Consider the following 72,089-nt stretch of genomic DNA (forward strand, 5'->3'; position numbering starts at 1 on the left):
ACTATTATGTCCATATGGGCTCATCAATTGCAATAAAAGTACTACACCAATGTAAGAAGCAAGATATATAAAGTGAGATAATAGGGGAAGCTCTGGGGGTATATGAAGGAATCCATGGAACCCTGAATATTTTTTCTCTCAATTTCAGTAAACCTTAAACTGCTCTAAAACAAGTCTGTTAAAATGACTGGATAAAATGCACAATGAGTTGCAATTACAGTCTAACTTGAACTGTATTAAATGCAAAAATAAAAAGAGCTGAGAAATATATACTTAGCAAGAATCAAATGCATACAAATCCAAGAAGTTAAATGACTATTGGGTTTTAAAACATTAGTACTTATGGTTGTTAAAATCAAATTGCATTAAAAGAAACCTGTGTGCTAAAAGCATCATGGTAGAGCAGGAGAAAGAGAGACTTGTAGGTCAAAATCCACTTTTAAAGGTCCCCCCAAAAATCCTAATAAAAATATTCATTGTTACATACCTTATATGAGAGTGTAGATTTATTTCCCTATCTCCCATCAAATTAAAGCCAGTTCAAGGTCCCACTATAAGTATCACAGTTGTTGTTTTTCACGGTTCTTCAACACTTAGCCCAGGAAGCTGCATTCCACCTACTTCCTAATGGGGGTGAGTTAAACACCTGTGCAAAGGAGAAGCACCCATTTTCCTCTGTAGCTCTTAAAGCACCAGTCCTCCAAGTCAGGACCAGCTTCGTGGATATGGTACCTGAGTGATTGCATGGGCTGCTCTTGATTTCATTCTCTGTTGTTGCTGTCTTGAGCATTTTTTAACAAATGGCTCCACGTTTTGCTTTGCACTGTGTCCTTCGAATTATGTAAATTACAAAACAAGTCCTGCTCTAGTCTCTTATTATCCAATATGCTACATACTAGTAGAGTTTAATTCTCCCCAAGGTCTAACCAGGGGTTCCACATTGAAGCCCACAGGGTCCCAGATATGGAGTGTTTTGACTGGAGTAGGCCAGGAGCCAGGAGTGGGTGTGGGTCTGTGGTAAATAGGAAAATATGCCCTTTCCAAAGGGGCACCTGGGACTTGACTGGCTAACTGTCATGTGGGAATGTGGGCCCAGTGTCACCAGAACTTCCCCAGAAAGAGCAAACTAGAGACACACTTTTTATTTTCAAATGCAAAATCATCATATTTTAAAATCTTGACTCAATTAGAAAAAATATCCTCTGTGTGGGCCAAACAAAACATATCTGCTTGACCGTAACATGGCCAATGGTTTGTGACCTCTACCCTAGAGCTTCAAAAACAAAGACTTGCTTCTTAGTTTCCTGCCTCGTTTCTCATTAAACCTGACCTTCTGTTATCCAGCACCTGCTCTGTCCTCTGTACTAAACTGGGGGGTGCAGAGAAGTCCTGTTAACTTAGACTAAGGATCTAGGAGGCAGCCCCTCTTTTCCAGATTATCATCCTCCTACTGAGTGTGTGGAATATTTGGAATGCATAGTTCCCTTGGGGAGCAGGCTAAATGAGTGAAGAATGCATAGTTATTCTACCACAGGATTCCCTTCCCTCACCTTTTCCTATTGTTCTTATTTAGGGCTTAGTTTTAATTGTTTCTCTTCTCTTCGACCTGCCTGGCAGATACTTCTGTATTCTACTTATTCAGTTAGAAGACATATTATAGACATTCTGAAATGGTAAGTTTCCTTTCTTGTTCAAATTCCCTTCTTGGCAGGACTGCTGTAGAAGTTTATGTTTAGGAAAGCACACGACACAACTTCAAGGACTCCATCCATATCTTTCTTCATCTAGAGAGCGTCCCCTCCTGGAGGGGTGGAGTTCAACTTACATAGCCATATGGCTGCCAGGCCTTCCTGGCAACCATCCTAGACCAAGGGCAAGACAGTAAATTGAGTAACTAACATATTGGAAGCTCCTACTTATCCGTATATGATGTGTATCCACAAAACATGACACAGGCAGAGTGCATCCTCTGACCTTGTTACCTTTTTTTTCCCCCTCGTGCAGTCTTCATAAATCTGTTACCAGTGGATTCTAAAAGTGCTGGACTGATTTTATCAGATTCCATTAGCTGAGTTGTTCAGAAATAAAAAATTCTAATTCCATAATGAAAAATTCTGGTTTTGTAAACCTAGGGTATCAGAGAAAGCATCACCCCATGTTCCATCCAGGCCTAGGTAATTCTGATGTGCAGTTGTATTTAGGAAACATTGTCTCCCCCCCTCTCCGCCCCCTGCCCCGCTAGACTCTACTGTAAGGCCCTTAAACAGTTGAGCTTCATACCGTATGCTGTGTTTGGGATTTTCTGAAATATTTGTCACTAGTGAATATTCCATCCTCCTCAGGACAACAGGAAGAATAACTCTTCCAGGGCATACTTCCAGTGACCCATCTCCTCCAACCACAACCCACTTGCCTACAGCTACCACCCAGTCAGTCCATTCTAACAAGGATGAAGTGAGAGTTACAGTTCATCTCTGAATATTCCTGCAATAAAATAGGAGCTCTGAGGGACACCTCCTATCAAAACCATAACATCAACTATAATGCCAATTTCCAGCATTAAAACATCAACTGCCATTTAATATATACATGTATTTATTTGAAACAGAATCATATCATCGCTTTTTAAAAAACATATCCCAAATAATCTAGATACCTGTCTTAGGTCATGCAGAAGATGACACCCTTCTAGGACAAGTGACTTACAAAGCAGGTACTCCCAGGAGATGCTGGTAGGGGTGTGGTTAGTATGAACCGTTTTTAGGTAAACTCAAAGCGTCAGCCTGATCCTGCTGGGAGCTTACACATCCAAGTTTATCTCCTTGCTGGGCAACAAAATTGTCTTTTGAAGCACTTGCCCTTATTGGCTATGAAAGTGTGTGATGGTAGGGAACAGGTAACAGACTTCCAAGATTTTCCTTCTTTCCTTTGGGTTGGAGGAGCTCCAGCAAGATAAAGGAAGAGCAGCAAAGCACACAGTGGAAATATGGAACAGCACTAAAATGAAGCACCCATGACCTGCTGGATGAGGTTCCAAAAGTGCCCTCAATACCCCATCAATTTAATATTATATATAACTTAAAAAATACCTTAGTCTTCTGATTCTGGGAAGATGGTTTAAATATTTTTTCCTATTCCTTCCACAAACTACAATTAAAAACTCTGGATATTATACAGGGAACTAAGGTAAGAAGACTCTAAAAGGTGGAAAGGAAAGTGGACCAGCTACAATTTCAGATCTGAAGAACACCATAGTGGTAAGTTCCCTATTTGGTTGGTTGCTTAATTAGTATTTTTACCTTACATATTGCAGACTGGGCACTGGGAAAGTCGGCAACCCCAAAACGTAAATAGGCTCAGACAAAAAACAGTCCCAACAAAGACCTGCTTTCTCTTGACAAAAAATAAGGAGAGGAGACATCTAACAAGAGAGAAAACCTTAAGCAAAGAAAAGTTCTACTGAAGAGGTCCTGCAAGGAGCCACAGATTAAGTGACAGGAAGGGCAAGAGGGTTAGGTATCACTGCCTGTTGGGTTGTCTCCTGGAATGGATGAGATGGTTGGGATGAAGAGAAGAATGCTAAATGAAGGCAAAAGAGAAATCTGAGGATGCCTAGGCATTATCCTTTGGTTTAAAAGAATAACTTGGGAACAATGAAGAAGTACAATTCCTTGTGACCCTCCCTGAAGATTCATTCTTAGGTGCCTTCTGTATGTTTTCAAAGTTCCAAAGACGATTCTAAGGTATAGTAAGTATTGAAAACTTTAAAGAATGAGAGGAAACGAACTGAGAAGGATTCACTTTAAACAGGGAAATGATTTGGAAGATCGTATTCAGGAAACCTATCAAAGAGCAATTCATGGATGTGAGAGTGATCAACAGTACCAATGACTGTATAGCAAGTTCTTTCTTGAGCAGTCAAACAATTCGGGACTGGGTCTGGATTAGAAGATTCCCTAAATATTGCGGAAATAACAGAAATCAGGTCAATAAATAAATAGTTATTTTATTTTATAGACTGAAAAAGAGTAGTTCAGAGGAATTAGAGTAAAGAAAAACCTTATACTAACTTTAGAACTGCCTACACCACCTCTGATTATTTTGAGAAGACAATAAATGACTATGAAATCAACTTATATTAAAAATACAATACAAAACACTGCCAGAAGACAAGCATCAGTGGTGCAAATCAAAACATAATTGATATAAAGTTAAGACAGATAAATTATAAAATTTTAGGAAATGACAGAATCATAACTCAATGTTTACTGCCTTAATTTTTCTTATATGTTTATTTTATACTTTATTCACTAACTGATTTCCTTTCAAATATATAATTGTTTTGAGTTGGCATATTCTGAAAATACAATATAAAATCATCTTAATTTTATAATGAAAATAGTAACACGTATATAATGGTCTATTAGTACATACTTTCACATTTTTAACTTGATCCTGTCAATACTCCTCTAGTGTACATAGAATTACTACCTTGCAGAAAGGGAAATGGAAGTCCTTGGAAATTAGGTGGTCTCCTCAAGGATCTCCAACTTCTATGTAGCAGTCACAGAATTCACACTTGAGATGTCTGACCTTTGCAATTTTCCATAGCACATTTGTTTTGTCTTTTAGTCTGTTTATCTTAGCATTTCTGGTCAGTCTTGGAAAAACTATAACTAAATGTTTCAGAGACTGTGCCAGGGCAAGCTCTGGTTTGTGAGAAATAATGGGGAAAGAGGGTTCAGGTATTTTGTCCTGAACAAAAGGGGCATCAGTTGTTTTATCAACAAGGTTAAAAGAGAGGAAAGTAATTTGCACTGGATCCTGTGGCAACAGAAATGAACTCTGACCCCTCTCCAACAGCTGGAAGTTTCAAAGTTGAAAATTAAAAAGAGGTTACTATGATTTTTATTCAAATGTCCATGATGGTGAGGTTGTCTTGAAAGGATACTATACTTAGTTTTCCTTCTTTGTAGAAGTAGTCATTGAAACAAAGAAAGAAGCATTGAAAATCATCGTTTTATTTTTGCAATGATTGACCAAAAAATGCAGTAATTCATGAGCAAACATACAAGAAAAAGTCACAGAATCCTGTAAAATGTTTTTCTCTAAAACATAGAGAAATTAAATCTTGCTTTTCTGAATGGCTGACATCAATAAGCTAAAATACTCTTATAAAGAGCAGTTTTATAAAACCTATTATAAACATTATTTTACTAAAACACTTCAGAACCAAATCTTAGTAATCTTTGGGGAAGATAGCAGCATTGATTCCTGGGTCATTGTCATCATCATTTTCAGGTTCTTTATCATTTTCTTCAGGAATACACTTGCCATGTGTTTTTTCTGGGTGTCTCTTTTTCTTAGGAGTACAGAATGGGTTATTTTTCTCTTTCTGGGTATGTGAGTTAGTAATTTTTTCTCTTTCCAAAGCAAGTTGTAGACAGTTAAAAAACCTGTAAAGAATTAAGTACAACTGTTATATCTGTATATTCTGAAAGTGAATGACTAAAACACACACAGATTTTATAAATTACATAAATTTGACAATCTTATATTAGCTTTATAAATATAAAATGAATCAAAGAAAAAATATGCTTCCTGCCTTTATCACTGTTTAAATAGGAACAAAATACTTTCAGTTCTTTAAGAGCAATTCTGGGGCTGGGGAGATAGCTCAGCTGGTAGAGTGCTTGCCTCGCAAGCACTGAGGCCCTGAGTTCGATCCCCAGTACCGCAAAAAAAGAAAAAAAATGTTCTTTAAGAGCAATTCTGAAAACTGGGCTCGTATCATCTCTCAATGCCTTCTAAATTTCCTTTCTATCCTGGATGTAGGAATCAAGTGAAGTGGGGTAGGAACTCTAAAAATTATTATTTTATTTTTAAAAATCATACATGTAAGAGGCTTACTTTAGAGTCTCAACACCTTTACATAGATATACTATCAATATTTTTTCTTTTCAGTTCATTAATGTAGTCTGAATTCATGCACTTATATATATATAACTGTTGTTTTTTGAACAATTATATTACATATAAAGTTTTACATTGTCTTTTCAAATTTAATATTTATTGAGAACATTTTTCTGTATCATCAAATGAACTACAAAATACTTTTTAATAACAGTATAACATTATGTTATCTAGATAGGCCTTTATTTTCAAATTTTTCCTAATACAAACAACAATGTAAAAACCTTTTGGAAAATGATTTGAGCTGAGTGTCTGGCCATTTCCTTACAATAGATACCTAAAAATGTAATCATATGGTTAAAGGTATGAACATTTTAAGGCATTTGATAAAATACTGCCTGTTTTCCAGGGTGGACGTTCAAAAAAATATGCTTCTTATAGCAGTACTTGAGAGAGACCACTTCACTTATAGATTAAATATTACCATCAAAGAACATGTCTTGGACTGGGGCTATAGCTCAGTTGGTCAAGTGCTTGCCTTGCAAGCACAAGGCCCTGGATTCAATCCCCAGCACCACAGAAAAGCAAAAAAAAAAAAAAAAAAAAAAAAAAAAAAAAAAGCCTTACATTGACAGATTAACATGGTATCTCATTATTTTAATTTTTTATATCTTTGTTTGCAAGTGACTTTATTTCATTTGTTTATTAGTTACTTGAATTTTTTAAAATACAAATTGTTCTTTTATTTTTCCATTGCAGTTTTAGTGTTATGTTCTTAAGACAATAATCTGTAAGCTCCCTGAAAACTGGGTTTCCTTTCTTCTCTACACCCATGGTAAGGTGCAACATTAATGATCTGCCTGATGCAGTAGCAGACTGTAAATGTATGTGACAGACCTTCCATGCATATTGGAAGGCAGCAGGGGGCATGAAGTGCTGCACATGTTTGACACCAGCATTCCACTGGGAAGGCTGAGGTAGGTTAATTCCAAGTAACTTCACTGAGTCTTGATTTCCTCATCTAGAAAACTGGATAATATTGTGTACCGAGCAGGATTATCAGAGGATTACAGATGATAGGTAAGCATCTAACACAGTGCCTGGCACAGAGTTTTTAATAATGACTATTTTTAAATAGTATAGGCTTCATGAGAACAGGACCCTATCTTGTTTCCTGTTATATTCTTAGCATGCAGTACAGGGTTGGCATACTCAATAAGAAAGTGCTGGAAATAAAGAATGAATAACTACCAAATAAAGAAGGTATCTGTGTACTATCCTACGTCCCCAATTAGAATGATCTGGAAGTTGGAAATCCCCTTCCTGTTCTGGGGATCCATGTTACTTATATATTCTATTATTAAGAGATTATAACAGGAAAATTTTGACTACAGAATATATTATTGTTTTGATCAATTTTCTTTTCTTTAACTCAAGGAACAGGCAAGATTCTATTTGGACAGGCTTTAAAACACAACTATCATAAGTGACAAGATTACTACATATCCTATCCCTGTTTTAGGAACACATGCACTCACCACTGCACACTCATATCCAGTACTGTGCTTGGTATAATGATAGGTGCTCAATAAATATTTTTTCAACGACTAAATCAATCTCAAAGAAACAGGTATACTTAAAGGAGAAAGAGTAAAATTGACAAGTAACATTTGGGCCTTTTCCTATGGTAACAATCGTTTTATTTAATGCACTCTTTATATCCAACTGAAAACTCCTCTAATCACCAGTTCCCCTTCTCCTCCGAAGTGGAGACTGCTTATTCTTCCAAATCCTGCCTACCTCAGATTTGAGAGATGAGGTCAGAATGTAGCAGGCTCATCAATTCTTTGCCAGGTTAAATTTCTTGATCTGCTCGTGCCACCTACTAATACTCTGTTCAGTCCCTTACATTCATGAAAACCTCCCTCTTGGCTTGACCTTCTTCTCCAGGGTTGGTCATTATCTTAGGTGACTCTGATGACTGATTTTCTTCTCATTATCCACCCTGACTATTTATATGACCGAACACAATAACACACTTTATCTAACACATAAATCTGAGCATGCCTCAACATGGTGTGACCACCCTTGTCTGACCACAAGATGCCACCCAGGATAGGTAGTGACCTGTTCCTCTACCCATCTCTACCTACCCTATACCTCAGGCTTTGGTAACCAAAGCTTTTTTTCTAGATTATACTTCATTCCTAGAAAATGCAAAATAAAATTAAATGGGTCTTTTATGATAAGAGAAATGGCAGCTTGTGTAAAATGTCTCTTCAATCATATAACACAAGGTAATTAAAGAGGAACAGATGCTTTAATCTTCCATTACAAAATCCTAACAATTCAAAGCTACATTCTTAGGTTACCAAAAAAAAAAAAAAAAAAAAAAAAAACCTGGTAAGATGGGACAAAGTTTTCTTTTGCTGAATGTTTGAAATAAAAACTTCAAATGCTTCTTTGAGAAACTATCTTACTCAATAAATCAGAAATTTGTTTTCAAATTCTATGTTTTCCAGTATGTTCCACTTTGAAAAAACTCATAAATACTTATTCATCCTCACCCCATCTATCACTTTTATGATGGGGTTAAGGCTACTCTGGAAATACCTGGTGTCCTTGCTGTCAAGGACCAAGTACAATCTCTCCTGGGAGAGACTGAGAACAGAGTTAGGCTGGGATACACAAGGACTTCACATGGAATTTGGAGAGCAATTGTGATTTAAAAAAAAAAAAAAGATGGTCCAATCTCATCAGTCCTTCACTCAGTCATTTACTTTCATTATTAGAAATCAACCATTGGTTTACCCAAAATAACCTGCAGACTTAAATGTAAGAACTGAAGCTGTAAAACTCTGGGAAAAAATAGGGGGAAAGCTTTATGACATTGAATCTGGAAATGATTTCTTGAGTATGAGACTAAACTCACAGGCAACAAAAGAAAAAATACATAAACTGGATTTCATAAAAATTTATAGCTTTCAAACACCAGAGGATGGTTATCAAGAAATTGAAAAGGCAAATCAACTGATAAGGGACTAATATCCAGAATAGATAAAAAGCTCCAATGACTAAACAACAAAAAACCAAACAACTGAATTAAAAATGGCAAAGGACTCAAATAGATATTTCTCCAAAGAAGATAGACAGCCAATAAGTACATGAAACGATGCTAAGCATCACTAATTACTAGGGAAATGCCAAGTAAGACTATATGGATACCACTTCATACCCTACTCTGATTACTATTATTAAAATATCAGAAAATAAAAAATATCAGCCAGAATATAGTTTCTAATTTCTCATTAATGTTGGTAATATAAAATGGCACAACTCTATGGTAAACAGAATTGGGGCTCTTAAAAAAATGTAGAATTACCACAATTGAGAATTACACTCTGAGTATATACCTCAAAGAACTGAAAGCAGGGACTTGCAGAGAAATTTGGACACTGATGTTCAGAGTAGCATTATTCACAATATCTAAAGGTGGTAACAGTCCAAATGTCCATGATTGATGAATGGATAAACAAAATGCAGTCTATTAATACAAGGTAGTACTATCACCTTAAACAAGAATAAAATTCTGATATGTGCTACAGCATGAATATACCTTGAAAACATTAGCTAAGTGAAACAAGCCAGACATAAAAGGGCAAATATTCCATGATCTCAATTATATGATAGTCAAATTCAGAGACAGAAAATAGATTAGTACTTACCAGGGGCTAGGAGTATGGGGAATTAGGAGTTATTTATTATTTAATTGGTATAAGTTTCTATTTAGGATGATGAGAAAGTTCTAGAGATGGATAGTGACAACAGTTGCACACAATGTGAATGTTCTTACTGCAACTGGATAAAATGGTAAATTTCATGTTATACATTATTTTACCATAGTTAAAAGAGTCAAAAAAAAAAAATCAACCACTGGAAGTAGATTCAATTACACTTTTAGATTTCTTTATTCTTAACAATATTATATGCCAATATATTCAGCCCTTTTATTCTGTTTTATTTAACATTTTCTTATTATATAGTTGATGAAAAGAAGAGCATGGTTAATTTCATTCTACTTATAGCCAAATGGTGGTTTCATCTGATCCATGTCCTGACCTCTTATTAACAGACACAAAGAATGCCTTCCTCTTGTAGTTAGTAAAAAGATCTTCAAGCTTCCTATGTCTCACCTGGAAATCGTTATGTATGAAATTATCTTACTGTGTCTGGTGTTAGTCCCTGTCTCTTCCAGTCTCCAAATCGGCAATTTATATGGCAGGCTGCAACTTGCAAGCCTGTTTTGCTCAGCTCCAGAAACCACAGGAACTCAGCTGTTCCTGCTGGATAAATCCCTTCCCACTGACAAGGGGCTTGGGGACTTTTTTTTTTCATGAATAAGATCTTTCTTCTATTAAATATTATAATAGAAAACAATATTTTCTATTAATTTTGATTTCCATGTTTCCAGAATATCTCTTGCTGCTGAAATGTTACACTTTTTACACATCAGAATTATTTTGGAGTTTTTACAATTCTCTTAGAGATATCTGAGTTATGAAACTGGTCCTATGACAAAACATTTTTAGTATTCCCCGTGTGATTGCCTAACCAATCACCTCCAGTGTTTATTATTTCTTCTCTTTTTCAACAGAAGAGTAACTCTTCCTCTGCATTTGGCTGAATATACATCTGTTCCCAAGGGAGCTCCCTAATTTGTTCATACTTTTTGAATTCACATGTAATCTTCTAATCAGTATCTTAAGACACTTTTACCCTTCTTTAATTTTTCCCTGATTTTATATGATGAGCATAGCTCTCTTGATAGCAGCATGCATACTATAATCTCAAAACATTTTTGAGTCAATGGATTTAAAGCATAATTTGATTTTATAGTTGGTGAACGTGGCTCAATTAACTTCACCAGGTGTATAGTTAGTTGATCTTGGGCTATATTTATAATCTTGTTGAAATTCAAGCAAGGAAACAGAGAAAGCTGATTTGCTACCTCCTACATTTTAACAAACAGTCTCACTGGATTACTATCTAACAAAAGTAGTAAACTTTTGGAGTGGTACCAATAAATACCTACGTATAGTTCAAATCTGTATTCTGGTGGAGTGGAGAGTTGCTCCTCAGTAGATTAGCTGGAATCATCACTTGAGTTAGAATGCTTGCTCTTTGTGGTCAGGTTTTTATGGTCAAATTTTCTCTGACAGGGTTTAGTTAGAAAATTAAGCCCTTATGCTCTAAGACATCCTCTGTACATAATGAATTAACTTCTCTTCAGTGTGTCTAAAATGGTACATGATACATGTCATATCTGGGAGAGTTGAGAAAATAGTCTTTTAACTAATTTGTGAATTCCAGGGTTCAAATGAGGATCCCCAGTTGAGAAAGTCTGGATGGTGGTACTGATGTGGTCACAAGTTTATTCTCTATGAGCAAATGAAGAGAAAGGGCTATCCTATTCCGAGAGTCAACCATATGACAGAGGGCCAGCCATATGCACATGTGATCAAATGAATACTAATAATAGTTCTTTAAGGCAGGTACTTCTCTCAAATTAGAGATTAAAAAAAAAAAACAAAGGAAGCCAAGAAAGTAACGTGGTGGAACCAGGCTTTAAACCTTGGAGACTGGTAATAACCCAGGCTACACTGCTACTTGGCACTTCTAGTCTCAGCTATTTCAGAAAAGTTCTAGATATTAAAGAATTTTAAACAGGCAAGTAAAGCAGTAGGATTCCTCTGGACTTTACGGACATGATTCTGATTCTGATACGGAGAATCACTTGGCAGAGACATACTAGGAAATGTTGAGAAAGAAAGTTAATGTAAGAGTTTCATTTGCCAGAAGGTGAAGTTAAAGAACAAAAGTATAAAGATGTGAATAGATAGCTATACTCTTTCCTGGCTGGATAATTTTGGCAATTCTAGACTGAATCCATGACAAGAGATGGATGTTGAACTGGCCAGAGGTGTAAAACCCTTGTCAGACAAAAATTAACCAGGCTATTCTCCTCAGAGGGAGATTCCAGGTAATATTTGGTGGGTCACAAGCAGGGTCAGTGTGTCCATCTTCCCTGGCCGTCTTACCTATCAGTTACAGTTCCTGTTGCTGGTGGGCTCTTTCCTAAATGATTACATTTCTCTCCTTAATGCTTGTTTCTGGTGGTCACATGTCCAGCTACCTTTATGTTCCATAGTTCCTCATCTCTTCTGACCTATTCTCACCTATTACCTTGATCATCTTTTAATTATTTATGATAAGGCTAGAAGTAGACAAGCAGTTGAGATTATAAACAAATGATGGTATGAATTAATATTTTCAAGGATGACGTAGACATATAAAGAATAATATGAAAATATCTAATTAATATACCTTTCAATTCTTTTCTTGTTTTCCTCCATTTTTTGGTTTGCTATATTTAATAGGAAGTCAATATATTCTTCTGTCACCATCAATTTTCCCTTATGGCTTAATGGAACTTCTAAACCATGTGTACTCCGGACAGCCTAGGAAGAAAAAACAATTTAGATATGAAGACTTTATAATAGAGACACTGAAGATAACTAAAGAAAAGTCCCAATCAGGCCTGAGTTTGAACATAGCTTAGTTCCATTACAGTATGTAAGTCTGTTCTTTGGTATAATTTAGCTGAACACAGTTGAACCAAAGGAGATTAAATAGATTTTCCCATAATATACAGTCATTTCTGAAGAAAGCATTCCACATATTATCTTTCAGAGAAGCAGATAATATCTAAGAATCCAATAACTTTGAACAGTTTCAATCTCACTATGGCTTAGAAAGCTTTAGTACACAATTTAAAGAAAAGAAATAAATGAAACCTTAACAGAAACCTTAAGGGAAAATTAAAAGAGACTGGATGCAAAGAACCTCTTAGCAGTGTTTGAGCTAAGAATGGTTTCAAGAGTAAACCATGGCTCCCCTGCCACACAAAGTTGCTTTCTTAATGTTTGAGGGTTGCCAATCTTAGTAACCCTGCTGATGAAATAGTCAACATATTCTAAGCAGACCCTAACAGTGGAAAGCGGTTAAGAACAACAGTAACAAAAATTATTATGAGGAATAAAATTCATTTACTGAATCTTTACTGAGCATCTGCAATATTCTAGGTCTCCTTTAAGGTGTGAAAATACAAGAGGAATATAATATGATTTCTGCCTTTAAGAGCTCACACCTTAGAATAGAAAATAACAGGTGAACAAAGAATTGCCACGTAACTTACATAGTACCATAAAGAAACAAACACACATGTGCATGTGTGCATACTCACAATATTAACAAAAAGGTGGAAGAGGAACCACTGATTAAGGCTGAGGACTCAGCTTTATGGAAAAGGGTATGTGCAATTTCACCAGACATAAAAAAGGGGAAGGGGGTGCTCTAACCAGAGGAAGAACTTATCTGTAGGCACAGAGCCATGGAAGAGCCTAATGCCTTTGGGAAACATCTAATAGTTCCATATGGCTGGAGTATAAGTGTGCTAGAGGAAGATGAGCAAAAACACAGAGACATAAGATAATTTGAAAATCAGAGAAAATATCTGGAGACCATGATTTTTTTTTAGAAGGGGGATTTTGACAGTATCTCTTGCAGGAACTCTAGGACAAAACCTGGAAATAGAAAAGCCAGTCAAGAGACAAGTGTAAAAAGATTAAGGTAAGGAATAATGAGGGCTGAAAGTAGAGGCAGCAGCAGAGGACCTGGGAGAAATGAGAGGGAGAAGCGACACGACTTCTAACTGATTACATACAGAGGACGAAGAAGAGAAACGTGGGGAAACAGTTGTGCTATCACTTGGATCACCAGATTCAGTGTGGAGTCAGGTGAGGACACAAACCAGTACTGAGGACTTTGATTTTCTATTTAGACTTGCTTTGCAGGTGTCTTCTTTTGTCGGTCTGCCCTATTTTGGAAATAGGCTATTTGTTAAAAATAGATTTTAAAAACTCTAGGGAGCTAGAATTGAGTATAATCTGAAACAGTTCAAAAACAAACAAGACATCCCATCCAAACAGTGAATACCATAGGAGATCAGAATTTGGCAAAATAACTCAGGGTTGGCTTTGCCATGAAAGGATAAAAAATGTGGGCCTTAAAGAGCATGTAGTCAGGGGCCAGCAAACATTTTATGTGAAATGACAGGTAGTAAATATTTTTGACTTTGTGGGCCATTCAGTATCTGTCATAGCTACTCAATTTTGCTACTGTGGCACAAAAGTAACTTTAGCCAATAATTCATCCATGAGCACAGTGGAATCTGACTCCCTGTGGACTGGATTTGGCCCTAATTCAGTAGTTCGCCGGATCTCTGATAGAACTAAGAAAATTCAGACCCCAAGGAATTAAATGAGTTTGCATGAGTTCACGTAATAGCTGGGGCCCAGCGTTATCAATAGAGAGGACTTCAGACTCCTCTGTGACTCTTGTCATTATATCATGGTGCTTATTAAATCATGTCTTGACTACTCAGGATGAGGATAGAAATCAGGTTAAAAGTAAGCAAAGAGTATTATAATATAAAACTTCAAATGTAAATTTAAATTCTGGAATGCACCATTTAGAACAGAATATGTTGCTGAAGAAAATGACAATAAAATTTGTCCAACTCAAAGAAATGCTTTGGGCCAAAATATATCTTACCAACATAGTCTTTCCCCTCTTTCCCACTGTAATGCCGGAGTTTCTGAAACCAGAATCAATTGCCACTGAATGCTGTAAGAAATTAAAACTTGTTAAATTCTGATACTCTAGCTAATCAGATCATCTATGCAATTCCATAAGTGGCAGAAACATTATGTGACCCCAAAGGTTTATTGGCTATATAGACTATGCTTAAAAGTCCTAATTGCATTTCTATTAGATATACCAGAATATTGACTCTGGAGGTGTCATTGAAAGAGTAAAACTAGAATTCAATAAAACAGAGACATTTGGTTAGTAGTTGTTTACATAAAGCAGAAAATAACCAAAAATACAAAAAATCCAATCTTCCTATGTTGTTTAAAAGTAAACAAAATTCTTTTAATGAGTGAAATGTTTTCAACAGATTATCTCAGTGCCATTTCTAATTCTAAAAAAAAAAAAAAAAAAGCATATAAAATACAAAAATTTTGACCTCGTGGGTTGACTATGTTACTCTATCAGTCTCTAAATATCTCTGTATGTGGACCAAATGTGGGCCTCTTCTTTTCTCCAGCTCAGTAGTGTTAATCGGGAATGAATTTGTCCCCTGGGGTAAGTTTGACAGTGTCTGGAGACACTGTTGCTCCTCACAGTTTCAGAATTCTACCCAAAAGCCAATTTTAAAATTTTCATTTAAGTGTTAATATAGACTAAATTATGTTCATAGGGCTTCAAAATTCATATGTTGAAGCCTAGTCTCCAGTGTGACTGGATTTGGAGATAAGGCCTTTAAATTGTTAATTAAGGTACTAAGGGTGGGGCACTAATTCAATAGGACTGGTGTCCATATGAGAAGAGAAAGAGATGCCAGTGATGTGCACTGAGAAAAGTGCAGAGGGAAAGGCTATGAGAGGGAATAGGGAGAAGGTGGCCATCCCCTAGTCAAGGAAAGAGGCCTCAGGAGAAACCAATCCTGCAGGCACCTGGATTTTTCACTTTCAGCACCCAGACTGTGAGAAAATAAATTTCTTTTGTTCTAAGTCATCTAGTATAATATTTTATTATGGCAGCCTAACAGACAGGTATCTGCATGAAAACGGTATCTCAAAGACATTTCACAAGGAATATATGACTCAAATTTTTGATTCCTACCATTTTGACTTTCAGCACTCCCCATCTGAAAAAGGGTGCTACCAAATACCCACATGCTCAAGTCAGAGCTAGGGAGTAATCATTGGTTCCTTTTTCTCCTTCTCCCTCAGACTGCCCTTCCAGAGGCAACCTCAATAGTGGATTCACTAAAGTGAATCTATCTTTCTCCTCTTTTTTCAGTTCTGTCATCTTGGGTCAAGCCACCACCATTTCCCACTTAGATCAATATGACCAACTGCTAATTTTGCTGGAGCAGATCTGAGGTTTCAAAACAAACCTCATCAAGTCAGAAAACAATCCAAACTCTTTTCTACAAGGCCCCCAGTGGCTGGTCCTGGTCTACCTCTCTCACCTTCTTTTGGTATGCTCTCCCCTTTAGACCTGGGTCTTTTTCCTGTTCTATGAATACATCATGCTTTTTCTTGCTTCTGAAACTTGTACTATATACTTTTTCATCTGTTTGGAATATTCATTTTCCAGTTAGAGGCCTAATTCTTTCTGTTCCTTCTAAGTCTTAGCTTAAAGAAACCTCTTCAGAGAAGCCTGTGCTAAAGACCATCCTTTACATAAAGTATTCTTTATCACCAGCTTGTTTTTTCATTCTGAGGACATTTTGCACCTTGCTGTTACTCTCTTTATATGTCTGTTCAGTTTTTTTGTTTGTTTGTTTGCTATTCCCCAACTTTGAGGGAAGAGTGAATAGTCTCTAATCATGTGCCTGACACACTGGGACTCAATGCATTCTTGCTAAATGAATGCTTATAACACAATTTAATTTTATATGTAAATATCAAAGGTACAAAAATGAATAGGGAGATGAAACACAGAATCACAACTAAAAAGACATTGACCCAATACTCATTTAAATGATGAGAAAAATGAAATATTCTTTGGGATAAATTTTAACATAGTTCCATGGTGTTTTCTCTAAGAACTAAGCAAGCAAAACCAAAATATACAATGTTGAAGTATAATTTATAAATAGAAAGGTTAAGAAGAGAACAGGAAGAACAATTTGGACGTTCTGTTTTGCAAGTGATTATTATGTAGTTTTTTAATAAGATAAATGGATTGATCAGATAGATGAATAAATAAATGAATAGTTGAATAAACTAACATGATGTATTTTTATAGGAAACTTAAAGTTTAAAATTAAATTTAACTGGACTTATAAATTAAAGTACAATGTAAAAGTTTTACCAGCATCTGTGCGTCCTGCAACTGCTGACACTGCACATGAAGAACAAATGGTTCAAATTTGAAAACAGCATCACCATTGGCTTTCTTCAGAGCTACCATCTACATCAATGAAAAGTGATAGCATCAGCTCAACTATAGGATCCATAGGTGACACTTTATCTCACATATAACTTTAATTTTTCTTAGAAATTCTCAAACAGCATACTTTTTCTGCAATAACTTTTCCTTCTGCTTTCTTGATCCTTTCAGCAAAAATGGTTAATTTGATTATTTTCTGTAAAGACTTGATTTCCAATTTTTCCATAAACCTTCTGAACTATTTTTTCCAATTAAAGTAGTAGCTTACTTTTTAAAAAAAGAAATATATTATCTGAAAACTGTGGTAGGAGAATTGTTTAAACTTATTGTTAGATTGAAACAGTCATATGTATTGTAAGAGAAGAGTCCAAGCAAATTTGATACCTCCTTTGTGTTCCCAAGAACTCTGCTTGGTATAGAATGTCCTGATAAACTCACAATTGCATTGCACACACAAAAATTTCAGAGTACAGTCAATATATTCCAGTTCCCTCTGTAGTGGGCATAAGTAAACTTTCCTTGGAATTACTTAGTTACATATGCATCAGTGACTCTCAGGCATGTCCCCAACTTTCTAGATTTCAGACTCCATGGGGCAAGGATCAGGGTCCTTTTACTGTAGCACAAAGTGAGGTGTATGCAGTCAAAATGCCCTGGTCAGTTGTGTAATAGATCTGTTAGCCATAGGGCCTAAAACACAGCAACCGGTTAGATCTTCTGTTGTCTCTCTTCTCTTGCTGTACGTAAACATTATATTATTTGAGCCTACTGTGTGTGTTGTCTGTTCTTAGCAACCTTAAATCATGCACTAGTCTCCTTCCTGTGTGGCACTTACCTGCCTTTTGACCTTGGCTGCACTCATGTTATAGTCTATCCTTCAGCACAGCCTGATCACCTAGTGAAACATGTAATATTATGTCTGAGCTAGAATTTACATAAGATAGTTATTATTTCTGTCTGCCAAGCATTCCTAGGCAGCACTCCCCCTCCCCTCATTCACATCATTTGATTCTGGTATGACTGTCAATCTATCATATCAGAAATGTCAAATGTTTATGTTTGATCAAGGACATCATATTATTCCACTAGTAAAAATAATTGAGCTAAAAGGGAGAACAGTAATCCACACAGGACAACTCAGAGTACTTCTCTGGGACTAACACATGAATTTTAGGAAAAGGAAGTCTTTTTCTGCTGGGGTTCCTGGTACCTATCATTCCTGCTACAAAGAACATCTGCAGCAGAAAATATATGGGCAAACATGCAGAGAACCAGTATCAAAAACTAGAGACAGAAGTAGTGCCCTAAAGATAATATTTGAGTACCTGGAACAACAGTGCCTGATTCCATCTTCACCTCTGTCCTTCCGGGATAAAAATTGTGATTTCTGCATAAGACGGAATTGGATTTCTAAATTCACTGGAAATGAAAAGTTCCAGGCTAACACAAACTTATATGAACTCATATAAACACTTCAATTTAGGAAACTAACTGAGCACAAATATAAAGATTTTTCAAAAGCAATCCTGGTAAGAAATGTATAATTTATTTACATCAGTGAAGCTGGTAATGCAAAGTCAGGTCTAATCCCCTTCTTCTATAATTTGTTCCAGGTTACACAGTTATTAAACAGCAGAATTGAAAATTTGGATCTAACCAGTCCATCATCCATAAACTTTCTATTATGTCCATAAGGATATGTTTCGTCAAGCCACAGTAAGTAATGCTTGCATACATATTTATACTTCCACACTTTTATCTCCTAGGACCCAAAAAAGCCATTGTAATGAAAGCTTTCTAGTCTTTAGCCATTATAATTATGCACATAAATCACCTTGAAAGTTGTTCTTTTCATATGTATTTAAAGTAACTGTGAATTAGAGTTTATTTCTAAATTTATATATAAGAACTTACCACATCATCTTTTATACAAGGTATGTGTGTAACCAGCAGCCAGCAACAGTTTTGTTTCTGAACCCCCAAACCATTTATACCCTAAAATAACAAATAATAGAAATTTAATCATAAAATATTTACAAAAATAATAAGTACAATGTATAGTATATTATAGGCTTTCTTAAACTAATAATGTTTTAAGAATTACTAAAAACAATTCAATACCTTTTTGGGTAAAGTTAAGCCCAAACAAAAATGAACCCAAATAATTTGACTTATTATTTGAAAGGTAAAGGTACTTAATATTTTCTGAAACATTTTTGTGAGAAAAGGATTACAATCAGTTTCCACTAGCAGCATCTGAGTTGTACAGTTTTATTTGGCTAGCACTGTATTAAATTTTCTTTGAATCCTTTTGTAGGATAGCAGACTGCCTCAATAATACGAAAGACCAATCACTCTTTACTGATGCCTATGCTGTTCACACCTTTATGATTCTTCCCTGGTCCCTATGGGCATAAATTTGTTATTTCTGTATTAGACTTCATATGCAGCCCAAAAGAGAGCTAGGACTAAAGGTCAAAGTTTCAAGAAGGAAAATGTTTTAACAATGACTTAAATGGACAAATATTTATTGCAAAATCCTACAAGGTATATACATACTTTACCCTTAATACACTGCAAAGAAAAGATAGGAAATCACATGCACAGAAATCACTGAACTTCTACAAAGTATTTATAGAAAGGGTCCATAGGAGACTGCTGTCTGGCCTTGGAACCAGAAAGCAGTATGTTTTGAATATTTTTTGTTTTCATTGTAGGACTTTGGTAACTTATGTGCACAACCTCGTACTGGCTACTATAAATCTCTGAGCACTATGTGATGCCTCTTTACCAAGTTTACAGGATCTAATTGCATGATTTAAGCACAAATGCCATCTCAGATTTATGTTATCTGTATTTCCTTTCTTTGGATTTCCCCACTTTTAATTTTTTTCTTGTTTCCTTTTGGTAAGTTGCTCCAAACCCTTCCTAAAATAAGACAGGGTAAAAATAAATATAATATGATATAATAAAGAAAATAAAAAGAGGTTCACACAAAGCTTAAGACAGTCCAGAGCAGTCATTACCTCTAAGTGGGTAGTGTGTATTGTGTGTATTTTCAGGTAAAAAAGGGAAGTTTTGGGAATCATGTCTCAGATATGCAGAGATGGGGAAAACATTTCAGAAAGAAAAATATGAGCAAAGGCAAAAGTTGATAAATACAAGATAAGAGAATAGTTCAGTTTCTGTGGTTTGCTTGATATGAAGAGAAATTGTGGAAAATAGGGTTGAAAGGTACAATAAAGGTTTGTATTTTCTGATGGAAAAAAGTGTGCAATAAAAAGTTTCAGCAAAAATGAGTGACCAAAAAAATTCTGCTTTAAAAGTTTATCTAGCCAGCTGTGGTGGGTGGCCCCAGATCTGTAATTCCAGCAGCTTGGGAGACTGAGGCAGGAGGACTGCAAGTTCAAAGCCAGCCTCAGCAAATTAGGAAAGGTCCTAAACAACTTAGGGAGACTGTGTCTTTAAAAAAATATATCTATTAGTGTGCAATATGGTTTGGAGGAGAAAGAACAGTGGTTCAGCGACTTGTTTGGAAACTACTGCAAAAATCTCGGTGAGCTAGGGTAGTGGAAAGAGGGGATGAGAGAGGGTGTGTGGGCAAGAGTGTCAGTGCTCCATATGCAATGGAAGCATTATAAATACCAACAGACCTTGATAACTTGGGAAAACAGCAAATGATCAGTCTATGCTGGACCTAAAGAATCAGTCTATGAATATGCTATCTTCCATATTCTGAATTTAACATTACTAATACAATGAATACACAGCCAACTTTTAAAGCACACAATGTGGGTGCTTGATGCTAAATATTTCAAAAGAGATCCTAGTTCCTCCACACAAAATTCCTTTGGAGCAGACACTATTTTCCTTGGTTCATGGAACAGAAAGGAGCTAAGTTAGATAATTTTCCTAAGAGCACACAGCCAATAATTTTTGGATTCTAAGTAATATCATTCCAAAGCCCGAGAGCTTGACCCCTATCTCCTACTATATATATATATATTTTTTTACTGTTACAAAATCACCAGGGTTGTAATAATACTGTGAGCCGCTAGGAGGCAGTGAACTCCTTAAACCTAATGATGTTCAACCATGTAGCAGCAAGGATTGAAGTGAGGGCTCAGGTTTGAAACTCGCCAGCCTAGTAGAAAATCAAATTCCCTAGCCCTTGCCACTCAACATAGTTTTCAGGCCATCATTTGTGGACTTGTTACACATGCACAAAATCAAGCCCTACCTTACACCTGAATCTGCTTTATGAGAAGACTTCCCCCACCGCGCCCCAAGAAATTCATAGGCAAAACTATCTTAGAAGCAACTGGTCTGATTCATCCGTCAGCCTGTTTCATACAAAAAGAAACAGAGACGATTCACCAGAGGAACAAACAGGCTGGACTGGGCGTTCCACTGAGTGGGCACAGGGCTTCTAAAGTTGCATACTAAAGGGGCAGGCGCTGGAAAGACACAAGTGGAGCCTCACCCCGTCTAGGAGGAGGATGCGGCCAGCGCAGGAGCTGGTAGTGAAAAACTGTTCTTGAGCATTCAGGAGCTGCACAATCTCGACCACATCTTCGTCCACACTGCCCTTCCGGCTGAGATCTGCTTTACTCAGACACTGTGCCTTCCATCTCCTGAATTCTGCGCTGCGATCCATGCGTGAGGAATTTAGAGCCCGTACTCTCCACTTTGGCATTCGTCTCGCCTCTCCCTGGGGGCAGCCATGTTGAAGCGAGCGGTGGCCGCAGAGGGCCAAACTTCCTCGTGCTGTCGCACTGAAGAGATTCTCGGGCTGCAAGTCAAAAGAGGCGCGCCGGTGAGGCGGAGCCTGCAAAAGTTGGAAGTTCTGTGGATTCTGAGGGCGCCCAGGCAAGTTTTGATCTCCACTCTAGAGGCGGTAAGTGGTTTTTAAAAGTCCCCTTAGTTGTTGACCCTGAGAATCCCCGCGACGCTCGTCCAAATTTCAAGGTGCTGATTTTGTCTGCTCTTTTCTCCTGCCGTCTTCCCCGAGAATCAGTGCACCTCCGGGAGCTCGACAGCGAAGCGGTTCCTCTCTAGGAGCCGCAAGTTCTCAGCTGAAAATCACCGGGGGAGTTTTTCGAACCGGTCCTGGCCCCTCAGCCCTGGTTTGCAGTAGGAACTGCGTTTAGGACGCGGTACCGCGGGGCTCGGCTGGCGCGTTCTGCCCGCCTCCTGCCTCCCGCCGGCCTGTCCCTGGGCGGGTGCTGACCTGGGGGACTCCTGCAGCAGCGCGCGCCAGTCGGCCCAGGGCCTCTGCCTCACAGCGGCTGCCAGAGATTGTTCCCCACATTACCGCCGCAGTAGGTTTCCTAGCGCCCTTTCCATAAGCCTGCCGACAGGGTTGCAAGCTACCGTTTGGGAAGAAGTACATCGTCTTATGTAGCCCCCACCTAGAATAATCTTCAAAAGAAAAAAAAAAAAAAATCACTGTTAACACTTGGCTTATATTTAGTTTCTAGAGGAGACTCATCTTAGTGACCCTGGAAGGTTCATTAATGATTGAACCGTTCAAAGTCTAAAGTCTGGTCTCCTTGTACACAGCTAGTGGAAGTGAGTTCCCCTGAAGCCAGTGTGACTGGTTATTGCACTAGCGACTTCAGCAGCAGATCTCACGGAGCTCTATCCCAACACTGGTGAGCAGCCTGCCCTATTCCATCCAAGACCCTGGAGAGGTTCGGAATTATTTTTTTAACCGCCCCGCCCCACTTCACCTTTCCTTATCATACATCTGGGAAAAGAATTGCTGATGAATTTAACACCCCCCATATATTTACATGAGTCCTTCTTGATCAACAGCAGCACATTTTGTAATAATTGGATCTTTTTCCAAGTTTTCATTTTTATTTTTTTTTTGCCAGAATTCTTAATTTTACTTCTGCTTTTGTCTCATAATGCACTTTTATTCTGGCTTTATGAATTGCTGTACTTAACTTTCATTTAAACCATATGGAATTAAGCATAGCCTGGACATGATCAATGTTAGAAGGATAATTTTAAGTTTTGTATATCCTAGATTTTAGAAGTATGGTTGGCAGCTAATCAGAGACAAAAATCAGAACCAAAAATTAAACTGAGGTACTCCAAATAATTTTTAAAAGTAGATATTTGATAAATATAAAGACCTGTTTGAGGCACACTTTTAAAACACAAGCAGTGTAAAACCTTGCCTATCCAATGTGAGACCACAAATGACTTACTCTGAATATTATAAAGCGTACTGTATGCTAGGCATACTGGAAGAACTCTGCATGTGTTGCAGTTAATCTTCACAGGGACCCTATGCTCCCAAATATTATCTCCATTTTCCAGATAAGGAAATTATTAGTTTTTGTAATAGAATCCTGTCTTTTGTATTTCTACTGAATTTCCTGACTTATAGGCATTTGAGAAATTTCAAACTAAGTAGAGACCTTAATCATAAAATATGTAATCCTACCTGTAGGTTAATTAAATTTTTATATTTCTAACTCAGTCTCTCATAGTGTCATCATTATCAAATTTATTTCTAGAAATTGAGGGTAATCTGTGCACCAAAATTTCTAAGGTTGAGGGTTAAAGGATTATACATTAAGGAAAAAAAATCTGTTAAGTGTAGGACTTGAGTTCTAGCTTTGCTTTTGTGTGACCCTGGCCAAGTCTCTTAAGCTTTTAGCAGTGTTTTATCATTCATAAAATGAGTGGTGGTTTTATTTTTACTTTTACATAAAATAACATTTTAATTGCTTCTCTACCTGTGGTAAAAATATTTTTATCAATAGAATTGAAAGACTCATGCTTTTTTTTAAAGTCAGATATTGTGGTAGATTCAGAATTATAATTGCTATTAGTATGTCGCATTGTTTTATTTTTCTTATAATTCCCTTTGACATAGTACCTCAATTATGAAACAGATAAGGATCCCATAGTTGATTTCAAAGACAGAGTCCAGTTTGGAGCCTGGCCAATCAGAATGGCCAAGGCTCTGAGGAAATAATATCAAGAGAAGCAGAGCAGAAGAGAGTGCTGTCAAGGTCATGGGCAGTCTCTTTACAGGGTCCAGTGTGATGGTACCGGGCAAGGCAGGTGGGTCTCCTAAATCAAGTATTAAGGATAAGCCTCTACCTTCCTTTCTTCCTCCCTATTTAGTCATTTCCAGAATAAATGGGAAATAAATGTGTTAGATATAAGATACATATCCTATTTCAGAGTAATTTTGTTTTTATTATTACTACAGGGTTTTTGAGACTAATAATGATGTCTACTGATGGAAAAATTTGAGCATTTGGAAGAAATAAATAGTAAATAGGTCAATACTGAAAGCGTAGAGTCATACGTCTTACATGATGTATTTATGTGTGTATGACAGAAAGTAAGAGTGCAGAGTGCATAGGTTCTGGGGGAGTGAGGTATTTTCTCTGTGTCCTTTGTGTTTTTTGGTTTTAGTACAATACCTCACATACATTTAATGTTTAAGAACTACTTGTCAAATAAATGACAACCAATTATTGATATTAAATTTTGTAAAATGATTATCTAGACTGGATTCTTGGAGGATAAGAGCTTGTTTTCCTAACAAGGTTTTATAAACATTGTTAAGTTGAAGATGATTGTAGAAATATAGAATGGAGTATATTTTTATGAATAAGAAATTAGAAAGAACTAATGCTATGTGCCATACACCAGAGCATGCATTGCTAAGTTCTGTGCTTGCTGCTTGCCATGTCTCCTGTGTAGTAACTGAGTGGAAGCCCAATTTTCAGATGAGAAAATAGGCTTAGAATGTTCACTGCTTTGCCCACAGCCATGTAGCTAGTAGATAAGAGAGTGGGGATTCCAACCTAGGGCTATTGGATTCCAAACCCACACACTTTCCATGATACCATGTTGAAAACAACAACAGCAAACAAACAAACAACAAACAAAGCAGTGGTATGGGAGAAAGCTGAGTTCTTATTTTTACCATTCTACCATGCATGGGAAACTCTGATCTGGGCAATTTTTTTCTGTTTTATTTTCTAGTTTTTTGTTTTGTTTTGTTTTGTTTTTTTCTTGTGGTACTGGGGATTGAATCCAGGGATGTTTTATGGCTAAGCCACATCCCCAGCCCCTTTTTAATTTGACTTTTGACTTTTGACTCAGAGTCTCACTAAGTTGCTAAGAGCTGGATTAAATTGCTAAGGCTGGCCTCAAGCCTCCAATTCTCCTGAATTACAGGTGTGTGCCATTATGCCAAGCTCTACTTTCACTTTCTTGTCTATAAAAAATCCCAACTTGAGTGAAGACTGAAAAGAACAGTAGTGAAATTACTGAGTACAATTGGTTGCCATTTCTGGGTCCTTTGGGGTTGATCCATCTACCCTCAAAAACTGTGTAGCTGCTATGCTACTTGTGCAACTCTGTTTAGACCCTCTGCCTGCTTCTGCTCCTTTGGAAAATTTCACATTTCCTATGTAAATTTCATGTTCGCCTTTGTTCTAAGCACTGTTTTAGATCATATTAACTAAGGATTTTTAAGTGGTAAATTTCTGATTAATTAAATCAAGAACTTTCCATTAATAATGCTACCAAAATGTTTTTGGTCCTCTGACTCCAACCCTATGCACACATGGAATGACATTTTTAACCAGAATAGGCCCTATTCTGAGCAGTCCTGTGCTGAGCTCTGATAAAAGTGTGAGTTCTTGGATCACAGGTCCAAGTTTTTGCAGCTCTTCCAGATTGTACTGCTTGTGTTTAAGGAGTATAATTATTGCAGAAGTTAGCAAATATGTTCTAAGTAGTAGCAGAATCTAACAATATTTGATTTGCTTTATTTCAAGAAATTATAATAACCCACAACTAAATTTATGGAAATATAGTCAACACCTTTTCATTATCTCTATAGGTACAGAAAAATTTTCTAGTTTCCAAAATTTTCCATTACATGATTTTATATACTAATGCTCTTTGCCTTTTCTTAGTTTATTTTAACTCTCAATTTTCTTTTTAGTCTAACAGTGGTGGACGTAAAGATTAATTAAGCCCTTAGAATTTATAAAAGATTGTAAAAATTGCCTATAGAGCAGTGTTTTTTGGTTTTTAATGTTTTTCCCCTTTTGTTAAAATGATCTACGTAACACCAAGAGTTTCAATTTGATACATCTCAAAGCTTAATGCTGAAAGAAAAAGCAAATTGCAGAATTAAGTACAAAACAACCAAAAGTTGGAAAACTTGCAAAACAATAGCACTTACTGCTTATTAATGCATATTGGTGTATTAGTGGTAGGACATGCTTGGGAATGATTAGTAGTGAATTTATGGTAAAATCACCTTTTGAAAGGTTCAGAAATGGGTGTAGGGATGGGCACAGCAAGCTTCATGTTTATAAAGTTTTAGGATTTTAAAATGTTGAGATTTGTTAACAATAGATGTGAAAGTGTTTAGTTATATTCTCCATATTTCTCTATATGTTTGACATATTTTGTAATCTTATCAATATGAAGTCTGTTTATCTAATGTTAGTAAATCTTATATTATCTCCTAAATTTTTCAAGGTGTTGCAATCCAAACTTACACAAAAGAAAGCATAAGATATGGTATCATGTTGTCTATCCAAATGTTTCTGGTTGCATGTTTGATTCCCTTGTTGAAGTCACTAAATCCCCACAGGAAGGTTTTGTAGCTGAAGGATTTGTAGGATGAAAAATTCTGAAAAATTAAATGAGATCAGTTGTAAGCTCATGATTCAAATTGTTGTTTGGAATCAAATTGTTTGATCTGCCCCTCCAGGGGAAAAAACATAGTGATAGCCTAAATGCAATATAACAATAAATTAATTTTTCCTTACTATCTAGGTCACCATGGCAACTGGACAGAAGTTAATGAGAGCTATTAGAGTTTTTGAATTTGGTGGACCAGAAGTGCTGAAGCTGCAGTCGGATGTTGTAGTACCAGTTCCAAAAGAACACCAGGTGGAAATAATGACCTTATTCAGACAATGATTACAATGGATGTGAAACCCTAGCACATCAAGTTAGTGTTCAAAGCACAGACTAACAATGATTTATAAAGACACTGAATTTGGACAAATTCTACACTGTTTATATGCATGAACTCTGACAAAATTAACACAGATCTAATAATTAGTGAAGTAGATAAATGAGAAGAGATAACCTCTGCTTATGAGAAAATTTTTTGGAGTGAGAATCAACTTACACAGTATAAAAAAATTAGATTTTTCTGAATGGAGTCATAAGTAGTTTTGATACTTTATTTTAATCAAAAACTTACATGGTTTTTATTTTGCACATGGTGGGGAAAAATTTCCTTCTGCATTCATATTTTTCACTTATGAATTAAAAGAATTTAATTGTAAAGCTTACTCATCTCAAGTGACTTTAACAATATCCTTTTGATTCAAAGTCATGTGTTTTTATTACTGCACCTTCCATAGCTCTGTAGTCTAATTTCCTTAGCAAGCCTTAGAGAGTTTACACAATTTGCTATAACCTACCTTTACAAATTTATTTCTTATCACTCCCCCAATAGACAGTGCTGTAACAACATCATACTTTATCCAGTTTCCCCAAGAGGCCCTTTCATTACTTCCATCTTTGCATGTACTATTTCTTTTACCTGAAATAATTTTCCTCCTATTCTTATAGAATCTCTACTTATCTTTTTAAGGCCTAACTCAATACAAATACTGCTTCCTCCTTAAGGTTTTCTCTTATTCCTATAGCAGAGATAATCACTCTGTGTTAAAGAAAAATTGGCTTCTCTACTAGAAGTAACCTCAAAATCTCAGTGCTTCAAAAATAGAAAATTATTTCCCAAATTTTATAATGTTGGTGGGTAGTCCTTCTGCAGTGACTTAGTAGGACTCAGGCTTCTGTCCTCATAGGGTTCTGACACCTTCAGCACCTGAGTTCTGAGGTTTCCAGGAAAGGATGTGGAAACACAGTGCAGATTGCCTAGGACGGTTTTGATGGGCCAGGCCTGCAAGTGGCTCTCATCACTTCTGCTCACGTTTCCCTGGCTGTCACTCAGGCCCTTCACTACTCAAAACTGAGAGGGTGGCCAGGAAATAATGTTTCTCCCATGTGTCTAGGAAGAGAAGGAAGTAGGTTTGGTGAAAGAGGTCTCTGCCCCACATATTCTTAAATATTTCTTCTGTTTTCCCAAAATCTTTTTAATATAGCACATAAGCCACTTCGTTTTATTTTTTATTTACATTTTGGTTCACAAAATTAGAATGTGACCTGCTTGAGGGAAGGATTAGTTTGTTTCGTTTTCTCCATTTTTATAGCTCTCATAATCCATTTGGTTATAGCATAACTGTAAATTAATGCCTAAATGCTCTGTGTAACTAAAATGCATTGTCATTTCAGGTTCTAATCAAAGTCCACGCATGTGGTGTAAACCCAGTGGAGACATATATTCGCTCTGGTACTCATTCCCTAAAGCCAGTCTTACCCTATACACCTGGCACTGATGTGGCTGGGGTAATAGAGGCCATTGGAGATAATGTAACTGCTTTCAAGGTATTACATTTTTAATTATTTCCATTTTGACTTACTTTTATAAAACATTTTAGCATATCTTTAAAACATATCTGTAAGACTTTCAAAGGCCCCATTACACAATTTCTGCCACTTGGGGGACTCCTTTAGTCAAAAAAGAAATGATGTCTTATCCAGAGGATTTGTTTGTATCAGTTGGAGCAAGTGCTGGATGATTTCTGTATCTAACAACTCCACAAAAGGAACTGTGGTCCTTTTGATTTAATAAAAATATGTAAGTAAAGAACACAAATAAGGAATTTATACTGTTTCCTAAGTCTTGGTAGTACACAAACCAATGTAATTTTTAATTCCCTTTATGAATTTAGTTTTACAAAATAAAGGAGAAATTTTTTTTTTTTTTTTTTTTTTTTTTTTTTTAAGAATGAGAAAACTTGAAAACATGCAAGGTCATTGTACAGTTTCAGAGCTGAGTCAGATCAAGGTCAATGGAAGTGTTTTGGTCAGGGCTTTTGTTATTTATATGCAAAAAGACATATAAAGGAAATTGTATATTCATATCATACTCATGTTCTAACATCTTTCCTCATAATTTCTTGACCTGCTCAACTTTGGCAGCACATTTACCAAAATTGACCTGGGATGGAGAAGATTAATGTGCCCCTGTACAGGAAGACGGTCAGATACATACAGCTTTCCACTTCTCAGTCTGTGGCAATCTGGCTTCTGCCCCCATCGCTCCACTGAAACTATTCTTGCTAATGTCACTAATCGCCTCTGTACTGTGGGAGTTAATGGACCCTTTTATGTCATTATCTTTCTTGACTTCTCAGTGACATTTGACACTCTCAGCCACTTAACTTTTTCTTAAAAATACTTTTTCTGCAGCTTCTGTGACATCATTTTATCCTGTCCTTCCTTCGCCTTCCTCTCTGGGCATCCTTTTTCAGGATTTTTTTTCTATGTGTGCTCCTTAAATCTTGGTGCTGCCCAGGTCTCTTAGTCCCTGTTTAGACCTCTACTTTTTGTATTTGATGTCTTTTTCATGATGATCTCATGAACTCTCTTTATTTCCATTATCATATGTGATGTCTTTAACATGAAACATTCTACTGAGCTGTCCAAAACAGTAGCCACTGGCCCCTATTGGCAATTAAGAATTTCAAATCAAGTTAATTTAAATTCAAATTGAAAGTGCAGTTCCAAAATCACACTAGCAGCAATTCAAATGCTTAGTATTCACATGCATCTAGCTGCTACTCTGCAAGTCTTATGGGAGAGTATAACCTAGACACAATATGACAATATACTAATTTTTTTTCTTAGTATTTACCAGACAATGCAGATATCCTGAATAGATTTCCACCATGACAAAAGTTCTGTTGAAGAGCACTGGACTCCCATGTCCAGCCTCTGGGAACCTCTTACTCAGTGAATCTGGAACAGAGCTCATCTTTTCTCACTGCAGATCTGCCTCTCTCTTATGTTACCTTGGCAGCTTCTAGGGTTCAAGGCTTATCTCAGTCTCCCTCACTCGAATGGCATTCTCTCTCCTCTTTCCATACCTAGTGCCTATAGTTTAGTTCAAGCTATCTTACCTACTTAACTATACCTCTGACCTGGGCTTCTGTGATACACACTTAACTTACTACCCTCTCTCCTTTCCCTACTCTAGAATCTACCCCTACTCTAGAATCTTTTCCTGGCATGTAATTCTGAGCATTTTACACCTCTATTAATTTTTGCATTAATTCCTTAAATATTTCAGGATATTGATGAAACTCCTCTTTATGGAATAAGAGTGTTCGATGCTCTCTCCCATCTATCTTGTCATTTTTATCTCCTCCTCTCAACCTGCAGTTTATTCTTTAGTATTGAATTATTATCCTCCCCTGCACATCCCAGCCTCTCTTGTGTCTGTGTTTTTGTTCATATTGGTTCTTCTGATTGGCAGAACTAAACTGAAACGCATATACATAGATTCAAGTAAACTTCTTGTTGTTTTTGTACTCCAACTTTAATTTCTTTCCATTTTATCTCCTGAAATCATAACATACCACACATGAGGTATGTAATGCCAGTACTTACCTTCTTATTGAGAATTGATGCTTGTACTATCTCAGCATTTATTCCTGCCTCTATTTCTTTGCTACTTCTGTTTCTTCACCCATGTTGATTCTTCCCAATTCTTTTTTTTCATTATGTTCTAATTAGTTGTACATGACAATAGAATGCATTTATACATTTCAATAAATCATACATAAATGGAGTATAATTTCTCATTTTTCTGATTGCACATATTGTAGGATCACTTTGGTCATGCAGTCATATATGTACATGAGATAATAATGTCTGTTTCATTCTACTATCCTTTCTATTCCCATACCCCTTCCCCTCCCCTCTACCTAATGTAAAGTAACTATTCTTCCCTAGCCTCCCACCCTTATTAGAATTAGTATCTGCATATAGAGAAAACATTCAACCTTTGGTTTTTTGGGGTTTGGCTTATTTCACTTAGCATGATATTCTCCAACTCCATCCATGTACTGGCAAATGCCATAATTTCATTCTTCTTTAAAGTTAAGTAATATTCCATTGTGTGTGTGTGTGTGTGTGTGTGTGTGTGTATATATATATATATATATATATATATATATATATATACATACATTTTCTTTATCCACTCATCTATTGAAGGGCACCTAGGTTGGTTCCATAGACTCTTTCCAATTCTTGTTTTCAAAATCTTGTCCTGTTCAAGTTCTAACTCAAATATTAACTTCTCAATGAAACAGTTCCTCCATTTTCTCAGCTTAGAAGTAATTCCTTTCTTCTTCTTGTACCTCCCTTTGATGACTTATTGTGTTTACCTTGCTTTATAATTTTTTCTGTTATGTTCTTCTCTCTCCTCCTAGAGTTTAGGGTGCTTAAGATTAGAGACAGTGTCTTGCTGTTCGTATTCCTTGCAGAACTCAAAATAATGCTTTCCAAATAGTGGATTCTTAGTAAATGATTGAAATTGAAATCAGTTCAACGTGTGTTTAAGCTATAAAAGCAGGATTAATCTTAACCTAGGCATGCTTGACCCTTGCAGGAGACACTGTTAAGTGGTGATACTTGCCTTTGACTCTCAGATGCCTTTTGGATCTTTTCGCATCTCCATCCTGCTGAATAATGCTGTTACTTTCAGGTTTCTTAATTATAGGACCAATTAAAGTATTCTGAGCAATCATTGCCTCCCTGCTTTGCCTATTCCAAAGAATATTCACTTTTATTTTATTTTTCCAAAAAAGAGAATTTGAGGGACTGCTTAAAGTGGGCAGTCAAATTTCCCCTAACATGTAAATCATGCTGAACCTCTAATGCCATGCATGTGCTTTTCAAAAGTATGGGCCCAGCAGGAGTTTATTGAGAATTTACTGTATATGGTGCCGACAGTGAAGAAACTTGTCCTAGCTCATCCTGCTGTCAGGATCCTGGCACGGTTTCTTCCTTTTGGGTTTATGCATGAAAAATGATAGGAGCACATCCATGGAAAGGATTTAGAACAGTTGTTAGTATGTTGAAGAAATTTGCATTTTCTTTGTTTATTCTCTCTAGTGTTCTGCGCATACACAGATACACACACACACACACACACACACACACACACAAAATAGCAGTTTGTATTAACCACCTTTGACCAAGTGATTGATCCTAGGAGATTACAGAACTTCTTTTTACCTCAATTTCCTCATCTGTGTAGTGGGATTAATCTAAAGTGAAGATAATAAAAGTGCCCATCTTACATAGGTAGTTGTGAAGGTCAAATAGGACCAATAAGACACTGACACAGTGCCTAGCATAGTAAGTCCTCAGTAAAGGTGAGTTATCATCTTTGCCATCATCAGGCTATTCCTGGAGTCCTCCTTTTGTTTTTTCTATTTTCTTTAATTTTCCTTTCATTGGGTTCCATTAAGAAAACATTTTAAAATGTTCAGCATTTAAAAAATATTTTTATGGGCATTCCTAAGATATAGAAAACAATATGTAAATACTTATTTCTTCTTATAAAGGTTGCATGATAAAGAATGATACTCATCTTGGCATAATTTTGAAGCCCTGGTACAGATATTAATCTATCTCCTCCCCAGAAAGGTGACAGGGTCTTCAGTTCCAGCACAATCTCAGGGGCGTATGCAGAGTATGCTCTCTCAGCGGATCACACTATTTACCCACTGCCTGGGAATCTGGACTTCAAACAAGGTGCTGCCATTGGGATCCCATACTTTACTGCTTTTCGAGCTCTGATCCACAGGTAATGACACACTCTGTAAATTTTATAGCCAGTGCCAAAGGAGGGCCCCATGAACTGCCTTCCAACCTGCCATCTGTCATGCATCTGTCTGTCACTTTGGGTTACTAGTTTTATACCATCAAACATTTATGGGTTGGAAACTGTGCTGATTTGGGTGATTGTGCAGATCACTGGGGACCCAAAGCAGAGAAAATACCATCTTGATTAGACTCACAGTCTAATGAGGGAAATAGACTTAAGAATAATAATATTTATGTGTAATAGGGAAAGGACAATGTTGAAATATATGTGGGGATTTGTGGGATCACAAGGGATATGTGTGGTGATGAGTGTGACCCTCCTGGAGACGTGAGAAACTTGGATTATCTTAAAGATGTGGTTTAGAAATTCTGTTATCTATTGGAATCACATGTGCAGCACCTTAAAAGTAGAGCATAGAAACCTTTCTCACCCCTCCCACACCTGAAAATCTATATTTTGGTCATATCCCCTTGACATTTGAAGAGCATTCGGGAATTTGCCCAAGGAAGGGTGTCTGGGAGGGGCAAGGACATTCTCAACAATGGGAATAGCATGATGCATGGGGAGAACAGCATGGTGGCTGGGGATAGCTGTAGCAATTCGGTTTTGTTGGGTAAAAGATTTCAAGGTGAAGAGTGGCAGAGAATAAGGTTGGAACATAGCCTCTCAATAAATGATAGCTATTATCATCAAACAGGCAGGTTTCAAACTGCATGAAGCTAGACTGTGGAGCTCACACATTCTTAAGTAAGGCCTGGAGTTCATAAAATGTTTTATTCAGGAGAATGCTATTATTATATTTGTGTTTCATTAAGATCACCTATCTGCTGTGTGAAGGATGAATTTGAAGACAGGAGGAGAAACAGATAGGAGAATCCTGTAGGAGTCTCCTCTGGACAAAATTCTTATGAGACAGAGCAAAGGTTATGATAGAAGACATCATGGTAGAAGAGGTGGAGAGGAAAGGATAACTTCAGATAGGTAAAATCAGGAGGATTTAGTGTTTTTTTTTTTTTTTTTTTTTTTTTTTTTTTGCAAGTGTATGAGGAAGAGGGAGAGCTTAAGGATACTTGTAACTTTTTTACCTTGAATAATGTATAACTATGATATAAAGAGGAGAAAGTCTTGGTAAACTGTGTTTGGTTTTGGACTTGAAATTGCGAGACAGTCATCCCAGATCCCAGGAGAGAAGCCCAATAGCCTGTGGGATAAAAGAATCTGAAACTTGAAGGCTAGAGATATAAATTTGGGCAAGTCAGCATGTAGATAAAAGTAGATGAAAAGTGGTGGCAGTTCCTTGGGTAGTGAGAATAGGACCCTTGTGAACATCAGGATTTAAAACCATGAGCAGATGAAAGTTATAGAGTCCTCAGGGAGCTCAAGGGCGTGGATCCATAAGCTAAGAGTGTGAAGGTCATGGTATTCATGAAGTGCCCAGTAAGCATATGGGCTTTGAAGATAAAAGACCTGGGCTAGAGTCCTGTCTTTCCCTGGTGCTCTCTAAATGACCATGGTCAAATTACTTCCCCTTTTTAACTGTAGCTTACTGATTTGAAAAATGTGGATAATAACAGTGTTTACCCTCTAGGGGTGTGTTGAAGTATATGTGTGAAGCTCTTAAGGTGGCATCTGGCACAGAGGAAGTGCTTCGTTTGTGTTGGATATAGTAGAAGTGGTGGCTGCCTAGCTAGGAAGGAGGGAAACCAGCTATCAGACAGCAGTGAGCAGAGGGGAGAGGAGAAGGTTACTTTGGAGGGAATGGGGGAAAGGGGGAAAAGATCCTTCTTTTTTTTTTTTTTTTTTTTTTTTTTTAATAGGATAGACAAGACTTGAACATGTATATAGCTAAGAAAGGATCTCACCAGGGGAAGAAGACTGATGGAATAAAATCTTGTATAAGGCAAGATGGAATGGATTTAGGACATAGTAGAGAGACTGGCTTCAAATATCAAAAGGACAACTTTACCCTTGAAGGATAAGGATCAGAATTATGGAAAAGTGTGTGAGGGTGTGGAAGGAGCTTATGTATGATTGCTTCACTTTTCATAATGAAGTAGGAGGCAAAGTGACTTTGTTTTTTTGGTTCCAGGAATTGAACTCAGGAGCACTGGATCACTAAGCCACATCCCCAGCCCTATTTTGTATTTTATTTAGAAACAGGGTCTCACTGAGTTGCTTAGTGCCTCCCTTTTGCTGAGGCTGACTTTGAACTCCTGATCCTCCTGTCTCAGCCTCCTGAGCCACTGGGTTTACAGGTGTATACCACCACACCTGGCTTAAAGTAATCTTATAAGAATCAGAATTGAAGGACACTGAAATGCAGGGTCATAGGATTTTCTTCCACAGTAGTAACCATTTAGATAAAGTTTTGAGGAAGTTAGGTTTTATCTTTAACTAAGGCTGGAATATTAATGGCAAATGGAATAGTTCAAAGGAGCTGAGAGCACTGAAGAGAGAGAAGCCAGGGCACCCTTCCCTGGGGTCCAGGCTGGAAGGGAAGGAAATGAGGTCAGGAGCAGCAAGTGGGCAGATATGGTGCTGGCAAGAGACAACCATCTCTGTGAGGTAGAGGAAGAGGTTTTGACAGAACCTGTGTTAGTCAGGGCTGTCCCAGGAGACCGAACCAAGAGACTCTGTGTGTGTGTGTGTGTGTGTGTGTGTGTGTGTGTATCTGTGTATATATATATATATATATATTTCTTAAAAATAAATGTTCATATGTATTGATTGGTATTAAGGAACTGGCTTTTGAAACTATAGAGGTGTGCAAGTCTAAAATTTGATGGGAGAGGTCAACAGGCTGGAAACTCAGGAAGAGTTGCAGTTTAAGGCACAAGGCAGTTCACTGGCAGGATTCCCTCTTGTGCAGAAAGTCAGTTTTGTTCTATACAAGCCTTCAACTGATTTGATGAGGCCCACCCACATTATAAAGGGTAGTCTACTTTACTCACACTCTACCATTTCAAGTGTTAATCTCATCTAAGAAAACATCTTCACAGGACATCCAGAATGGTGTTTGAACAAATATGAGGTGCAGGTGAGTTGATACATAAAATTAACCATGTCAATGACTCCCTGCAGGGGCTGTGATCATAGTAGTGGGGATTTAGAAGAGGGTTTGCCTGCACTCACCCCACCCCTGGGGATTGAGAAGAGTGTTTTTAGTGTTTGAGGTGTTGTGTTTAAGATTTTTATAAAAATTCATTGGGAAGTATTTCATATTTTATAGTATAATATCAGTAACCCTATGCCCGTACTTTATTTATATTCTATAATGTCAAATATTTTTGGTACTGATTATGTCAGTTTATCATTCAGACCTTCAGTTTAACCCACTTTCTTCAATCCCTTTATCTCCAAGCAAGAGTGCTGGGGGAAGCTTTCTTTGTTGCTCATTGTTGCCATTTATCAACTATTGGCACACAGCCTGAACCTGGCTCCAGGTTACTGTGTTCTCACTCCCAGAAAAAGCACAGTGTCCTTGGAGAGTGACCACCCCATATTGTTCTAGGAACTGAGAGCTCCTCCCTGAGAGTCAGATCCAAATCCCATTCAGCTGCTGGCCTTGACATTAGCACTTGCCCTTATGGAAGAGGGGCTCATCCCCCTTGGTCCCTGTTCCTTGCTTTCTGTGCATACAGAGGTGTAATAGTGTGAGCCAGGAGTAAAAAGAATATGTCTATTCACTTGAGGATCTAGACATTTTGGGGGTGCCATGGGACCTCTGTGACAAGAAAATTTGCTGATTCAGCCCTGCTTTCTGAAATCAGAGCCCAGAGACTGGTGCCTCTTGACGTTCAGAGGCACAGAGAAGCTAAAAATATTTTCTTACCCCTGACCAAAAATAGGCTGGCTTCTGTGTTTACTTGAGTATTACTCTGGACCACAGAATGAAGACTTACCTGTAATAAACCTGCCTGGAGACACTTTCTGTGGGAATCTGGGGAACAAGAGACTCCAGTTTCCCCAGGCTTAAAAGTTTCACTTAATGTACCCACAAGGACTGAAGCCTCTCAGAAACAGCACTATGTTGTGATGCCAGCATCCAGCACAGTGCCTGGCACTCAATGACTCTCAGCAACCATTTGCTGAACAGATACATGAATTGAAGATTTCCCTTTATCTGTGGCTCTCAAGAACCATTATTTGATCCTGAGGAGCGTGAAGAATATTTTGGGCTGTGTATCAGGATGCTCTTTGGGTAAATGTTAGGTGGACTAAAGGTAGAAATGCCTTAAAGATAATGAAAAAACACCTGAACTTAATTATGTTCAAAGAATAAAGAGATGGAACCTCTGTTTTCTTTTACAGTGCCCGTGTGAAAGCTGGAGAGAGTGTTCTGGTTCATGGGGCTAGTGGAGGAGTAAGTCTTTTTTGTTATGTTTAAATGAGCTTGGGTTTATGGGTTTGCCATAGTTCAAGTTGTTTTTTTAAAAGCCAAATTTATAAATACAGTCATGGCCACTTTTTGTTCCATTATATGGGGAAATTTCTTAAAATCCAGTCTTCTAAACGTGATCGTCACTACCTTATTAGCATTTCTTGGTTAATAAATTCCACAGAGCACGTCATGATAATGTCTGCATTAGGTTTTTTACCTATACTGGGTGCGGACCAAGATAACAGGCCGTGTTTTTGCCTTCAAGTAGCATATGTTATAAGAATATTTATCAAGAATTTTAAACAGTTCTAAAGGTTAATATTAATTCCATATTCCCTTAGATAAGGAAATAAAGCTCATTAGAGCTTCATTTGTGTGGCCCCAGACTGCACTGCAAAGCTACACTGCTCAGTCCTTTTTCCTCCCCTCCTTTGCTTGCCTGCTGCGCTTTGATGACATTCATGGAGTGCACAGTGTACAGCTGTGTCCTTAACACCACAACCCATGGCTTAAAATGCTAATGTTGGGGAGGGGGGTGAGGACTCAGAACTTGTAAAATAAGCCCTTCATGGAAATCACCCAGCACCAAGCTGTCAGAAACCTCCTCAAGAACCTGGCTGCCAGTGGGCCTCTGAGGAGCTTAGAAGAGTTACAGTTCTGAGGTTGGAATTTAACAAGAAATCGACATGACCTCTATCCTACAGAGAGAGGCTTTGGAAATTTTGGAGATAAGATTTTGCATTTTCAAAATAAAGGGCCCAGAGTGAAGTGGCTCACCTTGAGGAAGCTGGTTAACCCTTCGTGAGCATCGTGTGTTCTGGAGAGTACACTGAAAGAAGTAATCTAATATGTGGAGTACTGCACCCCGAATAATGAGAGTCTTTTCCTGACCTCTAAAAGTGGACATATGATCCAGAGAAGTCAGTGCCTTTTTGTCTGTTTCTTTAGATGAATCACAAGGTTTCACACCTAGCTTCCTATATACCTCAAATAGATCAATTCTGAAGGACTTCACAGACCAGACTATTTACTAAAAAACACCAAGATTGTCTTTGTGGGGCTTGAGAAAATATGAGATAAGTCCTATCAAAAATGCCCATTGTTTAGCTCCAGAGAAGAGGCTATTTTTAGAGTAGGTTAAATTTAACCCTGAATAACTGAAGGTCTATCACACACGTGCATTTATTTAAATTGCTCTGGCTTTCTGAGACTGACCTTATGCTCTGTGTAGAAGAGAAAGATTTCAGTAGGAAGGAGAAGAGTTTAAAGAAAATCTCTCTTTATTCCCTTACCCTCTTGTAAAAAGCCCAGTCGCTTTGCCATGCTTTTTTTTTTTTTTTTTTTAAAGGTAAAATCCACACTGTTCTTGGAGCTGGCTGTTTGTTAAATCCTTGCCTGGCAGGGATAGGCTGGCGACCTGGTGTGTGAATCGCTTCTGATCCTCCCTGCCCTATCAGAGGGAAACAGAGTGCTGGGTTTTGCCTTGCTTCTGTTTGTACTTTCTGTCCTCATTTAATTCAAATTCCTTTGGGATTATGTTGTGTGTTTAAAATGGTGTAGGATTTATGAACACAGCTATTGTCCTGATATGTTGGTGGGGAGTGCCGTATTTTAGTGTTAGCAAAATAAGTACGAGAAAAATAGTTGCCACATAATGGTGCATAATCTATTGAAAGAGTATTGCTGGTAAAATTGTTGACGAGAAGAAAATAAACAGTGCTTTTACAAAGCTATCAAGTACTCTTCAAAGGAGAGCATAAAGAGATATACTTACATTAAATCTTTATTTTTAAATGTGGTTTTATTAGAGGTCTGTGATTTTTTTAATTGAAAATGAAAGTGGCAAAAGTTCATTGTGGTGACCCAGTAGCATGCTGTGTTTCATCTAGCTGGATGCCTCTGTTCTCCATCAGGTAGTGAGTTCCGTGCATCTGTTGGTGTATTTGTTGGTTAGATCCCATAAGTGCCTGCCATAACCTTACTGAGTTAGATCATCATTCCTATGCGTATTACAATCTTTAGGGTCTGTTTCAGGTCTGGGAGTCTGTGATTACTACAATATAAATCAGTTTCTCTCTCACCATTGTTCATTTTAATTTTTTTCTGTCTTGCCCAACCCAGTCCTTCTCTAGATCAGTGGTAGTCAATGGGGCGTGGTGGTGTGCAGTGATTCTGTATCATCTGCCCTTCCTTTCAGGGACATTTGTCAATGTCTAGAAATATTTTTGGTTGTTACACTGGGGAAGAGGATTCTGGCATCTAGTGGGCAGCAGCCAGGGATGCTGCCAGACATCCTTCAATGCTCAGAATAGTCTCTCACAACAAGAAATGATATGACCCAAATGTCATTAGCAATAAATCGAGACACTTTCCTAAATGTGTGTGACACTTCTCTGTATCATTTATTTGGTATATTTGGCATATTGGCATATTTGATTCTTTTTTATCTATATTCCTAAATTACTTTTCTCTTTTATACTAAGCACATTTATCTGGCATTCTAGTGACTTCATCCACCTATAAGATGATGAATCTCAAACACATTTACCCAGCTCCAAACTTCAAGTCCATACCCACTTTCCCCTCCTCTGGGGAATGCTGTGCAACTCCTGCATCTTCCAAGTGGACTGTTGCTTTCACAAATGTGATGTTCTTGGTTAATGAAGCCAGCTGATCTGACCAAAGACCCAAGAGACATCCTTGACTTTTCTCCTTACTGTCCACAGTTGATCTGTGAGGAAGTCCCATCAGTTTACCTCTAACTATTTGGATTGTTTTTGTTGTTTGTCATGCGACTACCTTAGTCTTAGCCAGCTTCATCTCTTATCTAGACTGTTAAGCCAACTACAAGCTGATCTTCTTTCCCCATTCCTCTCCACTTTCTTTGTGCCTCACATATAATTGGAGTGACCTTTTTTAAAGTCTAAATTGATCATATACTCCCCTGCTGGAGCTCTCCAGTGATTCTGCATAGTTTTTAATAAAATCCCAAGCCTTTATCTTACCTCTAAGGTCCTGTCACTTTGGTCTCTCTTTGCCTCTCTGGACTTATCTTCCACTCTCTCTCTGTTGCTTGAGGCATGTGGACCCTCTTTCTGCCTTTTGAGCACTCAGGCACATTCCTGCTTCACCCTGTTTGCTACCTGCAGCATCTCCCAGATCACTGCCCAGATGTTCATGTGGCTTGTTGCTCACTGCCTTTTAGGCCTCATTTCTCCTTAGTGGCCTTTCCTGATGACCTGAATTGCCCCTTTTCCTATCTCTTTCTAACCCAATAGCCTGTTGTTGTTTTTTTTCTTCTTAGCATTAACCATTTTCTGAACTTATTTTATTCATTTATTTATTCATGTGTTTATTATCTCCCCCTCCTTAGAATGTTGTTTCTTATATTAATCATGTTTAACACACAGTAAACATTCAATTGAGTAGCACAGTTAATTTGCCTGTGTACCTGTCTCTTTTATTTAAATGGTAGAGATCTTACATTTGTTATTTAGTGTATATATATATATGTATATATATATATGTATGTATATATATATGTGTATATATATATATGTATGTATATATATATATGTATGTACGTATTATATACACTATATATATATTTTGTGGAGGTTTACTGGGGATTGAACTCTGGGGCACTGGACCACTGAGCCACATCTCCAGCACTATTTTGTATTTTATTTAGAGACAGATCCTCACTGAGTTGCTTGGTGTGTCACTTTTGCTGAAGCTGACTTTGAACTTGTGATCCTCCCATCTCAGCCTTCTGAGCCACTGGGATTACAGGCATGTACCACCATGCCCGACTAGTATTTTTTTAATTAGTTGAAGTATAAAGTTAGTGAGAATTTTCAGATCATCTTTAAAGCCCATACCTTCTGCGCAAAGCAGATGCTAAGCAAACATTTTGATGCACTGCATAAAAATTCAAGTTCTGTAGTCTGATTTGATTTGGTCCAGCTACTATTCCCTCTTTGTATGTGACTTGGGCAATTTACTTTTTTTTTTGTACTGGGGATTGAACCCAGGGGTGCTTTACTGAGCTACATCCCTAGCCCTTTTTGTGTTTTTATTTTGTGACAGGGTCTTGCTAAGTTGCTTAGGGCCTCGTTAAACTGCTGAGGCTGGCCTTGAACTTTTGATCCTCCTCCCCACATGCTGGGATTACAGGTATATGCCACAGCACCTGGCAGGTTACTTCTATTTTGAAACTTATGCTTCCTCATATGTAGAATAGAGACAGAAATAATATCTACTTTAGGATCATTGTGAGGATGGAATAAAGCAGTATGTAGAAAGTATTTAAGATGGTAACTAGAATATTATAAGCACTCAATACAAGTTAGCTATTTTTCTTATTTCTTTACATGCTAAGTTCCATGAGGATAGGTTAAATCTTAGAAGGACCTGAAGCTCATTTTATGTTTATTAAGTGTTTTCAGGAATGCAGAAAACATGTAACTATTGTGTTATATTTTGGTTTTCAGGTTGGATTAGCAACATGCCAAATTGCTAGAGCTTATGGCTTAAAGGTTTTGGGCACAGCTGGTACTGAGGAGGGACAAAAGATTGTTTTGCAAAATGGAGCCCATGAAGTATTTAATCACAGAGAAGTTAATTATATTGACAAAATTAAGGTAAAATTCTCTTCAGTATATAAAAGTCTAACATTGTTTATTGGAGACTACTTTGTTTCTATATTCTTTTACAAACTACTCTCTTAAAGTTGTTTGCTTCCATTTTTATGACTATGCGTTTTTATGCCTATGTGTGTTTTAAAGTTTTAATTAATTTAAAAAGCAGAAATGGCTAATTTTTCAAATTTTACTGTCCTTTCTGTATTGTGTATATGTACTAAATGAAATATAATCTTTCTAGAGTCTCATAGCTATAAAAGTTGGTGCTCTTTAATGTAATCACATTTCAAGTAAAGCTTTTCCTTCCTTACCTCCCATTGCAGTAAACACTCAATTGAGCAGCGGTTAATTTGCCCTTGTATCTGTCTCTTTTATTTAAATGGTAGAGGTCTTACATTTGTTATTTAGTGCATATATATATATATATATATATATATATATATATATATATTTGTTGTTGTTTTTTGTGGGGGTTTACTGGGATTGAACTCTGGGGCACTGGACCACTGAGCCACATCCCCAGCACTATTTTGTATTTTATTTAGAGACAGGGTCTCACTGAGAAACTTCTTAAACTGCTCCTCTGAGGTCACAGTCTGCTGGTCTTGTCTCAGTCCTCATCCTGTTTGATTTTTCAGAGCATTTGACCCTGACCACATCTCCTTAAAGCTGATTTTGTTCTTGCTTCCCAAACTATTCACCTTCATTCTCCTTCCTCTTCGTATGACTTCATATTGGTGTTCCATGGTGTTTTTTACCTTAGTCTCTCTTCCATGTGCTAGACTTTCCTCTAATCAACTTCATATATCCCATGGCTTTGGTTATTACTCATGTGCTACTGATTTATAGAACTGTCTCTGGCCTGACTTCCATTCCTTCATGCCACCAGCCTGCTAGACCTTGCCACTCACCTGCTCACCCAAGATAGGAACCCTCATTTTATTTTAATCACCATTCTCCCTCCCACCCAAGTTGGTCACCTCATCCTGCTGGTTTCACCTCTGACATGCCTTTATGCAGACCTCTCTTACTCTATTCCATCCACCTGTGACTTAGTTTAGGCCTCAATTTCTCTAGCCCTGACTATCAATCATAAATTAACTAATAACCCCTTTTGTCTTTTCTATTTTTTAATCAGAGATATTTGTGTTCCTCTTTCAAAAAATACCCAGAAGTAACTAAAAATGGCAGCTACTTTAGAAAAGGAATTTTTTTACTCTCACTTCCTACTGCTATTGCAGTGCTTAAAACGGTGTCTGGTGCATGAATCAATGAACAAATTCCCAATCCTTTAACATGGCATTCAATGTGTGGTTACAATCTGTACCCATTCTACAATCCCCTCTCCCACAATGCTGTGGTAGTTTGGATGAGTGTTCCCCAAAGAGCCATGCATGAAAACCTTGGTCCCCCCAGCCTGAGGCACTGTTGGGAGGTACTGGAACCTCTAAGAGGTAGGGCCTAGTGTGACTCTTACAGTCATATGGAGATGTGACCTTGAAGGGGTTATTAGGACCCTAACCCCTCCTGTTTCTCACCGTGGGATGAGTAGTCATGCTTCATGAGGCACTCCCTGCCATGATAACTGCATTGCTGTAGGCCCAAAGCAACAAGGTTAACTGACCATGGACCAGCACCTCTAAAATTGTGAGCCAAAATAAAACATTTTACTTTAAGTTGATTATCTAAGGTGTTTTGTTAATATAACAGAAAACCGACTAACACACACCTCTTCTCCCTGCTCCTTCTCCATACCTAGATATGTTCTTCAGTTTCTCTAGCGTTCCAATCCTTGACTTCTCAGTTCCTTACATTTTGCTTTTTGGTTTCTTAAGTTGAGACTTACTCTGTCTTCTGTCTGGTTTCCCTCACTTGTCTTCCTTCCTTTTTGCTTAGACAATTCTTTTCCACGCCTGAGGCCCAGATCATTGCCTCTGTAGTTGCAGAGTTTTAACTTTTTTCTTCTATAAATTATGGCTTATTTTGCTACTATAGCACTTAGGCCTTTACATTACAGCTATGACTAGTATTTTCCATCTTTCTTCTAGCTCTGTTTTTAGCTCACTGCATTCATTCTTTACATTCTAGTATAGTGTCTGACATGGGATATTCTTTATTTGTTGATAAAATAAAATGAATATCATGTAGATATGTATTAGCTTTTTAAAAGTGCCAGTTGGGAACCAAAATCTCAGCGTGACAATCAGATGGTAAACCATTTGGAACAAAACTGAATGTGCGCTAACACACACGCACACACACACACACACACTCAAATCCTGCAACACCAGTGTATTTGTTATTTTAATAAAAAGGGAAACCCCCTGGGGTTTTTGGATTTTGATTTGTTCATTTTTTTGTAAAATACATTTTAAAGATAGGAAGTCTTTGTCTAAGTAAAAAGTGGTTTATACTCAAATTGAGTCTAGTACCTGAAAATTCCAGGGAGACTTTATTTCATCATGTCAATTGATCCAGTAGAAACCTTTATCATTTTAGATGTTGTAGCTGGTACCTTGGAGTTATACCATTATTATATAATTAGATCATTTTAAAATTTACATTGTTATTTTTAAAAACATATTTTATGTCATTGTCATTTGGGATGCATTTTTGTAAAATAATAGCTATTAGACAGGTTTTTCACTTGTTATCTTACTCTCCATTCTTTTTTATTATGTAGAAATCTGTTGGTGAAAAGGGGATTGATGTGATTATTGAAATGTTAGCTAATGTAAATCTGAGTAATGATTTGAATCTTCTGTCATTTGGAGGAAGAGTAATAGTAAGTATTTTTCATTACCACTTTAAAGTTTTACCTCAGTTTAATGCTCTCCTGCAGCGATCTTTAACTGTATACCTGTTGTTTTCATAATAGGTTGTTGGCAGCAGAGGCCCTATTGAAATAAACCCACGGGCCACCATGATGAAAGAGTCTCGTATAGTTGGAGTCACTCTCTTTGCATCAACCAAGGTATGAGAAGTGCTTTTACTTTTGTTAACTTTGACATTGGTACAGTTTTCCTAGTCTGATAGACTAAAGTTAGAGTAGATGCTAAGCTTGCTTGGCTGACTAGAGGAGTGGGTATGGATAAGCCACCTGATGGGTAATGAAGGCAAAAATACAATTTATTACCCAAGTCAGCACTCTTAAGAGAGAAAGATGATACTATTACTAATTATTTCAAGAAAATAGGTGATCCAAGATGGCGGACTAGAGGGTAACTGCATCTCCAGTCACTCCAGAACCCAGGATTCAAGAAGGGGAGGCATTGAGAGACTCGGACTAAAATAGAACCACGGGGTGAGTCTCCCCCAATGGTTGAAGCTCCGCCTGGGCGGCAGGCCCGGAGAGAGATGGCTTATCAGAGCAGGGCAGGGCAGCTAGAGTCTTCCCCAGGTAGCCCTGCTCACTCCGGCGGTGGGCCCCTCCCACACGGCCAGCTTCTCGGAGCAGGCCCCCCAGTGAGAGCCTTTCTGCACAGAGCCAGCTCCAAGCTCTGGAACCAGTAGTGGGCTAGGGGCAGCTTTCTTTGGAAGCACTGCATTATCAAGTTCCTCCAAGACTTCAGGCTACTGAAGGCTGGGAGGTGATACACTGGAAATCTACAGGGACACTATAAGTCAATAGAGGAAATCTGCAATATCTCAGAGTCCCACTGACATCTGACCAATATGAGAAAACAAGGAAAGAAAATGTCCCAAACAAACCTAGATACTATATCAATAAAACCCAATGAAGGCACAGCAGAAGAATTGTCAGAAAGGGAGTTCAGAATGTACATAATTAAAACAATCAGGGAAGCAAACGAGGAGATGAAAGAGCAAATGCAGGCATTGAAGGAGGAGATGAAAGAGCAAATGCAGGCGTTAAATGACCGCACCAATCAACAGTTAAAAGACCAAATATGGGAAGCAAGAGATCATTTCAATAAAGAGTTAGAGATACTGAAAAAAAACAAACTGAAATACTAGAAATGAAGGAAACAATAAACCAAGTTAAAAACTCCATAGAAAGCATAACCAATAGGATAGAACACCTGGAAGACAGAACCTCAGACTTTGAAGACAAATTATTTAATCTTGAAAACAAAGTTGGCCAAACAGAGAAGATGGTAAGAAATCATGAACAGAATCTACAAGAATTATGGGATATCATGAAAAGGCCAAATTTAAGAATTATTGGGATTGAGGAAGGCTTAGAGAAATAAACCAAAGGAATGAACAATCTATTCAATGAAATAATATCAGAAAATTTCCCAAATCTGAAGAATGAAATGGAAAACCAAGTACAAGAGACTTATAGGACTCCAAATATGCAAAATTACAACAGACCCACACCAAGGCACATTATTATGAAAATACCGAGCATACAAAATAAAGACAGAATTTTAAAGGCCGCGAGAGAAAAGAATCAAATTACATTCAGGGGGAAACCAATAAGAATATCAGCAGATTTTTCAATCCAGACCCTAAAAGCTAGAAGGGCCTAGAACAACATTTACCAAGCCCTGAAAGAAACCGTATGCCCACCAAGAATCTTACACCCAGCAAAACTTACTTTTAGATTTGACGACGAAATAAGATACTTCCATGATAAACAAAAGCTAAAGGAATTTACAAAAGAAAGCCAGCATTACAGAACATTCTTAGCAAAATATTCCATGAAGAAGAGATGAAAAACAACGATGCAAATCAGCAACGGGAGGAACTAGCCTAAAGGAATAGCCATATAAAGGAGAAACCAAATCATGTCAAAAAACAAAAATGAGTCAAATGACTGGGAATACAAATCATATCACAATAATAACCGTGAATGTTAATGGCCTGAATTCTTCAATCAAAAGAAATAGACTGGCAGATTGGATTAAAAAGAAAAATCCAACAATATGCTGCCTGCAAGAGACTCATCTCATAGAAAGAGATACCCATAGAGTAAAGGTGAAAGGATGGGAAAAAACATACCATGCACATGGACTCAGCAAAAAAGCTGGAATATCCATCCTCATTTCAGATAATATGGACTTCAAGCCAAAACTAGTCAGAAGGGATAAAGAAGGACATTTCATACTGCTTAAGGGAAGCATAAATCAGCAAGACATAACAATCATAAATATCTATGCCCCGAACATTGGCTCATCCATGTACGTCAAACAAATCCTTCTCAATTCCAGAAATCAAATAGACCACAACACAATAATACTAGGTGATTTTAACACACCTCTCTCACCACTGGATAGATCTTCCAAACAAAAATTGAATAAAGAAACCATAGATCTCAATAACACAATCAACAATTTAGACTTAACGGACATATATAGAATATATCATCCAACAAAGAATGAATACACTTTCTTCTCAGCAGCACATGGATCCTTCTCTAAAATAGACCATATTTTATGCCACAAAGCTACTGTTAGCAAATACAGGAAGATAGAGATACTCCCTTATACTCTATCAGATCATAATGGAGTGAAATTAGAAATAAATGACAGAATAAAAAATAAACTTCTCCAATACCTGGAGATTAAATAATACACTATTATATGATGAATGGATAACAGAAGACATCAGGAGGGAAATAAAAATATTCTTAGAAGTAAACAAGAACAAAGACACATCATATCAAAATCTCTGGGACACTATGAAAGCAGTACTTAGAGGAAGATTTATTTCATGGAGCGCATTCAACAAAAGAAGTAGAAATCAACAAATAAATGACCTAACACTACAGCTCAAAGCCCTAGAAAAAAAAGAAGAGCAGACCAACACCAAAAGTAGTAGAAGACAGGAAATAGTTAAAATCAGAGCTGAAATCAACGAAATTGAAACAAAAGAAACAATTGGAAAAATTAACAAAATAAATAGTTGGTTCTTTGAAAAAATAAACAAAATTGATAAACCCTTAGCCACACTAACAAAGAGAAAGAGGGAGAAAACTCAAATTTTAGTAATTTAGTAATTACTAAATTTAGTAATTTAGTAAATTTAGTAATTTAGTAATTACTAAAATTTGTAATGAACAAGGAAATATCACAACAGACACGACTGAAATACAAAACATAATTAGAAGCTATTTTGAAAATCTATACTCCAACAAAATAGAAAATTTCAAAGTCATCAATAGGTTTCTACAGACATGTGAATTGCCTAAACTGAATGAGGAGGACATACACAACTTAAATAAATTAATTTCAAGCAATGAAATAGAAGAGGTCATCAAAAGCCTACCAACCAAGAAAAGTCCGGGACCAGATGGGTTCTCAGCCGAGTTCTACAAAACCTTTAAAGAAGAGCTCATTCCAATACTTCTCAAAGTATTCCCTGAAATAGAAGAGGAGGGAACCCTCCCAAACTCATTCTATGAAGCCAATATCACCCTGATACCTAAACCAGACAGAGACACATCGAGGAAAGAAAATTTCAGACCAATATCCTTAATGAACATCGACGCAAAAATTCTCAACAAAATTTTAGCAAATCGCATACAAATATATATTAAAAAGATAGTGCACCACGATCAAGTGGGTTTTATCCCAGGGATGCAAGGTTGGATCAACATCAGGAAATCAATAAATGTCATTCACCATATCAATAGACTTAAGAATCACATGATTATTTTGATAGATGCAGAAAAAGCATTCGATAAAATACAGCATCCCTTCATGCTCAAAACACTAGAAAAAATAGGGATAGTGGGAACATTCCTTAACATTGTAAAGGCCATCTACACTAAGCCCATGGCCAATATATTCTAAATGGTGAAAAACTGAAAGCATTTCCCCTAAAAACTGAAACAAGGCAGGGATGCCCTCTTTCACCACTTCTATTCAACATCGTCCTTGAGACTCTAGCCAGAGGAATTAGACAAACCAAAGAAATTAAAGGGATACGAATTGGAAAAGAAGAACTCAAACTATTCCTGTTCGCTGATAACATGATTATATATTTAGAGGAACCAGGAAATTCCACCAGAAAACTTTTAGAACTCATAAGTGAATTCAGTATAGTAGCAGGTTACAAGATCAATGCTCATAAATCTAATGCATTTTTATACATAAGTGATGAATCTTCAGAAAGAGAAATTAGGAAAACTACCCTGTTCACAATAGCTTCAAAAAAAAATAAAATACTTGGGAATCAATCTCACAAAAGAGGTGAAAGACCTCTACAATGAGAACTACAGAACACTAAAGAAACAAATTAAAGAAAACCTTAGAAGATGGAAAGATCTCCCATGTTCCTGGATAGGCAGAATTAATATTGTCAAAATGACCATACTACCTAAAGTGCTATACAGAGTCAATGCAATTCCAATTAAAATCCCAATGATGTACCTTTCAGAAATAGAGCAAGCAAGAATAAAATTCATCTGGAAGAATAAAAAACCCAGAATAGCTAAAGCAATCCTCAGTAGAAAGAGCGAAGCAGGGGGTATCGCAATACCAGATCTTCAACTCTAGTACAAAGCAACAGTAACAAAAACAGTACAAAGCAACAGTAACAAAAACAGCATGGTATTGGTACCAAAATAGACAGGTAGATCAATGGTACAGAATAGAGGACATGGACACAAACCCAAATAAATACAATTTTCTCATACTAGACAAAGGTGCCAAAAATATGCAATGGAGAAAAGATAGCCTCTTCAACAAATGGTGCTGGGAAAACTGGAAATCCATATGCAATAGAATGAAATTAAACCCCTATCTCTCACCCTACACGAAATTCAACTCAAATGGATCAAGGATATCAGAATCAGACCAGAGACCCTGCATCTTATAGAAGAAAATGTAGGTCCAAATCTTCAACTTGTTGGCTTAGGATCAGACTTCCTTAACAGGACTCCCATCGCACAAGAAATAAAAGCAAGAATCAACAACTGGGATAGATTCAAACTAAAAAGCTTTCTCTCAGCAAAGGAAACTATCAGCAATGTGAAGAAAGAGCCTACAGAGTGGGAGAATATCTTTGCCACTCATACTTCAGATAGAGCACTAATTTCCAGAATCTATAAAGAACTCAAAAAACTCTACACGAAGAATACAAATAATCCAATCAACAAATGGGCTAAGGAAATGAACAGTCACTTTACAGAAGAAGCTCTACAAGCAATCAACAGATATATGAAAAAATGTTCAACATCTCTAGTAATAAGAGAAATGCAGATCAAAACTACTCTTATGATTCCATCTCACCCCAGTTAGAATGGTGATTATCAAGAACACAATCAACAATAGGTGTTGGCGAGGATGTGGGGAAAAAGGTACACTCATACATTGCTGGTGGGGTTGCAAATTAGTGCAGCCACTCTGGAAAGCAGTATGGAGATTCCTCAGAAAGCTTGGAATGGAACCACCATTTGACCCAGCTATCCCACTCCTTGGCCTATACCCAAAGGACTTAAAATCAGCATACTATAGAGATACAACCTCATCAATGTTCATTGCTGCTCAATTCACCATAGCCAGATTGTGGAACCAACCTAGATGCCCTTCAGTTGATGAATGGATAAAGAAACTGTGGCATATATATACAATGGAATATTACTCTGCCATGAAGAATGATAAAATTATGGCATTTGCAGGCAAATGGATGAAATTGGAGAATATCATGCTAAGTGAGATAAGCCAATCTCAAAAAACTAAAGGATGAATGATCTCGCTGATAAGCGGATGAGGACATATAATGGGGGGTGGAAGGGGTTAGTCTTAGGGTTAGGGTTAAGTTTAGGGTTAGGGATAAGGAGGGTGGTAAGAAGGGAGGAAGGAAGGACTGTATAGAGGGAAAAGAGGGGTGGGAGGGGTGGGGGGAAGGGAAAAAAAATAACAGAATGAATCAAACAACATTACCCTTTGTAAATTTATGATTACACAAATGGTATGCCTTGACTCCATGTACAAATAGAGAAACAACATGTATCCCATTTGTTTACAATTAAAGAAAAAAAAGAAAATAGATATTTTATAAACTAACACTGTCCCAGGCAAGTGGAACTTATGGTTATGCGTCAGAGAACAACTTTTTCTATAGTTCTGGACAAATTGACAAAACCACCCATTTGTAAGAGACTGTGATATAACTCTTAGATTCTAAGGATTTTTAAAGCTTCTAAAAATTAAGCCATTTGTTTTACTACAAAAATAAATTATTTTTGCTCTTTTATAGGAGGAGTTTCAGCAATTTGCAGCAGCCCTTCAAGCAGGAATGGAAATTGGTTGGCTAAATCCTGTGATAGGGTCTCAGTATCCTTTGGAGAAGGCGGCCCAGGCTCATGAGGATATCATTCGTGGTAACAGGCCTGCTGGAAAAATGGTTCTTGTCTTGTGAGGATTCATTCTTCTATTGTCTTCCTGTGCAGTTAGGAGGCGTTCTGTCCTCTAGACTTAACCTACAGTTCCTTTAATTAACATTTAATTGATTCAGTGAATTTCTTATATTAAAAAACAAGATTTTTTTTTTCTTTAGAGAACAGAGAAAATGGAGGAAAACATTTTGTAGCTTGCAATATTTTATATGCCTTCTCTATCAAATTAAGGGGTCATCATAGTAGGAAACAGCATGTTGGTGGTCATTTGGCATTGGGTTGGTTTCAGAATTTCTTGATTGATTATACAACATGATTAAAATGTGCAAATTTAGAATAAGACTTTTGATTTCCAAGCCTACTTATTTTTAAATGTCAACATTTCACTAATCTTCTCTGATTAACCCATAGCTGTGATGGACCTGAAACTCTCTAGACTAACTTTTTCATAACTAATCTCATTTAAACCCATAATCTTTTGGAAGGGAAAAAAATACATAATACCTAGAGAAATTTTTTTAGTTTTCCCCAAATTACTAAATTATGCATTACATTCCTAATTCATTACCACTGGCACATTTTTAGTCTATAATGGTAGGTACAGAGTCACCAAGGTATTTCTTGATTGATTAGGTTTTTAGAGTAGACTTAGAGTTACTGATTTTTGTGATATGGGTTACATATTGTTATTTAAATTAATATGTGCACTAATTTGATACTAAGAATTGTCTGCTTTTGTTTTTAAAAACCTGTAATAAATCCTATGGAAAATTAGATCTGTGTTTGTCTAGTTTGTCTTTGTGCAGTACTTGTCTCAAATCACTTCTGCATGGCTCCTAATGGTTACTTAACAGTGTTCTGTGTGGAACTTCTTTATCTGAACTAAATAAAAGAATGGCCTTAGTAATCCTACTATTAGTGTTATGTTCAAGGAAATGAGGTTTGGTTTTTCATTATTTTTTTTTTTGTTCCATGAACACATCCTTCTGTTTCTTGTTATATGGTTGATTTTATTTGCTTTGTTCTGTTGAATGACAACTTCTGGTCTGAACATGTAATCCTACATCAGTAGTGAACAGAAAGTACTGCTAATTCCAATAATGGGGGTATCATTGGCTTCTGGCTCTCTATGCTGAGACTGAAGTTTTTTTGTTATTACCATTTTCTGAGATCATACACTATTGTTTTTACAGGTTAATTGTCTTATAAAATAACATTTTGGGGTAAAGTATTAAAGCAGTGTCATCAATCAGAAGGCTAGAATTTTATGTGTTTCCAGAAATAGGGGATTCTTTTCCAGGCAAGAAGACAAAGGAATAATCATTCTGTAAAAGTCAGTTTAATGTGTTTGCACACTTGCCTGATCCATAGAATGAGCTAAATCATCAGTCACCTTAACACTTCAAAACTCATTGATACAGTTCAGTTAATATTGAAGGCAAAACTAGATGAACTCTATGAATTAATGGCAGAGTTCATGATTATGTGCCATTGGATACATTTTCTGCAGGAATCTTCTTGTAATTCTAGCTCTAGGCTACTCCTAACTTCCAGCTGACTACATTCACTAGTTAGGGTTTTGCACTACTACACAGTCCCCTGTGCCTGTCTGTGCTGTCAAGTAGAGAATAATCCATAGAATAAGCAAGCATTATTTCACTTTGCAACCTTCTGGATTTCTGTTTCTGTTTGCTTTGATTTCTGTGGGCTTGACTCCTAACAATGTTTTTGAGACCAAATTAAACAGCTGCCCTGATCCCCAAAACGTGAAGCAACATACTAAAGGTCTCAGAACTAGGAGATTCAAACTAAGCTTATAGTTATTTTTAGTAAGCTATTGATATAAAACCACAGATTCCTAAACTTTAATTCCAAGATCTTAGGTTATCCTAGCTCACTGAACCTCTTGTTTCTGTAGCATGTGTGCTCCCTGCTTTCCAGCTTCATTTTGCCCAGATTCCTTGGACCTGAGCCTGTTTGTCATCCTTGGGTCACTTGTCACGTCTCCAGATTTGGAAGGCTTTGAGGAGGAGGTGATTCTATCCCTCCATTCGTTCACCAAGTACTTACAGGCCATTGCTGAAATTTGAGAACACGAAAATACATAGGACATGGCCGATAACATTGATAGGTTGAGTAGGGATGAGCCCAAATAAAACATGTTAGAGAATAAGGTATTGTATCAGACAAGATTCTCCAGAGAAACATAATAATTAAGACATATGTATTGAGAGATTTATTTGACAGAAATCACTCATGCAATTGGGACTGGAAAGTCAAGGTAGCAGGTTGGAAATACAGGTAGGGTTTCTATGTTGCAGTCTTGAGACAAAATTCTGCTTTTGGGAAACCTCAGTTTTTCTCCTAAAGCTTTCATCTAATTGGATGAATCCTTGCATTATTGAGGGAACTCTCTTTTACTTATAGTTGACATAATTTTATATAAATGCATAAATAAAACATGATGATTTTATGACATGAGTACACTTAATATAGCCTGGAATTTCCAGCTACACATTTTATATGTTTGTTAGCTCTCTCGGTCTATAATGGCTTTGGTGATAGAGGTGAAAAATAACTTGGGTGTTTTGGAAAGGGGAAAAAATCAGGTAGCCTTTTTCAGTGTCCTTAACTCAGCTTTATTGAAGCACGAAGCGATATGTGTGCCAGCTCCCTGCCAGCTTCCACAATTCACAGTGCAAAGAGCTTTTTTTCTGTACAAGATGACTGGTAAGAGCAGCAAAACCCATCAGGTCACTTTGACCTGGCTCTCAGCCTCCTTAAGCACATCCCACAGACAAGAAAACACCTTAGCTCAACCCTTAGTCATCTCTTTCTGATACCACCAATTTTAGTATAGCCCTTTTAAAAACTACTATTTAAAAACTGACAAGTTTTTTTTTTTTTTTTAACTCCATAGGATGCATATTATGGGAACTTCCTACTTCATTTGTCAGTGGTCCATCAGTGACCTTTAAGTCATACATAAGGATAGTCCATATATATTCTTTAAGAGTGAGTCTAATGCTGATCCCCAAACCATTCCATAATAAAGACATTAATTAAATAGGTATAAACAAACCACAAATCAGCAGTCCTTCATTTATTCAGTCTCAACTTCATGTAAAAATACCCACAAAGACTACAATATTTCAGCAAGCTAAAGAGATCTTGTGACAATCCATTTGGAATTTCTAACTCCAGTGTCAATCATGTGATTTACTGAACCAAATTAGCTACAGGATAGGTAGGAAAAATTTCAACTTAGTCACTGCCTTTAGCAAGGGCATACCCTTATTGCCTAGAAATCATCTGAGCTAGCTGGAATTGACATCTATGCTTACTCCACAATATCCTTCAGTTCCATGCTTTCACAGGCATTTGGAAACTACAGGATTCAATTTTCAATGCAGCTGCAGATGAAGGAAGAAGGAGAAATTTGCACCCTTGGATATTGCCATATTTGGTATCTGAAATATCCCCCAGAGATCCATGTTTTAAAGTTTTTGTCTCCAGCTTGGTGCTATTGGGAGGTGGTGGAACCTTTAAGAGTTGGGGCTTAGTGGGAAGTTTTAGGTCACAGGGGATGTGTCCTCAAAGCGGATTATGGGACCCTGATTGCTTCTTTTTCTTTCACATTCCTTTGCCATGCAGTATGGCCATGATGCACTGCCTCACACAGGCCCCAAAGCAACAGAGCCTACCAACCATGGACTGAAACCTACTAAACCATGAACCAAAATAAACCTTTTCCCTTTATAAACTGATTATCAGGTATTTTTCCAGTAATAGAAAGCTGACTAACAGATCTGCATTACCACCAAGAAAGCATTGCATGTGGATGGAGAGTAGAGGATCCCTAGGTTGTGGCAGACACTAGAAAGAGTATAACACTTGTATAAAGAACATTTGTCTGATTTAAGCAAAACCAGATTACCCAAGAACTGAATCAGAAGATGCTCATGTGTTAGTCTAGCAGGCACTAAAATTGATACAAGGTATATGAGGCCACCTCACTATAGGAAAAGGTCTGAAAGGAACTAATCTCCCTTAATTGACAGAGAGGAGGATCACAGTTGTATAATTGCTAAGAGCATGGGTTAGAGAGACAGAGACCTGGCTTTAATTCTTAGCTCTATTACTAACCAGCTGTGAAATCCTATGAAAATTACTTAAATCATTTGAAGCCTCAATTTCCTAGCATATAACATGGGGTAGGAGGTTGAGATTGTATGAATTCAATAAGAAAATTACTATGTAGTACTTAGCACTCTATCTTATACAAGCAAGTGTTTAATTTAATCTTTCATTTTTATTAGTCATAAAGAGTAAGTTGAGAAAAGTGGGAGGAATGAAGAGGGGAATGTTGTGAAATATGCAAAGAAAAAGGAACTCCAACTACAAATTCCCAAAAGAGGTACAAATGAGCATAATTATAGAAAGCTTACTTGGTCGTGTGGCTAAACTTGATAACACTTGAAAATGTAGAGGAACAAGAGATGAAGAAAATATACCATAGGACAAACAAAAACCAGATGAAAAATGCAACCTTAAAATTATAGGTGTGCCCCAAAAAATCCCAGAAAAATGGAAGAAATACTAATTCAAGAAAACTTTCCTGAACTTAACAAAAGAGTTTTGTATCACTGATACTATTAATTATTTCCACGCAAAAGACTACTAGTAATAAGACGTATTCTTTAAATCTTTTAAATTTTGCATAATTAGATTTAGAAAATAAATACAGAAAAATTATTATTTACAGTTGTGTTATTCAAAACCTGGAAAAAGGCAAGAGGACAAATAGAAAAACTATTAAGGAGTTCAGAGAATGTAATAAATGTATAAACATTAATATACAATAGAAATGATCCATTAGAGAACATAATGGAAAAAGGTCTCATTCATAGCTGTAATACTACAATTACTAATTTTAAAAGCAATGAAATGTAAGTAATCAAATTTACAAAAGAAAAATAGAACCTTTAGAATGAAAACCATAACATTCTCTTGGGGGACATAAAGGAATTCTCAAAAGATTCTTGCCTGGGGAGGCTGAGGCAGGAGGATGGCAAATCTGAGGCCAGCCTCAGCAACTTAGCAAGACCCTGTGTAAAAATAAAAGATAAAAAATGGACTGGGGACCTAGTTCAGTAGTAAAAGCACCTCTGGGTTTAATCCACAGTACAACTAAAACAACAACTATAAAATCTTGGTTAGATTCATGAAAACATTCTCCCTTCAAAGTCACACATAACAAAATCTCATTAGGAATTTTCAGAAACTCCACAAAATATTTTTTAAAGTTTTAAGGGGAAAAAGACAGTCAGAAAAATTCAGAAATGAAAATTAGGACTAGTCTCAGCAGGTAGGAAAATTTTTCCTGAGTTAGAGTTACTAGAGTCTCATGACCCCAAGTGTAAGTAGATCAGTGGAACATAAGTCTAAAAACACTTCCCACACTCCAGGGTGATAAGAATGGGTTTCCAATGAGGTCATTCAATAAGTGAATTGGCTACTCAGTAGGAAAAACAAAACAAAACAAAGCTAGTGTATGACTTCACCTTTCAAAATTTAAATATAATAAATAAAAAGATATAGTAGAATATTTTCCTAAATTCGAGAGACAAAAGACCTCTTATAATAACCATTACTCAAAACCCCAAAGAATAAAGGAAACATCAAAATGGGAAAAGTGGGAAAAGTGGAAAAAGATCTCCAATAATAAACATTATTAATGTCTTTAAACCTAAATATGTGGATCTCCTTTGATCTACTACTTATCATATAGGAATTTATCCTGAAGAAATAGAAATGTCTGCAAGGATGTGTCAAAATGATATTCATTGCAGCATTGCTTATCATAGTAAAATATTGGAAACAACATCAATTTTCATCAATTGAGTGATTAAAATGCTACTACATTGATATAATGTAATACAATATAGCTATTATGATAAGGTAGATCCATAGTTCCTAACATGGGGACGTGGTCAAGGCATACTATTTAGAATATTAATTTAAGAAGCAGGTATAGAACTTTGGTAGTATACTTCCACTTCTATATAACTGTTCGTTTATGTAGGTCAAAAGATGCCCTGTAGATATTTATCAAAATATTTTGTATTAGTTTGTGGCTTAAAAATATTTCCCCCAATACTTCTACTTTTCAAGAATTTTCAAATATTATTTTCTACTAAGTTATTTCTCTGAATCAAGTCAGTGGCTAAATTCTATTTGAGAGAAATTCTTTCTTAGATAACAAATATTAATTGGATTAAGAGCTTAACAACAATAATAAAAATAAATGACTGACTCCCAGGGTTGGTGGTGCATACCTGTAATCCTAGTTACCCAGGAAACTGAAGCAGGAGGAGTCCAAGTTTGAGGCCACCCTGGTCAACTTAGCAAGATACAGTTTTAAAATTTAAAAAGTCTGTGGGTATAGCTCTGTAGTAGAAGAGCACCCCTAGGCTCAATTGCCAGTACCACTAAGCAAATAGGTGAATAAATGAATAAATAAATAAGTCTAAATCTCAAAATACTTACATTCATCTTATCCTCTGTAATTATATCTCTGCAGATTTATAATTAGTTTTTACCTGTACTGATAATTTATGGATATTCTTCAGACGTACTCTGAAAAAAATTATAGCATATTTGTATTACATCTACACTAAATGGATCAGAATTATTTCTTTATTTTATTATTGTTTTTGAAATATTAAATTATCCTTCAAAAAGACTCCATTTTATTTTAAATAGATAACATATTTTTCTGGTGATAAGAACTATCTAATGTTAGGAAAAAAAATTGTGTTCACATTTCCAGTTAATGAACTATCAGAGTTCACTTGTGGGTAATATAAAACCCAAGATGAACTTTGGTTTATCAATTTGTTTGGGATGTTTATTTTGATTGTAGCTCACATTTGAAATCCAATTGTAAACATCATTTTTAATCAAAGCCCTTTTAGTAGGTGTGACCAATGCATGTTAACAAAACTGAAACCATGTATTATTTGGTGAAATATTATTTTGCTCAAGAATTAACACTGTAATTCTGTTTCACATTTTATCCATGTAATTTGAGTTTTTACATATCCTGCGGTTCCTTTTATCTGAGAGTAGGTTTTGCGTTTATTAGCTGGTTTCACTTAGTCTTGTTTATAGGCCTATTACTATAGCTTCTAAGTGCTTCTCAGAATATGTTCCTTTTATGTCTATCAAACTACATTTCCACATAAATGGGAACTCTTAAGTTGCTGGAATTCTTTGCCTCTTTATTGTAAGCCTGCTGGTTAACCAAATAAGGAACACTATTTTCCTGAGTTTTATTCTACCCAATGGTAGGTAAGTTCTCTAGATTTTTTTTTCATTACAATGAAAAAAATAATAACTTTATTCACACTTACAAATGTATTTGCATCCTTTTGTCCTATTCTCTGATTTCTTTGAAAGTAACGACTGTTCTTACTAGGCATAATTTCTCCGAATCCCACTGTTTTGGCCTCTTCATGAACTTTGCCTTATTGGTTATCCTGAATCCTGTGTCTTCATCCTCTCCCTGAAAATACAAACATCTCAATTCCTTTCCCATCTTAACTTCTAGAATATCATTCCTGAAACCCCTGAACCCTTCTCACCTTCTTTTGCAAACATATCTTCCCCTCACCTCTTAATTGTTGATGTGGTCTATTTTCTAATATCCCCCCCCCCCACCTGGCTGACATCTGAACCCAGGCCTCAGCTGTGTGTTGATGATCCTCAAACCTTTATTTCCACCCTATTCTGTGATCTAAGGTACATGTATGAGACTGACACTGGTCATCACCTGGATATTCCACAAACTTCTCAAAATCAATGTCCTAAATTAAACTCTGCCCCATAACAAACCTGTTCATCCTCCTGTATTTTCTATGTCAGTGGATGAAGACAACTTGTATGTAGATAGTCAAGCCTAACAGCCTTCTCAATTCTTCCCCCTCCCAAGTCCCCAGTACAGACTGGGGCACCCAATAGAAAGCAGCAACACTCAAGTTCTTGCAAGACCTTAGCAGCTACAAGACCAGGGGGTGTTGTCTTGGTCTCTAGACAGCTCTGGGCTCCACAAAAACACTTGGGGAAGAATTTTCAAGGATCCATGTACCCTGAAGCAGACACTAGAGTCAATAAAATAGCAAAATTTACACCATTATTATTACTGTGACCTAATTTTCCCTACCCCCAAGTTCCTAGGAGGTGAGAACTAGGAAAATATAGGCTGCACCCGTTTCAGAAGTAATTAGAGTGAGGGAACAGCAGCTTCCAGAACAGAGGTACTTAAAATCATTGCCCTAGTCCTTTTTTGACTGCTACAACCTAATACATCAGACAGCTTGACTTATAAGCAACATAAAGATGTTTCTAATAGTTCTGGAGGCTGAGAATGTGAAGATCAAGGTGCCAGCATATTCAGCATCAGGTGAGGACACACTTTGCGGTTCACAGCTGATGCCTTCTTACTACGTTCTCCTGTGGGTAAGAGGAGAGTACCACTCTGGGCACTCAGGACTCAATCACCCCCAGAGGCTCCACCTCTTTTTATTACCTACTAGCATTACCTAGGGGGCTAGGATTTTAATATATGAATTTCGGGGTTTGGGGAAGGCCCAAGATAGCTGTACTTAGGTTCTCTTGTCAAGACATCCTGCTAACTACTTTTTAATATGTAGTCAATGTCATAAACACCCTGTTTCAGAATATGTACTTGAGGTCATATATACCTGCTTGTGATATGTGCTCGTTTTTGCACTGGACCTTCTTTGTTGACCAGCACATGGAAAAGCCTGTGAAAGACTCAGAGGGCTGCTGCCACCTTCAAATAAAGCACATCTACTACCCCAACTGCAACTTACATCTTCTTTCACCTGGCAGGATCCTGAATCTGTTTCCCAGGGTCTGGGCTCCTGAAGGATGTGGGGGGTGGGCGACACAAACATTCAGACCATAGTGATGCAGGCACAGGAACTTTGACTTGGTTACAATATAGACAAAGACAAGTCAGGTGAGAGAACGTAGAGGTGAGGTTTTCATTAGGGCTTCCGCTTGAGGAGGGAGACAGCACTAACAGGAGCTTGTCAGTCTGGCTACCTGAACAAAGGCGGAGAGCTTTATTTATGTGAAAGGCTGTTTGCAAGGGGCTAAGGTCAGCAGGTCAGCTTGGGGATGAATGTTAGTTTTCCTTACAGATACTGCATCCTGTATAAATACCTCTGTCGTGTGATAAGGGTGAGTTGCTGTAGCTGTTAAGAAAACATGTAGGTGGGAAATGGAAGAGAACACATATTGCAGCAAGTAGCAAGTTAAAGGCCCTGGGAATTTGCCGTTTTGATGGCTCCTCAACAGTTTTTTTTCTTTATGTTATTTATCCTGGAAGAGCAAAAGCTTCCTGGACCTAGTGATGCACCTGGTCTCTGAGGCTGATAAGGCTGTTTGAAGGGGATGCATTAGGCACATACTGAGCTTTTAGTAGCTAACAATTTATGAATTAGGGTGGAAGAGCAGAGGAAAAAAAAAAAAAAAACTTATACTATCTTTTACTAGCCATCAGGTCATGAACTAAATAAAGCCCAGGAATGCCCTTGACCTTCATCCCTTTGGTGGTCTCTGTCTCAATAGCAATTATTTTTTTCCTGATATTAATTATACTGACTTTTTGACCTCTTTCAGTCTTTCTATTTGTTTAATCCCTTATTACCCCTCAGTCTAATAATGGTTTAACCAGCCCTCACATCCCACCCAGACTAGGTTGGTCAATGGAATAACATCCTGGTATGGATCAGCAGCCTTCTGCAAAAGCCATTCATTGAAATCTAATCCTGAATGAAACCCATAATCTACCTCCCACTTCCAGCTTCTTCACCACTTCACTTTAAATGCCCAAGCTCTTGTCAATAAAATGTATCATGTTCTTCCAGCCTTCCTTTCCAATTGACCCTTCCAACCCAGCATTCCCCTTCCTCCATTTTTGCTCTTGGCATGTTTTCCCCATTTAAAATACTTTTTCTCCAAGTAAATCTGGAGATTAATCATTTGATCAGTTTTAAGATGATCTGCATATATCTTTGTTGCAGTATTTAGAAGATGAGCAAGACATTTCCCCCCTTGGAATATAAGTGGAATGTGGGAGTAGCTATTCATCAGCTGTCATTCCAACCATGAGTGAAAGCCAGATTGCTATAAACCTCACAGTAGGAAAGAAAATGGAATGGGGGGAGTTTAGTATGATAAGCAGTTGCTAATCAGAGGTGGGGTGGTGGTAGTGAATATTTTCATCTTTCAGTTTAACTTTCTTTTGTGTGTATGGTGTTGGGGAATGAATCCAGGGCCTCACGCATCCTAGATACATGCTCTACTACTGAACTACATGCTCAGGTCTTAATTTTTTGCACTAAGCATCTTGATAGAAAGGATAAGAACCAGAATGTTGTTAGTAGAGGACAGGCACTCAAATGTTCTATGAGTGAAAGTTATAACAATGGATTAGATTTTCCTACTTGTAAAATTATCTCTCCCAATTATAGTGTGTATATATGTGTGTGCATATATACACATATGTGTATGCATGCATATTTAATTTAAAATTTAAATTGAATTATATATACCAGTTTGTACATTAGTTGTAAAATGGAAATCTGACACTTGACATTGGATCAAGTATGAAAAAAGTTGGCTTTATGAACTATTGTAAGTCAGTCCCAGGTATGGCCAATTTGCTTCAAAGAAAATGTCACTATCAATGGCTAAGGGAAAAAAATGGAACTAAAAGAATAACAGCAAATCCAATCCATTAAAACATTTATTTTTATTTATTATTTTGTTTGGGTAAAGAAAGACTCTGCTTTTCTTAACTTTACTCAATTTTTACTTTAAAACTTTCAATAACCTAATTCAAATTTATATTCCAAATACTGAAAGTACATAACATGGGTCAGTATTAATTTTTAAAATGTCAATTCGACTTAGTAGGAAAAAAAGCAACTGATGTGCTTCAGTAATAACTTCCACTTGTTTTAACTTGTTACATTAAAGCTTGCAATTCTATTTAATTGGCATGTAATTTAATTGCCACATAAGTTATTTAATTATATACTATAAATGGAAAATGTTGTTTATAGGCGATCACATCTCTTTTGTTAAATTTTGGGATACTAGATCTTCTTCTATCTTGTGTTTTTGTGTATTCTTTCATGTTGATTATTTACATTGCATGTTGAGTTATGTCACACATTAACCGATTTTATCATTGTATGTAATAGTGTATGTTTATATGTGCATTTGTATATCTTGTTGTATTTTAATAATGAACTGGGAAAGTCAAACTTTAATCTGCTTTATTAATGAAAGCACAAAAACTTGAGTTTCTCTCTTTATGGAAATGATAATATCCCAACAATTCACACATGCTGCTCCTTCAGGCCAGTAGGTCTTGCCTCCATCCTTTGCCTATTCCAGCTATTCCTTTTGAAGCTTTACTTTAAGTGTTAATTTCTCTGGGAAGGCTTTTCTGACTTCACTAATGGTCAGATGGCTTTTCTCTACATAGCTTTAAGTACCATGACAATACAGAGTCTGACAGAGCCAGGGTAGAGTCTACGTCTTTCCTAAGTGGGGTGATATTGGGCCCCAGCAGAGTAGCCTTAGGAAGACTCAGTCGTCTGGGCTGTAAATCAAGAATAACAGATACTTAATGGTGTTGCTATGAAAAATGAACTAGATAAGCCTGACTATGACTCTGCACAATGCTTGGCACATAGAAAACCTTTGAAAATTTTAGTTTACTTTGTGTGTTCAATAAATAATAATAATAAATAATTGAATGAATGACTGGTTTACAATTATCTATTGATTTGTCTGACTCCCACTGTTCTGTTTATTTATTCAGGGTTGGTCTGTGGACTTTTGTCCAATGTAAGGTAGAGAATGCACCTGCCACAGGAAGTAGTTGGTAAATTGTGAAAACCTCTAGCTCCCTACTTTGACTGAAAACTTTCGTAAATACTTCAAGTAAATATTACTTATTTAACAGGTGTTTGTTAAACTCCTACTCTGTGCTAGGCATTGTTTGACAGGCAGGTATACATCTGTGATCAGGTCTCTGATTTCATAGAATTTGTTTTTTCAGTGGAGAATAGCTGATAGACACATATGTAAGTACAGGGCATGACAATTGATGGTAAGCACTATGCAGAAAGATGCAACAGGGGAAGTAGGAGCCAGAGTTTAGGGAGCAGTTGCTCTTTTATGCAGCATATTCAGAGAAGTCCTCTCAAGAGGGTGCTATTTGAACAGGAGACCTAAAGGAAATGAAAGAGTTAATCACATGCACAGATATCTAGACAAAGAGCTTTCCAGGAAGAAGGAGGAGTAAATGCAAAAGGAAATAAAGAAGGAGCATGCATGGTGTGCTTCAGGAAGAGCAAGGAGATGGTCTGACTGGGATGGAATAAGGAGGGTTAAAGAAGATGACAGCAGAGAGGCAGCAAGGAACCTTGTACACCAAAGAAAATATCTAGAATTCCATTCTGAATTAGATAAAATGTGTCCAGTACCATTTGGATGTAGAAGTAAAAACATTCTGCTATTTCAAACAAATTGGTTTATACAGTGTAGGTGCAGAGTAGGTGTAGAATGGAGTCCAGGCTGGGGTTCCAGTAATGACTGCTAGAGTCATTTAAAGTGACTCCCAAGCAGAGTTACTATCTCTGCTCCCTTCTAGAGGGTGTGGAGACACAGGACCCCCTTAACTGCCAATAAGGATTAGAAGACCACTGACAGCATCACATCCACTAGACACCACCCAACTGTTAGTTCTGGGATGTTAGAGCACCAGTACAGAAAAACCTGGTGCCCCTACCACTTAGATCACCAGCGGCAATGGTCAAAAGCAGGAAAGTGGCCCTGCTCAACTTTTGTCTTTCAAATCTTGCGTGGTGCCTGAAATTAGGAGAAGTTAATTTCATTGCAAAATTCAGTTTTCTAGTTTTTGCTACACAGGAAGTAGACTGAAATGAAGCTCCAATAGATACTAGATCCAGTCACTAGCAACCCACTCACTCCTCACACTGGTAGCCACAGGAGGATATTGAGGAAACAATATCTCAGTTGAGGTGTAATAGGATGACTCTGTTTTATGGAGAACAGACAATGTAAGACCATGTGGGAGGCCATTGAGATTATCCAGTAAATGGTAGTGTTTTGAAGACATTATAATCTAGCCCAGCTCACTCATTCATTCATTCAGTAATTTATGTATTTTGTAATAAAATGTTCTATATCTCTAACCCTTGAAGAAATCTTTCTATATGATCTTTTTCAAACTGAGTAGACATTTCTGTAAAACACAGTGAAATATGTATGACTATATGAATCAAAGTTTAATTTTAAACCATCTCCCCGATGATGATTACCTACATCAAAATATTTAAATACAATTAGAGTAGTTTTCTTTCACCTTCTAATATTAAAAGAGAAATTACTATATCTGTATTTTATATCCAGCTGGCTGCATATAAAACATGTCAAAACTTGTAGGAAGGCCAGTTACAGACAATTACCCCCTCATAGACTTGATATGGGACCAAAACTCCTTGCACGCTTGCAATGTAGTTTATTTATATAATCCCCCAGGAAAAACTCATTATTTTGTAGATCAGGATGTGGTCAGCACTCTCATGAAGAAATCAAGGCTATGTAGCTAAGACTGATTCTTATAAGAAATTGAGTTTTATATTGTATTCTGTATATCAATTTGCAAAATTCATATAGACTGATGTAAAATTCCAAAATAAAAATAAATGCTACCTGATGATATCTAATTAGTCTCTGAAATAGATGTTAAAAATATAAATGCAGATGATTAAAAATAGACTTCATAAAAACGTAATTTTTATTTTTTGACCAGATACACTTATAAGTAAAAATAATTCAGCTTACTTGTTTAGTGTTTGTAAAATATGCATTCCCAGGTGATAGTTTTAACTAGGTGGCAACATTAAGTCACTTTATGTTTCAACTTTTATTCCTTAGTTCCTCTTTTTAATATATTAAGATAATACAAATGTGTTTTGCATTTTTCAGAGAACTGTCTATAATGGTTGTTCTTTTAGAACAATGTATTAAGTTAAACAATTTTAAGACTGCATCTTTGTACACAGTACTCAAAGAAGGAAATATGTGTGTGTTTGTGTTAACAAAATTTTGTAAAAATTTGTAAAGTTATGTACCTATACATAATTTTATATATGTGCAATTTGGGATTGTTGATTTAATGATGATGTGATTTTTTTTTCCTTTTTGAAGTTTCCATAAGTTATATTTTAATGTACCTGGTAAAGAGTGATATTATATTGCCAGGGAGTATGATATAGATGGTTAAAGATATAAGGTTATGCTTTAAAGCTGCAAGTTTATACTTTTGTGTTAAAAATGACTTGAATTAAGTAATCTATTCTTACTATTCAGTTGTCACAGGTTAAATAGGTTTAATAACAAAGACATTTTTACCAGTACATTTCAAGAACACTTCCTGGGTGGACCCTATTATTAAAGTAGATGTGATGTAAACGAATGTGTGGGCATGTGTATATATTGTATGTTTATATTGTATGTATTGTATTGTATATTGTTGTATATATATATATATGTGTGTGTGTATATACACACACATATATATACACACACACACACACACACACACCTTAATAGCTTGGATTACCTGTTTCTGGAAGACAAGGGATTCATATTATTTTTAACATATTTATCTTTGATGGTAGCTTGTACATATAAATACTCAGTAAATATTTCTTGAATGAAAGTATACAAGTGCATGTCTTTGCCTGATAATAGGAAAAATGTATTCCTTAGAGTTACTTTGACATCAAGGGAAATTATAGTCTCTTCATTAGGTTTAATTTTTCAATTTATAATTATAGTTGTTCACTTAAAAATTTTACATTTTCCTTTGAAAAAACATTCGTAATGATCCAAATTTCCCAAGGATCTTGGGTGCATTTGGGAAGGGGCACTTATGAATTGTTGTCATAAATTGGTGTCTCTGAGCCTGTGTTTCTAAATTGCACTCAGTAAATGTTGTTTTCAGGTGAGATCGATATTTCTTGAAAGTCTCCAAATTTAGTTTATAAAAGTGTGCTTGAATCTGTGGAGCAATTATGCTCTCATGATGTGAGATGCTTTAACTCACTCCTAAGGTCACAGACCAACAAAAGAAAGACATTTACAATAAAAAGCTGGACTTCCTTTAAAGAAAGGTTGCTTTTACTTGTAACCATACAAGCATAAACTACTTTTTAAAAGTTCGTCATCTTTCTCCAGACATCTAAACATGCTCTAGTGCTGGCCGATGCTCTTTTCTAAAGCCCTTTCTCCTTCCCTGCCCGAATTCAGGCACTGCCCTCTCCAGGGCTTTCTCAAGAGCTTCCTGTTTACCTTCCTGACCTTAATTAGTCTCCCTCCCCTTCCTTCACATGACTGTCAGGACAATTTTTCTAATGTGAAAATCTAATCACATCACTGTCGTATTTACATATTCTAATGGGTCCTGTAGCCAAGAACATAGAACTTGTACTCATTTCTGGTCAGTAAACACTGGGCCTCTCTCTCAGTCTTGGTCACATGCTGATTCTTTTGTTTTCACTGTAAGATACCTTCCCACTTCCTTCCTTATTGCCTATTCATCCTTCAAGACTTTAGCATCTCCTCCTCTGTGAAGCCTTCCCTAATCTGAGAGATCAAGTCATCTCAGGGTCCTGTGGAATCTTATCTATATTCAACCCCATCTGACATATGAGATGATAAACCTCTTCATAGATGGGTGTATAGATAGATATCTTACCAAGGAGTCTTTGAGATTCTTGAATGTAAGGATCACATCTTCTCCTCTTAATCATTTTGGTGCCTATCAAAGGGCCAGATCTTGAGATATAACAAAAGATATGTTTCAAGGAGTAAAATCTAACCAAGTGGACCATTGTCTGAATTTGTTTTTGCAATTTCAAAAAAAAAAAAAAAAAAAAAAGCAATTTGTTTCTTACCAGAAGGTGGCACACTAGTTCCATGTTTTTAATCACTCCTTTTGGCTTTTCAACTGTGCTGTAACATATTAATTGGGCTGTTATGGGAAGGAGATGATAATTTAGGCACTGTTTACAGAATAAAGCTGATTTAACCTTCAGTTTTTCTATGAACATTTTTTTTTCAAATGTAGTGTTCCAACTGAAATTGCCAAAGTAAAAGGAAGACTTCAAATTTAAGAAACGATTAGAGTGAAATAAAAATTCAAGATAGGGCATCAAGTTAAGAACACAGGAAAAATGTGAAGCACAAAATCAACACCTCAGAATGGTAATGGCACGATAATAGCTATAGCCACACAACTGTTTCTTTCCATCTCACAAGCAAAATTCAAATAGCGTTTGGTATCTGAGCCAGAACACTCAAAGGAAAAACAAAGCCCGTAATGAAATGTACCTCCTTTACGGGGTGTCTTTAACTTTAAAGAGCTCCAATTTTGCACAAAGAAGTTTTAATCATGGACCTGTGAACAATAGACACGTAGCACTTTTACAAATTGAGAGCTAAAGAAAACAGAAACAAAGAAAAAAGGAATCTCCTTGGAGATGACAATCTTTGAAGGTATGAATATACATAGTGAAGATAATTCTTTAAATAAGAAAGGTAGTGGTTCAGGAATACATTAACAGATACTTGCAGCTCAGGGTAGTAACGGAGAAAAGGGGTCTTGGAATCAGAAAATCCAAGTTAAGTGTCCTGAAATGTACTAAAATGTGTGACCTAGGGCTATATATAGCTGGTATCTCAGAAATTTCTATTTTTAAACATAAAGTTTGTCTGAAAAAGTATGTTTTGAGGCTCAAATAAGATGACACATGTGAACATGCTTCATTTTCTTGAAAATGCTATGTTGGTATAAAATAGTATTAACACATAAAAAACAGAGATTGTCCAAAGAATACTGATATTTATTTAGGAATAGTATTGCAATGAGAATAGCAGAACAAGGCCAAGGAAACACATGTGTCATAGTAAACCATGAACACACTCATAGAGGTTGAGGCAAGGAAAGGTTTTTAAAGACAAAAATGAGGATGATCACAGCAGATATTTTGAGACAATAATCCTTGGCCATAATAATTAATAACAAGAGTGGTCATTCTGAGGTAGGACAGACAGTGGTTGGGCAGATGTTCTTGTGGAAGTGCTTTTTGTGCAAGGTTATGGTGACCTCTGTGCCAGCTTCTGACTCTGGCAGCCTTTTACTATCAGGTCCTCTAGGCCCCAAACCCTTCCTTCATAACTTCCTGAATTTATTCACTTTTTTTTTGGTAGGGTCGACATAAGTGACTCCATTTTGATTCTGACAACTTTCACTTTTCTTTCACAGAGGAGAAAATTGAAGGTAATGAGCAACTATCATGTGGCAAGCAGTGCCAGGCATTTTACATAAAAATCACATACAATTATCTTCCAATGGGTGAGCTGCTCTCCAAGGTCTCCTCATCAATGAACTGCAACCACAGCTCCCTCCTCCCTACATCCTCTTGGCCCTGTCACTGTGCTCCAATAAATATCTCTGAGACATAGAAATGATAGGTATTACTACCCAGCCATAAACACTGAGGGATCTTGATGAAGGGGGAACTCTACCAGAGCTGGTAGTTTTCTGGTTCCAGATGCAATGTGGAGGTGGTGAGTTAGCATTAGTGTTCTGAGGAAGCTCTGGACGTGTGTGCCCACAAATTGCTGGTGGAAACTTCCTTTTGAAGATGTGAAAGAATTTCTCATTAGGTTAAGATCATATTTATCTTTTATACCCTTTTTAAAAAAAATTTAATATATATTTTTTAGTTGTAGGTGGACACAATACCTCTACTGTATTTTTCTGTGGTGCTGAGGATAGAACCCAGGGCCTCACATGTGCTAGGTAAGCGCTCTACTACTGAACCATAGCTCCAGCTCCATACCTCTTGGACATGTTCACGTGGGTAAATGAGACTTTATATTTTTAACTCATAGGTTCCTTCTATTGCAGGACAAAACCAGTTTTGAAGATGATAGTTTGAGACAGTAGGAATAGCCTTGCTCTAGGTAACTCAGTAAATGTCTACCAGATAAATAAAAATTAGGCCCTATACCCAGTACTACTTTTAATTTGAATTTCTAATTTTTTTCAATATGTACACAATTATAAGCGGTTTTGTGGTTTGTGATTTTCATTCAAGAAATAATCAGACTTGAACTGGTCAATTATGTTGTATGTATATGCTTTGGGAAGCATTAGAGTCAAGACTATTATTGTTCTAATGAACTTGACAAGGGCTGTGTGAAAAAGAAGTAGTGAAAAACAAAATAAAAGACAGAAGGGAAACTTCAATATTTTATTCATTTTAAGTTACCAAAGTGAATCTATCAGTAGTGCTCAGCCTTTATTCCAGTCTAACGCTCTCTATTTTGTTCATCTTTTACTTTTATATAGATTATACTTGAACTATTTGCTGCTAAAAGAGACCAAATAGTGCAGGAAATTAAATTTTTCTTACCCCTAAGTTTGCAGAAGTTTGGTTTAGCATCATACAAACACTTTAAGGATATTAGCAATCTATGTGATGGATTACAACTTCTATAGATTTTATTGTACACTTGTGCAAAACTTCATTATTTGGATGGCTGTTAAACTAATCGTATTTCCACTTACTAAAAAGACTGGCCAAATATTATGTCAATTACTGATTAGTAGCTTTATTTTTTGACAAGGCTACTAGGGCGGTCATTTGATGTTTTATCTTGAGCGGAATTAATGTTGTTCCAGGAGGTAATGGTAATGAGCTAAGTCCCACATCCATGAAGCCGACTGGACAGCAGGGCAGTCTTGCCCTTCAGTCTTTATCTGTAATCAGATGCTTCATCACCAAAAAATCCTGTCTGTCAAGTTCCCCTGAATAAACTGGATTTATTAATGTAGATTGTTACTCCTTGTTCCAATAATGAGCTCCACTCCTGGTGGTTGCTCAAAGAACCACAGAAAAGTAAAGCAGAAGACCTGTCATCAGATAGCAGACTACATAGGCAGTGGGAATTGTGATATGGCTTTTAACTCCACACCATTGATGATAATTTTTGGTTGCTTGCCTGATTTGCCTGGGGCAACTAAAAACATCACCTTCGTTTTATTCAGGCTAATTGTCAGCCTGCGCAGTGGTACCAAATTTGAAAAATGATTGACAACCAGATATATATCCTTAGGTTTGTGAACGTCCAGTTCACAGTCATTAGCACGGAGGTCTGCCCCAAAGACATTAGTGGAGGCCAGCAATCTGCCGAGTCCAAGCAGCTCTGGGGAGGAGCAGTGGCATATTACCCAGGTGTTCACAGTTCTTGCCGTATAGTTGACTGCCCCTGCCTAGGAGAAGCTGGATGGCCCAGGGACTGTTGATGACCTTGTTTGACACCCATTTCTGTGCGGAGGCGGTTCAGGCTGGACACCATCTGTCCTGACTTGGCCAGCCATATCATCCTGTGTCTGTCTCTCCACGTTGATAGATTTCTTTGAATAGCCGAATATGTCCAGCATTAGCTAAATAAGTTATAAACAAAACAAAATAATATATCAATTTATCATATTTCTTCTCACTTTATAAAATTGTGAAAACTTGTCTGTGACCTGTGTTTAATTTTAGGGGACACACGTGATTATAAAATAAATGATTATGATACCTGTATGTTACATTCTTTGCCTTTAAAATCTAAAGATATTTTCTTTCTGTATTTGTTGAACACATTCCACACACAGTGAAATAGATTTATCCAGTGCCTGTCACTTTTTTTTTCTAGTGCATCTAATGCTCTGTTGTGTAATTAAACTTGTATTAACATTAAAATCCCTATAAACAAGCTGTCAGAGATTACATCTAAAAACAGGGCTGATGTCAAATGTGCTATGTACTGAAGGGTTATATCTTTGTCAGAGGAAGACACTTGAAATTATATACTAAATAAGACATTTTCCCCAGTCTAAGGAAAAACTTCCAAGGACTTACATCTTTCACAAGGGTCTCATGGTGGTCACTCTACTTTCTAACTTTGCTACACTTCCTTAGGTCTCTGCTTCTTCCTAAGAGTGGCTTCTGCTTCAGACTTGGCCTTGGGAGTCTTTTTGTTCCCTGAGGAAAATCTACTCCTTACCTAAAGGTGGCGCTGTTGCCCGAGGCTTCAGTGGCCTCCCTGAGGGGGGGATTATTCATGGGAAGAGGACCAACCAGGAGCTCCATCAGGACAATTCAGGGTGTCTCTGACCCTTCAAACCCTGCAGAGCAACCTCATGCAGGGAAAGTCACTCCAATCAGCATTCTTCAGATCGTCCACCAGCGTAATTGTTCTTCAGTTGGCCCACATGAACATACCCGCAGACTTCCGGGTCCCCCTTCCTTCCTTCCTTCTCTGAAGGAGAAACTTTCCTTTCCAGATTAGTGAGGTTCTAATCTGTAATCATAAACTGGAAGCCAGTGGCCAGAGTTCTAAACACTGATAGATTTTGTTTTCCCTGCCTCGTGTTCTACAAATTAGAAAATTTTACTCAAACTGTTCAACTTCTGCAGAAAAATCAGAAGATGTGTTAATCCTAGAAGGCATGTCTAGAAGGCAGCAAACATCTGAGTCCAGGAGCAACTGGCTTTTAGACAGACCATGCTATGGGACTCTCACACCCCAGCGTCCTTATTAGTCCTTGCTGTGGACAAAATACCCAACAAGAACAACTTAGGAAAGTTTAATATGGGTCTCAAAGTTTTAGAGATCTCAGTTCATGGTCAGGAGACCATTGTTCTGGGCCTGAGGTGAGGCAGAGCAACACAGCAGAAGGTA

General features: G+C 37.0%; 2 protein-coding genes across 5 annotated transcripts; one reads left to right on the forward strand and one right to left on the reverse strand.

The window, feature by feature from the left end:
• Nucleotides 1–5,000: 5,000 nt before the first annotated feature.
• Tyw3 (tRNA-yW synthesizing protein 3 homolog) lies at nucleotides 5,001–22,112 on the reverse strand. 2 transcript variants are annotated; one of them, XM_047522806.1, is made up of 6 exons: nucleotides 21,482–22,110; nucleotides 18,913–18,993; nucleotides 16,921–17,019; nucleotides 14,587–14,658; nucleotides 12,298–12,431; nucleotides 5,001–5,456 (listed from the first exon to the last, which is right to left on the reverse strand). In XM_047522806.1, the coding sequence occupies exons 1-6, from the start codon at nucleotides 21,692–21,694 to the stop codon at nucleotides 5,240–5,242; spliced, it is 816 nt and encodes a 271-aa protein (XP_047378762.1). In that variant the 5' UTR covers nucleotides 21,695–22,110; the 3' UTR covers nucleotides 5,001–5,239. The 2 variants fall into 2 exon arrangements, with proteins under 2 accessions (XP_047378762.1, XP_047378772.1); XM_047522816.1 differs by lacking the exon at nucleotides 14,587–14,658 and having other exon boundaries at nucleotides 21,482–22,112.
• Nucleotides 21,742–51,923, forward strand: Cryz (crystallin zeta). 3 transcript variants are annotated; one of them, XM_047522777.1, is made up of 9 exons: nucleotides 21,742–21,895; nucleotides 26,833–26,949; nucleotides 28,369–28,521; nucleotides 32,634–32,797; nucleotides 37,130–37,181; nucleotides 41,693–41,842; nucleotides 44,526–44,627; nucleotides 44,721–44,816; nucleotides 51,011–51,923. In XM_047522777.1, the coding sequence occupies exons 2-9, from the start codon at nucleotides 26,839–26,841 to the stop codon at nucleotides 51,170–51,172; spliced, it is 990 nt and encodes a 329-aa protein (XP_047378733.1). In that variant the 5' UTR covers nucleotides 21,742–21,895; nucleotides 26,833–26,838; the 3' UTR covers nucleotides 51,173–51,923. The 3 variants fall into 3 exon arrangements, with proteins under 3 accessions (XP_047378733.1, XP_047378742.1, XP_047378749.1); XM_047522786.1 differs by lacking the exon at nucleotides 21,742–21,895 and adding an exon at nucleotides 22,545–22,652; XM_047522793.1 differs by lacking the exon at nucleotides 21,742–21,895 and adding an exon at nucleotides 22,557–22,691.
• Nucleotides 51,924–72,089: the final 20,166 nt, after the last annotated feature.

Source organism: Sciurus carolinensis, chromosome 1 (assembly GCF_902686445.1).
Source record: "Sciurus carolinensis chromosome 1, mSciCar1.2, whole genome shotgun sequence".
Lineage (NCBI taxonomy): Eukaryota > Metazoa > Chordata > Mammalia > Rodentia > Sciuridae > Sciurus > Sciurus carolinensis.

What these genes read in the sequence shown, in the direction of transcription:
- Tyw3 (XM_047522806.1), bottom strand. Translation starts at nt 21,694, where the DNA reads ATGCCAAAGTGGAGAGTACGGGCTCTAAATTCCTCACGCATGGATCGC. An exon ending in AGAGGGGAAAGACTATGTTG is followed by an intron (nt 12,432 to 14,586) that starts GTAAGATATATT and finishes TTTTCTTCCTAG; the next exon opens with GCTGTCCGGAGTACACATGG. An exon ending in AACAAGAAAAGAATTGAAAG is followed by an intron (nt 5,457 to 12,297) that starts GTATATTAATTA and finishes AATTCTTTACAG; the next exon opens with GTTTTTTAACTGTCTACAAC.
- Cryz (XM_047522777.1), top strand. Translation starts at nt 26,839, where the DNA reads ATGGCAACTGGACAGAAGTTAATGAGAGCTATTAGAGTTTTTGAATTT. An exon ending in TTCATGGGGCTAGTGGAGGA is followed by an intron (nt 37,182 to 41,692) that starts GTAAGTCTTTTT and finishes TTTGGTTTTCAG; the next exon opens with GTTGGATTAGCAACATGCCA. An exon ending in CTCTCTTTGCATCAACCAAG is followed by an intron (nt 44,817 to 51,010) that starts GTATGAGAAGTG and finishes GCTCTTTTATAG; the next exon opens with GAGGAGTTTCAGCAATTTGC.